This window comes from Pecten maximus, chromosome 13 (genome assembly GCF_902652985.1).
Source record: "Pecten maximus chromosome 13, xPecMax1.1, whole genome shotgun sequence".
NCBI classification, from domain to species: Eukaryota; Metazoa; Mollusca; class Bivalvia; order Pectinida; family Pectinidae; genus Pecten; species Pecten maximus.
In genome coordinates, this window is record NC_047027.1 from 38,335,655 (window position 1) to 38,407,743 (window position 72,089).

Sequence of the window (72,089 nt, forward strand, 5' to 3'; positions counted from 1 at the left end):
AAGATATGAAAAGTAGTAATGCACGGGATTACTGGAAACTACTTAAAAGTTCTAATAGTACACATAAAAACAAAAAAGGTAACATATCGATTGACACGCTTTTTAATTTCTTTAAAACCTTAAATGTTGGAGTAGATGATAACATGTTTGATAATAATGATATTGATATGGGTCCTGTAAATAATGTATTAAATAGTAATATAACCAGAGAGGAGGTGGAACATGCTATTAAGCTACTGAAAAACAATAAGGCTTGCTCGGATGATCTCATCATTAATGAATATATTAAATATTCGCCCTCTAAAATGATTGATCTCTATGTTATATTATTTGATGTTATTTTTAGCACAGGGAAAATCCCAGAAAGCTGGCTTCGAGGCTCTATTGTACCTATTTATAAAAATAAGGGTTCTCCCTCAGACCCTAAAAATTATAGGCCGATTACTATTGTAAGTTGCATCGGCAAACTATTCACAAGTATTTTAAATGCAAGACTATTAAAGTATTCCGACGAAGTTAATCTAATATGTGAAAACCAAGCTGGATTTCGCAAGAAGTATTCAACTATAGACAATATTTTTGTGCTGTATTCCCTAATTAGTCTTACTAATATGATGAAAAAGAAGCTGTACTGTATTTTCATTGATTTTGAAAAGGCCTTTGACAAAGTTTGGAGAAATGGTCTGTGGAACAAAATGTTGTTAAATCATATAAATGGCAAAATGTATACAATTATTTACAATATGTATCAAGGTATTAAATCTAACATATCATTTAATGGTCAGAATTCTGCATTCTTCGCATGCAATAATGGATTGAGGCAAGGGGAAAACTTGTCTCCTTTTTTATTTAGTTTATATTTGAATGACCTTGAGGAGTTTATGACTAGAAATAATGTTACCGGTTTACAGTGCCTGACAAACCAACTTGAAGTTGATTTACATATGTATATTAAACTATTTATTTTGTTGTATGCTGACGATACAATCTTATTTTCTGACACCCCAGAAGACCTGCAAATGCAGCTAAATGTTTTTAGTGAATATTGTAAAATATGGAGACTGAAAGTTAACAGTGAGAAAACAAAATGTATGATAGTCAGTAAAGGTCGTCTAAATAACAGATTACAATTCAAATTTGATACTGAAGACATAGAAATTGTCCAAAGTTTTTCATACCTGGGCACTGTTTTTTCACGCACAGGTTCTTTTAATGAAGCTAAAAATTACAATGTTAAAAAAGCAACAATTGCTATGTATGATGTTTTAAAGAAAGGAAGGTTATATAACCTATCTGTTCAGTGTATATATGATCTGTATGATAAAATTGTAAAACCTATATTGTTATACGGATGTGAGATTTGGGGTTTTACAAATCTACAAGTCATTGAGAGAGCGCACTTAAAGTTTTGTAAGTTATTATTAGGGGTCAAACGAAGTACACCAACGTCTATGGTTTATGGTGAACTTGGAGCTTATCCTTTGAATATCTCAGTTAAGACGAGAATGTTGACCTATTGGTCTCAATTGATTAATTCAAAAGAAAACAAACTAAATGTAATAACTTATAAACTGTTATGTCTAAACCAATACCGTAATAATAATGTTCCCTATATACGTTATATACAACAATTATTAGATGAATGTGGTATTAGCTATGTGTGGAATATCCAGTATATCCAGGAATTAGATACTTCTTGGATAAAGTCATATGTAAAACAAACACTCCATGATCAGTTTATACAGCAGTGGGATAATGATGTATTTAATTCTTCTAAGTCTGGTTGTTACAGAATTTTTAAAAACAAATTTGGTTTTGAATGCTATCTAGACGTTCTTACAGATAAAGAAAGAAATACTTTTTGTAAGTTCAGAACTACAAATCATAGACTGATTATTGAAACTGGAAGGTGGAATAATATTGAACGCCACGAAAGAATATGTACTTTTTGTAATAGTCAACAAATAGGAGATGAATTCCATTATCTGCTAGAATGCCAGTCATTAGCTGCGCATAGAAAATTATATCTAAATAAATATTATTATACAAGGCCGAACATATTAAAATTTAGAGATCTTATGAACTCAAACCACGTAAATACATTGAAAAAACTCTGTAAATTCATTAGTATTATCTTTAGCAATGTGTCCTCCATAGCATGATGTTACACATCATGTTCATCTTGACTTGATCGTTTTGTTGATTTGAAATTATATAAAATGGTATCATGCGTAACGATATGGTTAAATATCAGATGTTTTGATAAACTAATTGATACAGTCTGCGTGTGCATACTTTATACACTGGCTGAACAACTGTATATAACTTTTGTATTGTGTAAATATGTTTTCTCTGTACTGTTATGTATGGTTAAAGAGAAATAAATTGAATTGAATTGAATTTCATATCCGATATTATCGTGTAGTACGTACTAAGATCATATACCATGTACATACAATTATACTTTTTACAGTACGTACGATGCTAAGTTACACATACAAGATAAAATTATAGTAGTTGGCCGTAGCAATCAGATGGAATCCAATATTTTTATCATTTTTTTTTTTATTATTATTTTTTCACTAATCGGACAATAGATCTATTTCTATTATAGGTCTCTTTTGACCAATCAGAATCCTCCATTATATTTCCAGACATGCGGCTCTGGAAACACATATTGTGTTAAAGGCATTGATAAGTTACACCACTTGACCAAGATTAAATTTAAAATTGGACTGAAGATATCGACCAGGAAGCAGGAAGCAGTGGCCGCGGATTAAATTTGGCAAACGGGAAAGCAGTAAGCCTCAGTTGGACGCTGCCGCTTGTAGAATTCCATAGTGTATCATAAGAAAAAAAATCTTGCCAATGTCAGTCTTTGACAAAGGTTGTGGATTATAAGGTTATATTTCGCGCGCTTTAATACTCGATTTGATTTTTTTTCTTTTCTTTGACGCAAGCGACGTTTTGTGAGTCGCTTATATCCCGTACAATTTTGTTTTGACAGAAAGAAGGCAGCATGGCTAGTCAACATGACACGCTTGTTGGAGCTGTCGATCAGGGGACAAGTAGTACAAGATTTTTGGTGAGTATTAATGCATGCTATCAGCAAATATATACCTCATGTATTATAAGAAAATGATTCAGCGAGAATGTATGTGCGAGTTAATAAACCGCGTCAAGTTGTTTGCCCTTCAATATCATTTTGCAGTAGTAGGCCTAACGTTACAGTAGTACACACACACGCGAGTCTCGATTTATCACCGCTAAGTCGCTGACGACAAAGAAGTTAAGACCCCCGAGGCAATAACAGCTGTATACTATTTTCTAGTTCCATGCTTCAGTAAAACCGCTGGAGAAAATTGAGAAAATCCACAGTGCAGTCCCGTTTAGGTTACTGTATTTTTCATGTCTTTGACTCCAGTATCGTCTGCTTTTGATAGCGGCCTTCACAACCATATCATGCTTATTTACACAAGGCCCTATTTCCCCTCGTACATCGTGAGTAAACAATAAATTTATCGTCATGAATGGATAATACAATAACGAAATTCTTTACATTTAACTGCTATAGCTGGCCTATCCTCCCCCTATCCTGACAATATTTTAGAGGAAATTCAAACTCCTGTGATTCCCATATTCTAATTGTTACACAGTAACTAACTAACAAATGATTACTCATCTCATTTCCAGTTTAGCCTTAGGCATCACAGTTCAACAAGTTGAGAAATCCCCCGGAATGTATGTTTATATGCACCTCTACAAGTAAAACATCGAAATTTTCGAATTATGGTATATTAATTTAATTGAAAACTGCACATCTTTTGCTTATTGTATTAGAAACAACTTCTGTTTGAACATTTTTTTGTTGTTGTTGATTTACCACCAATTCTATAGCATCAAAAGTCAATGTTTTTGGAAGGTATAAAAATCAATTAGTAAAAAAAAAAATACCAATGGGATATTGATAAGTAAAGGAAGTATTTTTGGTCATTTTAAAGTACAGTCAAACCTCATTATATCAAACTATTATCACTCAAATGACCTGCTGAACTCCAGTTCCATCAGTAGAAATTGATATAAAATATTTTAAAAGTTAGTTGCCTCAAATACTCAGATTTCTTAGATTCTTTTCATGGCACCTTTGACTTTAATTTGAGATCAGGAGTTTTTACTGTTTTGATATCCGAAACTTGACCATATATATTTTATAAAGCTAGGTTATTGTGACTGAATATCTTAGTTTTTAGTATAAGATTGTAATATATATACTTCTTTAGCAGAAGAATTATAAACTGGTGGTAAATATCATTTTCATTGCATTCCATTATTGAATTTGCGCAAATATTAAGGAGAAATAAAAATATCCTCCCACACCCCTCCCCCCTCGACTTACAAAATTTTCTATTAGGCACTCAAGATAACATATGACTTAATGTATATCTTTTTTGATAAAGTGCAAAAATAAAATTACTGAGGGGCCACAAAGGGCCCATCGTTGGTATCCCCCCTTTCTGACACGCACATCATATGTAACAGGAGAAAGAGAAAATGTAGCAGCCAGACCAGGGTTTGAACTTGGAACCTCCGAACACTAGCGGAATGCTCTATCAATTGAGCTACCTGGTCGCTGATTATCAACCCAGTCCAGTTCTGCTACATTCCTCCCTCCTCTTTTTCAAATCTTTGTCCCCAAAGACCATAAGTTCAGATATCCCCTTGCTAAGCCTACTCTCATGTTTTATAAACAAGGGTAGGCAAGCTTGCAATTATGTAACAGGCGAAAGAGAAAATGTAGCAGCTAGAACAGAGTTCGATCTCCTACACCGGGACCCTGCGGACACTATCCGAATGTTCTATCAATTGAACTACCTGGTCGCCGATGATCAACCATGGCCAGTCCAGTTCAGCTATATATATACATGTACTTATATGGGATGCCTGTCATCTGTTTAAATATCAGTTTGAGATATATACTGTATATCAGAGGTGACGCAGTGCACCACACTGTATACAACTTGTACAGTATTCCATTTCACAAGGCTAGCATAAACAGGATAAATATAAGTATGTGTTGACATAGAATATAACAGAGGAATGTTACAATAGCCTAAGGGCATATTCTAAAGTTGTCTCTACACTGACCCTATGTAAAATAGTCACTATTGGCGACCGGTCATTGACCTATGAAGCGCCTGCTTGGCCACTAAAAAAAATGTGTAAATTTGCAATGTGGTAAATTTTTCAAAGTTTACAGTACTAGTCAATGCTTAAAAATGATGTTCGTACTCAATAAAGTTACAGAGAGATCTTATACTGATCTAAAGAATTAAGTTTTTTTTTTTTTTTAAGACAACTTATAAGCCAGGCGACTAATAATTAATATACATGTAAATGTATAACTTTTCAAATTGGTGCCTAGATTTTATGACTTGGTAGGCAAATCTGCCACCTGGTAAAAAATATTATATAACCAGCTACTCATTCAAAAGTTTTAAAAACTGCATTAAACATTACCTGTAGCTGGTATACATGGACTGTTATGTATGCAAGCTTTGTTTATTTAATTGTTAAAATAGATTCATCAGAGAAGACATTTACATGTATTTGACGAGGCAGTTGACTATATATAGTGTCGACTATATCATTCGATTGTCTACAGCAGAACTGGACTAGAAGTAGTGAAAGCCACATAATTATGTCTGGTTATTTTTGTCTCTTTCATTGCCAAACACAAACTTTTAAAGACTGTTCCGGAAACCGACAGTGTATAATGTCACAGCAGGTACTGTACTTAGCCAGCTAGGCTATGGAGGTTTTTTAGCTTGAGGGCCAACTTAATAATGGTATATAAAAAAATATTACATGTCGTGTTGAGTTAAGTACTGTGAACATTTTCTTTGTTTTTTTTTTTTTATTATTCCTGAAATGAATTATTGTTCCGAGATCTGTTTATTGTACGCCTGGCAAAATGTCAAGTTTTGGTGCTACATCATGTTCCGAGTTAGATTTAGTAAGTCATCAGCTGCTATTCCGTGAGAAATGTTATCATGGTATATATTCAGCCACTTTTCCCATTTTTATTGTCACAGCAATTTAACTCAGGCTTCAGTATACATGTACATATAATATTGACTTCATGTTTATAGAATTATTATTCAATAATTTGTTTAATCTGATTTACTGGAATAAAAAACCGTGTTTAAATATAAACTTTACAATTACAGATTTCTGCTACATTATACATATGATAAAAAATAAATCAGAAGAGTTAATAAAAAAAATTCATCAGCTTCCTAATTCAGAAATCTGATCCTCTTCAATTCATAAGAATGACAATTGTTTCCCAGCTGGCCCCGGCCCCTGACAAATTAGCGACACCCTCTAACCCAAGTGGATGTTGCCCCTGCTACATTCCTATGAATTGAGGAGGATCAGATTTACTGTTGGTTATTGAAATACACCTGTTCCCAATCCTTGATGAATATAACATTTATTTTCCCAACTATTAATTTTGAAACATCTAATTGCCTTCATTCATAACGGAAAATACAGATTTTGGTAATTGGGCTTTAAAATAAAATAATTCCAATTGGGAATGGGGCCCATTAACGGCCCCAAAAAGCCCTCAGAAAAGGTCCTGATAGTAGAAGTATATAATGGGAATGAAGAGTAATATCAATTTTTCTCTTCACAGATATTTTCCAGTAAAACTGGTGAGTTAGTAACGTACCACCAAGAAGAAATCAACCAGTTGCTGCCTAGGGAAGGGTCAGTATAACCAGGGATTGACCTGGATTGAAGAAGAATAGCTAGATTTTAAAATGTGTCATGATTCAGATTGTGTGATACTCTTAATGTTTCAAAGGTTAACAATGTTTATATTCTTTATTAATTCACTGGTATTTATTTCGTGATTTCCATATAATACACATGAAACTTGTATCTGATCTTTAAATTTGTCATGTTTACATAGTGCATACTTGTTATTTGAGTATGTATACTTACAATGTTCTCCTCAAGATCTCGAACTAGAATTATTAATGAAATGTAAAGGGATCAATCTTACACAGTATAATTATTAATTAATTTTACAGAATATTCAACACATATTTTATATCATTATATTTTGGCCCTACAGTGTACTGAAGAATTGGTTGGTAGTATTACTATTTGTGTATATATACAGTTAGTGTAGAGATCAATTAACACTATAGCAGTGGCCAGTAGATGACTAGTCCAGCAAGCTGCTAATATTTCAAGCCATATATATGCATCAATATTTTTTTTTCTGAAATGTATTAATGTTGAGTTTTCTTCATCTTTCTTCTATGATTTAAGTTTATAAAAAAAAAAAATTCTTTTAAGAAAATTAAATCGCCAGGGCCTAGTTGTTCAAAAGGTGATTAGCTTAATCTTGATTAGTGAAAATTTAATTTCTCATTTGTTGCAAAACCTGTGAGTATATCATATTTTAATTGTGCCTGTTGGAAGAGAAATAAGAATTACAGAGTTTCGTAAAGTTTTGTCAAATTATCTCTACCAGAAATTATTATATCAGCATTTGAAAAATGTTGTTTGTTGTTAAAATATGATTAGCCTATAGCTAATCACCTTTTGAACAACTGGACCCTGGTGTAAGATGTGATATATGATGATTCCTAGTTGTACTATAACTGTTGACCACAGATGGGTGGAGGAGGACCCGAAGGAGATACTGACCTCTGTACTGACTTGTATACAGAAAGCTGTCGACAACCTCAATGCTCTCGACATAAGTCCTGCCAATATCAAAAGTCAGTGATGTATACACTGTTACACACCCACAGTGACCGTAACCCCTCATCACAACCACATCAACCCCCTCACATTCACTCCTATCCCCCAGGCTTACTACAACACTCTCCTCATCACCAGAACTGTCACCCCGGCACCACCACACACCCCCCCCCCCCCCCCCCCCCCCCCCCCCCCCCCCCCCTCCAGTCTCCCAACCACCCATCACTTCCCACACTGCCACAACATACCAGTCTCCGTCATAACACCAACTCGCTCCTCATCTTCACCACCAAAAACAAACCAATTCAAATTTACCTGGTACATGTAAACATCTGGCAATTACTATTATAAGTTTGCATGTTTTCAACATTAAAGCATCAGTAAAGAACATGTGTTTCCTCTTTCCAACCTTATATCTTAAAGTGACTTATTTTAGCTTTTCTTTTCTATTGAGAAGTATTAAAAGGGAGAGAACAAGTACATGTACTATATTAACTTTCACAAATTAATTAACTTGTATTAGTGTTGTAATATTACATGTATAATTATAGAAATATTATACCTGGAGAGGTAGGATGTACATTTAAATCTACATGATAACAAAAATGTATTACACATTCTAGAGATGAGAACACTATATAGTTTGTATTTTACTACAGCCATTGGTATCACGAATCAAAGGGAGACAACCGTGGTCTGGGACAAACTGACAGGGGAACCTCTCTACAATGCTATAGGTATGTTTACTTCTGCTAGTGATGGGAATCGGTTGAGATTTCATTATTGGTGATGGATAAAATAGGTTAGTATCAACTGATCAACTTTCGATTATTAATCGGTTAGCCTACCAGTACATAATCCTTTAAAGAATGTTAATTTTTTCTTTTGGGATTGATTAGGCCTTTTTCCTCCAAAGCAAAATTTGCAGCCATTTTGATTTTATACTAGCTTTACTCTGAGTAGTGTCTTTATTTTATATCTTTATTGATAAACAGTCAACGATGCTGACATTATAATCGATAATTGGGACAACACTAACTTCTGCCTTATGTTGTTAATGATATTCTGAGGAAAGACGATAAATCTGATGTGTAAAACAGGTTAGTATAAAATGGGGTGGACATTTTACTAATTTACAGAAGGGTTACATTATTGTCCATATGTACATGCATGTGTGACTTGTGTGACATGTGTGACATGTATGACTTGTGTGACTTGTGTCACTTGTGTGACATGTATGACTTGTGTGACTTGTGTGACATGTGTGACATGTGTGACATGTATGACGTGTGTGACTTGTATGACATGTGTGACTTGTATGACATGTGTGACTTGTATGACATGTATGACTTGTGTGACTTGTATGACATGTGTGACTTGTATGACATGTATGACTTGTATGACATGTATGACTTGTGTGACTTGTATGACTTGTGTCACTTGTGTGACATGTGTGACTTGTATGACATGTGTGACTTGATGACATGTGTGACTTGTATGACTTGTGTCACTTGTATGACATGTGTGACTTGTATGACTTGTATGACTTGTATGACTTGTGTGACATGTGTGACGTGTGTGACATGTGTCACTTGTGTGACTTGTATGACATGTGTGACATGTGTGACTTGTGTGACTTGTGTGACTTGTATGACGTGTGTGACATGTATGACTTGTATGACTTGTGTGACATGTGTGGCATGATGACATGTGTGACTTGATGACATGTGTGACATGTGTGACTTGTATGACTTGTGTGACATGTGTGACATGTGTGACATGTGTGACTTGTATGACTTGTGTGACATGTGTGACATGTGTGACATGTGTGACTTGTGTGACATGTGTGGCATGATGACATGTGTGACTTGATGACATGTGTGACATGTGTGACTTGTATGACTTGTATGACTTGTGTGACATGTGTGACATGTGTGACATGTGTGACTTGTGTGACATGTGTGACTTGTGTGACATGTGTGACATGTGTGACTTGTGTGACATGTGTGACATGTGTGACTTGTATGACATGTGTGACTTGATGACATGTGTGACGTGTGTCACTTGTGTGACATGTGTGACATGTGTCTTGTATGACATGTGTGACTTGTATGACATGTGTGACTTGTATGACTTGTATGACTTGTGTCACTTGTGTGACATGTGTGACATGTGACTTGTATGACCTGTGTGACATGTGTGACTTGATGACATATGTGACTTGATGACATGTGTGACTTGATGACGTGTGTGACTTGTATGACATGTGTGACTTGTATGACTTGTGTCACTTGTGTGACGTGTGACATGTGACTTGTATGACATGTGTGACATGTGACTTGTATGACATGTGTGACATGTGTGACTTGATGACATGTGTGACATGTGTGACTTGATGACGTGTGTGACTTGTATGACATGTGTGACTTGTGTCACTTGTGTGACATGTGTGACATGTGACTTGTATGACATGTGTGACATGTATGACTTGTGTGACATGTGTGACTTGATGACATGTGTGACTTGATGACATGTGTGACTTGATGACATGTGTGACTTGATGACTTGTATGACTTGTATGACATGTGTGACTTGTGTGACTTGTATGACATGTGTGACTTGATGACATGTGTGACCTGATGACATGTGTGACTTGATGACATGTGTGACTTGATGACTTGTATGACATGTGTGACTTGTATGACATGTGTGACTTGTATGACATGTGTGACTTGTGTGACATGTGTGACTTGTATGACATGTGTGACGTGTGTGACGTGTGTGACGTGTGTGACTTGTGTGACTTGTTTGACTTGTGTGACTTGTATGATATGTAGAACATGTGTGACTTGTGTGACATGAGACATGTGTGATATGTGACATGTGTGACTTGTGTGACATGTGTGACTTGTATGACTTGTGTGACATGTGTGACTTGTATGACATGTGTGACGTGTGTGACTTGTGTGACTTGTGTGACTTGTATGACATGTGTGACTTGTATGACATGTGTGACATGTGTGACGTGTGTGACTTGTGTGACTTGTGTGACATGAGACATGTGTGACATGAGACATGTGTGACTTGTGTGACATGTGTGACTTGTATGACTTGTGTGACTTGTATGATATGTATAACATGTGTGACTTGTGTGACATGAGACATGTGTGACATGTGTGATATGTGACATGTGTGACTTGTGTGACATTTGTGACTTGTGTGACATGTGTGACTTGTGTGACATGTGTGACTTGTATGACTTGTGTGACATGTGTGACTTGTATGACATGTGTGACGTGTGTGACTTGTATGATATGTGTGACTTGTATGACATGTGTGACATGTGTGACTTGTGTGACATGTGTGACATGTGTGACTTGTGTGACTTGTGTGACGTGTGACATTCCTTCAGGATTGGTATATTCCTGTGGCTACATGTACATCTTCAGGGACAGTGGGTACCAAATCAAAGGATGTTTACCTTCATTTTACCATTTACTTCTGTAGGAAAAGTAATTTCTGGCATTCATCACAACATTGTATGACAGAAGTACAAATATAATGAAGTCATGCTCTTGTATTAGGGATTATTATAGATATTGATTGAAGATATACCATATATATACAGGTAGACATATGTTCTATAAATACACGACCTAACACTCTTATGTACATGTTTTTTTTTACAAATTCCATAGAGTGACCAAATGAAATTTGTATTTTACTGATAATCCTTTTCCAATTGCAGTTTGGCTAGACATGAGGACGGCTAGTACTGTAGATAATCTGGTGAACAAGACACCACAGAAAGACAAGAACTACCTCAGAGTAAGTGGGACGTTGATCAAGTACTGTAGACTACTTCAGGGTAAGTAGGACGTTGATCAAGGGCTACGTACCTCAGAGTAAGTGGGACGTTGATCAAGTACTGTAGACTACCTCAGGGTAAGTGGGACGTTGATCAAGTACTGTAGACTACCTCAGGGTAAGTGGGACGTTGATCAAGGGCTACGTACCTCAGGGTAAGTGGGACGTTGATCAAGGGCTACGTACCTCAGGGTAAGTGGGATGTTGATCAAGTACTGTAGACTACCTCAGGGTAAGTGGGACGTTGATCAAGTACTGTAGACTACCTCAGGGTAAGTGGGGCGTTGATCAAGTAATGTAGACTACCTCAGGGTAAGTGGGACGTTGATCAAGTACTGTAGACTACCTCAGGGTAAGTGGGACGTTGATCAAGTACTGTAGACTACCTCAGGGTAAGTGGGACGTTGATCAAGTACTGTAGACTACCTCAGGGTAAGTGGGACGTTGATCAAGTACTGTAGACTACCTCAGGGTAAGTGGGGCGTTGATCAAGGACTACGTACCTCAGGGTAAGTGGGACGTTGATCAAGTACTGTAGACTACCTCAGGGTAAGTGGGACGTTGATCAAGTACTGTAGACTACCTCAGGGTAAGTGGGACGTTGATCAAGTACTGTAAACTACCTCAGGGTAAGTGGGGCGTTGATCAAGGACTACGTACCTCAGGGTAAGTGGGTCGTTGATCAAGTACTGTAGACTACCTCAGGGTAAGTGGGTCGTTGATCAAGTACTGTAGACTACTTCAGGGTAAGTGGGACGTTGATCAATTACTGTAGGCATCTTTTGAACACCCTTTGGCTAGCAAAGAGTATAATTGAACACCCTTGACTTTTTAAGTTGTACATTGCTATCCTAACATCCTCGACTAGTGAAGTTGTACATAGTTATCCTAACACCTTTGACTTGTGAAGTTGTACATAGCTATCCTAACACCCTTGACTCATAAATGTTGTACATAGCTATCCTGAACACCCTTGACTAGTAAAGTTGTACATAGCTATCCTAACACCCTTGACTTGTGAAGTTGTACATAGCTATCCTAACACCCTTGACTTGTGAAGTTGTACATAGTTATCCTAACACCCTTGACTTGTGAAGTTGTACATAGCTATCCTGAACACCCTTGACTTGTGAAGTTGTACATGGCTATCCTAACACCCTTGACTTGTGAAGTTGTACATAGTTATCCTAACACCCTTGACTTGTGAAGTTGTACATAGCTATCCTAACACCCTTGACTTGTGAAGTTGTACATGGCTATCCTAACACCCTTGACTTGTGAAGTTGTACATAGCTATCCTAACACCCTTGATTTGTGAAGTTGTACATAGTTATCCTAACACCCTTGACTTGTGAAGTTATACATGGCTATCCTGAACACCCTTGACTTGTGAAGTTGTACATAGCTATCCTAACACCCTTGACTTGTGAAGTTGTACATGGCTATCCTAACACCCTTGACTCGTGAAGTTGTACATGGCTATCCTGAACACCCTTGACTTGTGAAGTTGTACATAGTTATCCTGACACCCTTGACTCCTTAAGTTGTACATAGCTATCCTAACACCCTTGACTTGTGAAATTGTACATAGTTATCCTGAACACCCTTGACTTGTGAAGTTGTACATAGCTATCCTAACACCCTTGACTTGTGAAGTTGTACATAGCTATCCTAACACCCTTGACTTGTGAAGTTGTACATGGCTATCCTAACACCCTTGACTTGTGAAGTTGTACATAGCTATCCTAACACCCTTGACTTGTGAAGTTGTACATAGCTATCCTAACACCCTTGACTTGTGAAGTTGTACATGGCTATCCTAACACCCTTGACTTGTGAAGTTGTACATAGCTATCCTAACACCCTTGACTTGTGAAGTTGTACATAGCTATCCTAACACCCTTGACTTGTGAAGTTATACATAGCTATCCTAACCACCCTTGACTTGTGAAGTTGTACATAGCTATCCTAACACCCTTGACTTGTGAAGTTGTACATGGCTATCCTGAACACCCTTGACTTGTGAAGTTGTACATAGCTATCCTAACACCCTTGACTTGTGAAGTTGTACATAGCTATCCTAACACTCTTGACTTGTGAAGTTGTACATAGCTATCCTAACACCCTTGACTTGTGAAGTTGTACATAGCTATCCTAACACCCTTGACTTGTGAAGTTGTACATAGCTATCCTAACACCCTTGACTTGTGAAGTTGTACATAGCTATCCTAACACCCTTGACTTGTGAAGTTGTACATAGCTATCCTGAACACCCTTGACTTGTGAAGTTGTACATAGCTATCCTGAACACCCTTGACTTGTGAAGTTGTACATAGCTATCCTGAACACCCTTGACTTGTGAAGTTGTACATAGCTATCCTGAACACCCTTGACTTGTGAAGTTGTACATAGCTATCCTGAACACCCTTGACTTGTGAAGTTGTACATAGCTATCCTAACACCCTTGACTTGTGAAGTTGTACATAGCTATCCTAACACCCTTGACTTGTGAAGTTGTACATAGCTATCCTAACACCCTTGACTTGTGAAGTTGTACATAGCTATCCTAACACCCTTGACTTGTGAAGTTGTACATAGCTATCCTAACACTCTTGACTTGTGAAGTTGTACATAGCTATCCTAACACCCTTGACTTGTGAAGTTGTACATAGCTATCCTAACACCCTTGACTTGTGAAGTTGTACATAGTTATCCTAACACCCTTGACTTGTGAAGTTGTACATAGCTATCCTAACACCCTTGACTTGTGAAGTTGTACATAGCTATCCTAACACCCTTGACTTGTGAAGTTGTACATAGCTATCCTAACACCCTTGACTTGTGAAGTTGTACATAGCTATCCTAACACCCTTGACTTGTGAAGTTGTACATAGCTATCCTAACACCCTTGACTTGTGAAGTTGTACATAGCTATCCTAACACCCTTGACTTGTGAAGTTGTACATAGCTATCCTAACACCCTTGACTTGTGAAGTTGTACATAGCTATCCTAACACCCTTGACTTGTGAAGTTGTACATAGCTATCCTAACACCCTTGACTAGTGAAGTTGTACATAGCTATCCTAACACCCTTGACTTGTGAAGTTGTACATAGCTATCCTAACACCCTTGACTTGTGAAGTTGTACATAGCTATCCTAACACCCTTGACTTGTGAAGTTGTACATAGCTATCCTAACACCCTTGACTTGTGAAGTTGTACATAGCTATCCTAACACCCTTGACTAGTGAAGTTGTACATAGCTATCCTAACACCCTTGACTAGTGAAGTTGTACATAGCTATCCTAACACCCTTGACTTGTGAAGTTGTACATAGCTATCCTAACACCCTTGACTAGTGAAGTTGTACATAGCTATCCTAACACCCTTGACTTGTGAAGTTGTACATAGCTATCCTAACACCCTTGACTTGTGAAGTTGTACATAGCTATCCTAACACCCTTGACTTGTGAAGTTGTACATAGCTATCCTAACACCCTTGACTTGTGAAGTTGTACATAGCTATCCTAACACCCTTGACTTGTGAAGTTGTACATAGCTATCCTAACACACTTGACTCGTGAAGTTGTACATAGCTATCCTAACACCCTTGACTTGTGAAGTTGTACATAGCTATCCTAACACCCTTGACTTGTGAAGTTGTACATAGTTATCCTAACACCCTTGACTTGTGAAGTTGTACATAGCTATCCTAACACCCTTGACTTGTGAAGTTGTACATAGCTATCCTAACACCCTTGACTTGTGAAGTTGTACATAGCTATCCTAACACCCTTGACTTGTGAAGTTGTACATAGCTATCCTAAACACCCTTGACTTGTGAAGTTGTACATAGCTATCCTAACACCCTTGACTTGTGAAGTTGTACATAGCTATCCTAACACCCTTGACTTGTGAAGTTGTACATAGCTATCCTGAACACCCTTGACTTGTGAAGTTGTACATAGCTATCCTAACACCCTTGACTTGTGAAGTTGTACATAGCTATCCTAACACCCTTGACTTGTGAAGTTGTACATGGCTATCCTAACACCCTTGACTAGTGAAGTTGTACATAGCTATCCTAACACCCTTGACTTGTGAAGTTGTACATAGCTATCCTAACACCCTTGACTTGTGAAGTTGTACATAGCTATCCTAACACCCTTGACTTGTGAAGTTGTACATAGCTATCCTAACACCCTTGACTTGTGAAGTTGTACATAGCTATCCTAACACCCTTGACTTGTGAAGTTGTACATAGCTATCCTAACACCCTTGACTTGTGAAGTTGTACATAGCTATCCTAACACCCTTGACTTGTGAAGTTGTACATAGCTATCCTAACACCCTTGACTTGTGAAGTTGTACATAGCTATCCTAACACCCTTGACTTGTGAAGTTGTACATAGCTATCCTAACACCCTTGACTTGTGAAGTTGTACATAGCTATCCTAACACCCTTGACTTGTGAAGTTGTACATAGCTATCCTAACACCCTTGACTTGTGAAGTTGTACATAGCTATCCTAACACCCTTGACTTGTGAAGTTGTACATAGCTATCCTAACACCCTTGACTTGTGAAGTTGTACATAGCTATCCTAACACCCTTGACTTGTGAAGTTGTACATAGCTATCCTAACACCCTTGACTTGTGAAGTTGTACATAGCTATCCTAACACCCTTGACTTGTGAAGTTGTACATAGCTATCCTAACACCCTTGACTAGTGAAGTTGTACATAGCTATCCTAACACCCTTGACTTGTGAAGTTGTACATAGCTATCCTAACACCCTTGACTTGTGAAGTTGTACATAGCTATCCTAACACCCTTGACTTGTGAAGTTGTACATAGCTATCCTAACACCCTTGACTTGTGAAGTTGTACATAGCTTATCCTAACACCCTTGACTTGTGAAGTTGTACATAGCTATCCTAACACCCTTGACTCGTGAAGTTGTACATAGCTATCCTAACACCCTTGACTGTGAGGTTGTACATAGCTATCCTAACACCCTTGACTTGTGAAGTTGTACATAGCTATCCTAACACCCTTGACTTGTGAAGTTGTACATAGCTATCCTAACACCCTTGACTTGTGAAGTTGTACATAGCTATCCTAACACCCTTGACTTGTGAAGTTGTACATGCTATCCTAACACCCTTGACTTGTGAAGTTGTACATAGCTATCCTAACACCCTTGACTTGTGAAGTTGTACATAGCTATCCTAACACCCTTGACTAGTGAAGTTGTACATAGCTATCCTAACACCCTTGACTTGTGAAGTTGTACATAGCTATCCTAACACCTTGACTTGTGAAGTTGTACATAGCTATCCTAACACCCTTGACTTGTGAAGTTGTACATAGCTATCCTAACACCCTTGACTTGTGAAGTTGTACATAGCTATCCTAACACCCTTGACTTGTGAAGTTGTACATAGCTATCCTAACACCCTTGACTTGTGAAGTTGTACATAGCTATCCTAACACCCTTGACTTGTGAAGTTGTACATAGCTATCCTAACACCCTTGACTTGTGAAGTTGTACATAGCTATCCTAACACCCTTGACTTGTGAAGTTGTACATAGCTATCCTAACACCCTTGACTTGTGAAGTTGTACATAGCTATCCTAACACCCTTGACTTGTGAAGTTGTACATAGCTATCCTAACACCCTTGACTTGTGAAGTTGTACATAGCTATCCTAACACCCTTGACTTGTGAAGTTGTACATAGCTATCCTAACACCCTTGACTTGTGAAGTTGTACATAGCTATCCTAACACCCTTGACTTGTGAAGTTGTACATAGCTATCCTAACACCCTTGATTAGTGAAGTTGTACATAGCTATCCTAACACCCTTGACTTGTGAAGTTGTACATAGCTATCCTAACACCCTTGACTTGTGAAGTTGTACATAGCTATCCTGAACACCCTTGACTTGTGAAGTTGTACATAGCTATCCTAACACCCTTGACTTGTGAAGTTGTACATAGCTATCCTAACACCCTTGACTTGTGAAGTTGTACATAGCTATCCTAACACCCTTGACTTGTGAAGTTGTACATAGCTATCCTAACACCCTTGACTTGTGAAGTTGTACATAGCTATCCTAACACCCTTGACTTGTGAAGTTGTACATGGCTATCCTAACACCCTTGACTTGTGAAGTTGTACATAGCTATCCTAACACCCTTGACTTGTGAAGTTGTACATAGCTATCCTAACACCCTTGACTTGTGAAGTTGTACATGGCTATCCTAACACCCTTGACTTGTGAAGTTGTACATAGCTATCCTAACACCCTTGACTTGTGAAGTTGTACATAGCTATCCTAACACCCTTGACTTGTGAAGTTGTACATAGCTATCCTAACACCCTTGACTTGTGAAGTTGTACATAGCTATCCTAACACCCTTGACTTGTGAAGTTGTACATGGCTATCCTAACACCCTTGACTTGTGAAGTTGTACATAGCTATCCTAACACCCTTGACTTGTGAAGTTGTACATAGCTATCCTAACACCCTTGACTTGTGAAGTTGTACATAGCTATCCTAACACCCTTGACTTGTGAAGTTGTACATAGCTATCCTAACACCCTTGACTTGTGAAGTTGTACATAGCTATCCTAACACCCTTGACTTGTGAAGTTGTACATAGCTATCCTAACACCCTTGATTAGTGAAGTTGTACATAGCTATCCTAACACCCTTGACTTGTGAAGTTGTACATAGCTATCCTAACACCCTTGACTTGTGAAGTTGTACATAGCTATCCTAACACCCTTGACTTGTGAAGTTGTACATAGCTATCCTAACACCCTTGACTTGTGAAGTTGTACATAGCTATCCTAACACCCTTGACTTGTGAAGTTGTACATAGCTATCCTAACACCCTTGACTTGTGAAGTTGTACATAGCTATCCTAACACCCTTGACTTGTGAAGTTGTACATAGCTATCCTAACACCCTTGACTTGTGAAGTTGTACATAGCTATCCTAACACCCTTGACTTGTGAAGTTGTACATAGCTATCCTAACACCCTTGACTTGTGAAGTTGTACATAGCTATCCTAACACCCTTGACTTGTGAAGTTGTACATAGCTATCCCTAACACCCTGACTGTGAAGTTGTCATAGTTATCCTACCCCTTGACTTGTGAAGTTATACATAGTTATCCTACACTCTTGATTTTTGAAGTTGTACATGCTATCCAACACCCTTGACTGTGAAGTTGTACATAGTTATCCTAACAACCCTGAATTGTGAAGTTATACGTGTTATCCTAACATACCCTTGACTTGTGAATGTGTACATACTTATCCAACCCACTTTGACCCTTGTGAAGTTTGTACTACTATCCTAACACCTTGCCTCCGTGAAGTTGTACCTAGCTATACTAACCCTGACTGTGATTCGTACATAGTTTTCCTAACACCCTTGATTTGTGGAGTTGTGCATAGCTTTCCTAACACCCCGTGGAATTGTGAAGCTTGTACCTATTTCCTAACACACTTGACTAGTAACTTTGTAGCATGGCTATCCTGAACCCCCTTGACTTGTAATTGTACTAGTTATCCAACAACCCTTAGACCACAAAATTTTTAATCTACCAAACCCTATTTTAATTTACATAATCCAACACCCTAAAATTTTAAAAACCCACCCTAACCCCCTTTAAAAATTTTAAAAAAACACCCAACACCCCAAATTTAAAAAATACACCAAAACCCCCTACTTGTAAAATTTAAAACCAACCCCACAAACCCAAAATCAACCCCCCCAAATTAAAAAATCCCACCAAAAACCCTATTTAAATTTACAAACCCCAAAACCAAACAAAATTAAACACAACCCACTTTTTATTTTAAGGTACCCAAAAAAACCCACGGGAAACAATTCCCCCTAAAAAACCCATTTAAACTGCACCAAAACACCAAAAAAACACATCCAACACCTTGATGGGTGAAGTTGTCCCCTAGCTATCCAAACCCTTTGATTGGAAGTTTTTCTGCTTCCTAACCCCCTTTTACTTGTGAAGTTGACAGGCTATCCAACACCTTGTGTGAAGTTGTAAATGCTACCAAAAACCCCTTGACTTGTGAAGTTGTACATAGTTATCCTAACACCCTTGACTTGTGAAGTTGTACATAGCTATCCTAACACCCTTGACTTGTGAAGTTGTACATAGCTATCCTAACACCCTTGACTTGTGAAGTTGTACATAGCTATCCTAACACCCTTGACTTGTGAAGTTGTACATAGCTATCCTAACACCCTTGACTTGTGAAGTTGTACATAGCTATCCTAACACCCTTGACTTGTGAAGTTGTACATGGCTATCCTAACACCCTTGACTTGTGAAGTTGTACATAGCTATCCTAACACCCTTGACTTGTGAAGTTGTACATAGCTATCCTAACACCCTTGACTGTGAAGTTATACATAGCTATCCTAACACCCTTGACTTGTGAAGTTGTACATAGCTATCCTAACACCCTTGACTTGTGAAGTTGTACATAGCTATCCTAACACCCTTGACTTGTGAAGTTGTACATAGCTATCCTAACACCCTTGACTTGTGAAGTTGTACATAGCTATCCTAACACCCTTGACTTGTGAAGTTGTACATGGCTATCCTAACACCCTTGACTTGTGAAGTTGTACATAGCTATCCTAACACCCTTGACTTGTGAAGTTGTACATAGCTATCCTAACACCCTTGACTTGTGAAGTTGTACATAGGCTATCCTAACACCCTTGACTTGTGAAGTTGTACATAGCTATCCTAACACCCTTGACTTGTGAAGTTGTACATAGCTATCCTAACACCCTTGACTTGTGAAGTTGTACATAGCTATCCTGAACACCCTTGACTTGTGAAGTTGTACATGGCTATCCTAACACCCTTGACTTGTGAAGTTGTACATAGCTATCCTAACACCCTTGACTTGTGAAGTTGTACATAGGCTATCCTAACACCCTTGACTTGTGAAGTTGTACATAGCTATCCTAACACCCTTGACTTGTGAAGTTGTACATAGCTATCCTAACACCCTTGACTTGTGAAGTTGTACATAGCTATCCTAACACCCTTGACTTGTGAAGTTGTACATAGCTATCCTAACACCCTTGACTTGTGAAGTTATACAGTTATCCTAACACCCTTGACTTGTGAAGTTGTACATAGCTATCCTAACACCCTTGACTTGTGAAGTTGTACATAGCTATCCTAACACCCTTGACTTGTGAAGTTGTACATAGCTATCCTAACACCCTTGACTTGTGAAGTTGTACATAGCTATCCTAACACCCTTGACTTGTGAAGTTGTACATAGCTATCCTAACACCCTTGACTTGTGAAGTTGTACATAGCTATCCTAACACCCTGACTTGTGAAGTTGTACATAGGCTATCCTAACACCCTTGACTTGTGAAGTTGTACATAGCTATCCTAACACCCTTGACTTGTGAAGTTGTACATAGCTATCCTAACACCCTTGACTTGTGAAGTTGTACATAGCTATCCTAACACCCTTGACTTGTGAAGTTGTACATAGCTATCCTAACACCCTTGACTTGTGAAGTTGTACATAGCTATCCTAACACCCTTGACTTGTGAAGTTATACATAGCTATCCTAACACCCTTGACTTGTAAAGTTGTACATAGCTATCCTAACACCCTTGACTTGTGAAGTTGTACATAGCTATCCTAACACCCTTGATTTGTGAGGTTGTACATAGCTATCCTAACAACCTTGACTTGTGAAGTTGTACATAGCTATCCTAACACCCTTGACTTGTGAAGTTGTACATAGCTATCCTAACACCCTTGATTTGTGAAGTTGTACATAGCTATCCTAACACCCTTGATTTGTGAAGTTATACATAGCTATCCTAACACCCTTGACTTGTGAAGTTGTACATAGCTATCCTAACACCCTTGACTTGTGAAGTTATACATAGCTATCCTAACACCCTTGACTAGTGAAGTTGTACATGGCTATCCTAACACCCTTGACTTGTGAAGTTGTACATAGCTATCCTAACACCCTTGACTTGTGAAGTTGTACATAGCTATCCTAACACCCTTGATTTGTGAAGTTGTACATAGCTATCCTGAACAAACTTGACTTGTGAAGTTGTACATAGTTATCCTAACACCCTTGACTTGTGAAGTTGTAAATGGCTATCCTAACACCCTTGACTTGTGAAGTTGTACATAGCTATCCTAACACCCTTGACTCGTGAAGTTGTACATAGCTATCCTAACACCCTTGACTTGTGAAGTTGTACATAGCTATCCTGAACACCCTTGATTAGTGAAGTTGTACATGGCTATCCTAACACCCTTGACTTGTGAAGTTGTACATAGTTATCCTTGACTTTTTTTCCCTGTTGCAGCCTAAATGCGGCCTTCCTATAACGACCTACTTCAGTGCTGTCAAACTGCGATGGCTGATAGACAACAGTGAGGTGGTCCGAGCTGCGATCCGAGATGGACGCTGTTTGTTCGGGACAGTTGACTCCTGGCTGTTATGGGTAAATTATACATTAGATAGGGATGATTATAATCAAGGGAAAAGATTCAGATAGCTGATTACTTCAAGCAAATTTTACAATGGAAAAGATGCCTGTATCTGGTAGAAGCATACAATGCAAACTAAATAAATTCATAAGCAGCTATGGTGTTGAAACCTTTGAATTCTTTAGTATTTACCTGTGATGTGATTGTGTATTTACCTGTGATTGTGTATTTACCTGTGATGTGATTGTGTATTTACCTGTGATGTGATTGTGTATTTACCTGTGATGTGATTGTGTATTTACCTGTGATTGTGTATTTACCTGTGATTGTGTATTTACCTGTGATGTGATTGTGTATTTACCTGTGATGTGATTGAGTATTTACCTGTGATGTGATAGAGTATTTACCTGTGATGTGATTGTGTATTTACCTGTGATGTGATTGTGTATTTACCTGTGATTGTGTATTTACCTGTGATGTGATTGTGTATTTACCTGTGATTGTGTATTTACCTGTGATGTGATTGTGTATTTACCTGTGATTGTGTATTTACCTGTGATTGTGTATTTACCTGTGATTGAGTATTTACCTGTGATGTGATTGTGTATTTACCTGTGATGTGATTGTGTATTTACCTGTGATGTGATTGTGTATTTACCTGTGATGTGATTGTGTATTTACCTGTGATGTGATTGTGTATTTACCTGTGATGTGATTGTGTATTTACCTGTGATTGAGTATTTACCTGCGATGTGATTGTGTATTTACCTGTGATGTGATTGTGTATTTACCTGTGATGTGATTGTGTATTTACCTGTGATGTGATTGTGTATTTACCTGTGATTGTGTATTTACCTGTGATGTGATTGAGTATTTACCTGTGATGTGATTGTGTATTTACCTGTGATGTGATTGTGTATTTACTTGTGATGTGATTGTGTATTTACCTGTGATATGATTGTGAATTTACCTGTGATGTGATTGTGTATTTACCTGTGATGTGATTGTGTATTTACTTGTGATGTGATTGTGTATTTACCTGTGATGTGATTGTGTATTTACCTGTGATGTGATTGTGTATTTACCTGTGATGTGATTGTGTATTTACCTGTGATTGAGTATTAACCTGTGATGTGATTGTGTATTTACCTGTGATGTGATTGTGTATTTACCTGTGATTGAGTATTTACCTGTGATGTGATTGTGTATTTACCTGTGATGTGATTGTGTATTTACCTGTGATGTGATTGTGTATTTACCTGTGATGTGATTGTGTATTTACCTGTGATGTGATTGTGTATTTACCTGTGATGTGATTGTGTATTTACCTGTGATGTGATTGTGTATTTACCTGTGATTGAGTATTTACCTGTGATGTGATTGTGTATTTACCTGTGATTGAGTATTTACCTGTGATGTGATTGTGTATTTACCTGTGATGTGATTGTGTATTTACCTGTGATGTGATTGTGTATTTACCTGTGATGTGATTGTGTATTTACCTGTGATATGATTGTGTATTTACCTGTGATGTGATTGTGTATTTACCTGTGATGTGATTGAGTATTTACCTGTGGTGTGATCGAGTATTTACCTGTGATGTGATTGGGTATTCACCTGTGATGTGATCGAGTATTTACCTGTGATGTGATTGGGTATTTACCTGTGGTGTGATCGAGTATTTACCTGTGATGTGATTGTGTATTTACCTGTGATTGTGTATTTACCTGTGATGTGATTGTGTATTTACCTGTGATGTGATTGTGTATTTACCTGTGATGTGATTGAGTATTTACCTGTGATTGTGATTGTGTATTTACCTGTGATGTGATTGTGTATTTACCTGTGATGTGATTGAGTATTTACCTGTGATGTGATTGTGTATTTACCTGTGATGTGATTGTGTATTTACCTGTGATGTGCTTGAGTATTTACCTGTGATGTGATTGTGTATTTACCTGTGAAGTGATTGAGTATTTACCTGTGATGTGCTTGAGTATTTACCTGTGATGTGATTGTGTATTTACCTGTGAAGTGATTGAGTATTTACCTGTTTAGTGAGTGTGTATTTACCTGTGATGTGATTGTGTATTTACCTGTGATGTGATTGTGTATTTACCTGTGATGTGATTGTGTATTTACCTGTGATGTGATTGAGTATTTACCTGTGGTGTGATTGAGTATTTACCTGTGATATGATTGTGTATTTACCTGTGATGTGATTGTGTATTTACCTGTGATGTGATTGAGTATTTACCTGTGGTGTGATCGAGTATTTACCTGTGATGTGATTGGGTATTCACCTGTGATGTGATCGAGTATTTACCTGTGATGTGATTGGGTATTTACCTGTGGTGTGATCGAGTATTTACCTGTGATGTGATTGTGTATTTACCTGTGATTGTGTATTTACCTGTGATGTGATTGTGTATTTACCTGTGATGTGATTGTGTATTTACCTGTGATGTGATTGTGTATTTACCTGTGATGTGATTGGGTATTTACCTGTGATGTGATTGTGTATTTACCTGTGATGTGATTGAGTATTTACCTGTGATTGTGATTGTGTATTTACCTGTGATGTGATTGTGTATCACACATTGTGGTATGTTTTTGCCAGAACCTAACTGGAGGGAAGGATGGAGGTAAACACCTGACGGACGTCACTAATGCCAGTCGTACGATGTTGATGAACATTGGGTCTCTGGAATGGGACACAGATCTACTGAAGTAGGTGCAGAAATAAATTTAAACAATAATTCATTTTGAAAGTAGAATATACACATATATATTACAATTAAGGAATTCTTTGAAAAAGTGAAGCTATCAGAAGTATTCCTTGATAACTTTTATCACACAATCAGCCTGTAATCCTGTCAAATTGCCCATAATATGTCAAATGTCATAATGTGTTGTGTAATGTGGGCCACGGTGGCCGAGTGGTTAAGGGGGAGGGGGGGCAGTTGTCTGTACTGACCATAGGTTGGTGGTTTTTCTCCGGGTACTCCGGCTTTCCTCCACCTCCAAAACCAGGCACGTCTTTAAATGACCCCTGACAAATAAACGAAAATAAATGTGCAATATGTAATGAGGTCTCATGACCAGGGTAATATACCTAGGATTGGAGCTTTCTTTTGATTGGCTGTGCCAGTCAGAAATCAATTGTGACGTCATGATATGGCTAACGGCATTACCTCATGAATTCAACATGGCACAACAAAATGGCTGTCTCTGTTTGATATTACCGAACTACATTTTGACTTGTCAAAATTTTTTCTAAGTTATGTGTATGTGTTAGGAATTATCTTATATTTGTTGTCATTTCAAATAAGATTTTATGAAGCTCGTCCCTGAGTTTTGATTTTTGCTCACCATGGCTCTCCAAAATATAAACATCTAAGACGCATTTCATAAGATTTCATATGAAATAAAAAACTTATTGTTTGATATATACCCTATTGTTATATATATCATGTATATATATTGTTATAAACCATCAGTCGCATATCCAGAATCCGTCATTTTGTACGTGTTTATATCCATCACCGGAAGTTGTTTCCATGTTTAGTTTTTGAGGGAATAAAAATGGAAGTTACACAGAAACAGATATTTGACTCGAATCTACACCCTCACTAAGCTTATCCCTAAGACTATATATAGATTATTGTCTCTTTATTCCAGGTTCTTTGACATTCCGGTAGAAGTTTTACCAGAGATCAGAAGTTCCGCGGAAGTTTATGGACAACTAGTTTCTGGCCCCTTAAAGGGTCTCAACATCTCAGGGGTAAGTGTGGGGTGGGGGTGATGGAGGGGGGGGGGGGGGGGGGGGGGGGGGGGGGGGGTGCAGGTTTGTAAACTTCATTTTTTAACGGTGCATCATTTTTAATTATCTGTAAAAAACAAATGCAATATACACACCAGTTAACATTTAAAACAAAAATCTTGATGTAAACTTATTTAATCTAGTAATATTTTATTATGATAAAAAAACTTTGTCTTATCCAAGAAATCTCTTCATTAAAACCAGAAGCAGTTACTGTATCTATTTATACATAATTGTTGTTATTGTTGCAATGAGAAATATACATTTCAAAATGAGATGAGCATGTCTTTGTAGGAAAATTGTGTTGACAAGTTCGAACAAAACAAAATGCTTTTTGTATCTCAAAACTGATAGAACTCATTAAAATGGACAAAACAGTGCTGAAACCACACATGTGCAAGATAATGCCATTTGGGTTCTTAAAAGGTTCTTTATTTTGTATAAAAAAGAGATTTAATTGGGACTTCCTTGAATCCTTGGATTTAGTTTGACTATATCTATATATACCAGTTCACACCCTATCATTGCTGCTATGTTGTTACATAAGGATGCTACAGGTATGTATAACTTGTGACACTTTGTTATGTAATAGATACTGGGGGATCAGCAGGCAGCTTTGGTTGGTCAAATGTGTTTCAAACCAGGACAGGCCAAAAACACGTAAGTAAAAAATACCTAGTAAGTAAAAAAAAGACTCGTAAGTAATAAAAACATGTAAGACAAAAAACATGTAAAAAAAAAACTTAAGTAAAAAAAACATGTCTTAAGTAAAAAACATGGAAGTAAAAAAACATGTAAGTAAAAAAATACATAAGTAAAAAACACTTAAATAAAAAAGCATATAAATAAAATAACACGTAAGTTAAAAAACATGACTTAAGTAAAAGAAATAAAAATGTATGTAAGAAACACAAAGTAAAGAAACAGGTAAGACCAATAAGACTAGAATGGACAGTTTGACAGGCTTTTCACACCTTTGACAAACTTAAGGCGGAAATGATCTTGATGACCTTGAATGAAGATCATCCATACAAATGTGTTGTCCTACATCCCAGCTTGCTACAGACCCAATATGAGGTCTCTATGTCCCATGGCTATTGAGAATATGACATTTAAAGGTTTTAGCCTATTTGACCCCTGTGACCTTAAATGAAGGTCAAGGTCATTCAAAGCAAAATACTTTAGCTTTTCATCCCAGCATAGACCCAATAACAGGTGTCTAGGCTTCTTAGTTCTTAAGAAGATGTCTGTATGAGTTTTAGCCCACCATCATCAGATGATGGACTATTCAAATCGCCCTGCATCCTTGGTGCGTCCTTCCATCCCTCGGTAAACAATTCTTGTTATCGCTATTTCTCAGCTACATGTAGTACTTAAAGGGATCTTTATCAAATTTCACATGTAGGTTCCCCTTAGTCTTAGTTAAGCATATTGCATTTTGGGAACGATCGGAAAACAACATGGCCGACAGGCGGCCATCTTGGGTTTGACAATTGATGTTTGTTATCGCTATTTCTTAGAAAGTGCTAAAGGTATTTTTCTCTTATTTCATTTGTAAGATTCCCTTGGTCTTAGGTTGTGGAAATTGCATTATGGGACCGATCGGAAAACAACATTTTTTTTTTTTGTAATTATCTTTTTATTCAGGATTTTCATCAATATACATAAAATACAATTATTCCTTTACACACTCACACACAAACATACACAAAAACCTAATCTATATATATCATTTGCTTGCTCTCAAGTACATCGACAAAATATTGCATATAAAATTCCCACGCATATTGCATACTGCATACATTTACACACATCCAATCTTATATCCAGAGATATATTAACATAGTACGGTATACGGTATATAGATATATACTGTATACATAATACATACACAAGCAAAGCGAGAAAAGCAAAACATCATATTGACACTAATAAATTACATGTAAACAAAGATCATGTTCATACAGACAGCACATGCACACAAAACAACACACACACAAACTTTCAAAACATACTCATACATACATAATCAATTTGTACATGAAAACAAAGACGGTATATAAATAAATACTGTATACATACAACAAAGAGAGAAAAGCAAACATCATATTCACACTTATAAATTACTTGTAAACATCATGTTCATACAAACAGCACATGCGCACACACCATCACAAGTACACACACTCACACACATACACACACAACAAACTTTCAAACTCGCATACACACATAATTAATTTATACATGAAAACAAAGAAGAAAAAAGGCAGAGAAAAGAAGGGAAAGAGAGAGGAGAGGGGGAGGGAGATTCAAAAATAAAGATGTATATATTAAAATGAAATAATTTAATTCAAAAACTTCTTTACCAAAATTAAATAGATTCGACACTGCCAGAAGGAAAATATTCAGTTTAGTTCCAATAATGGCATCCATTTCTTCCAATTATTTTCAAAAATCAATTTTTTGTGTACATTATTTCCATTGTTGATATATTTTTGAACAGTAAAATGATCCTTGATATCATTAACAAGGGCTGTTATATTTAAAGCTTTGTTGAAACATCTTGTTTTATAAATATAATATTTAATTATAATAATGATTTCATTATCAACAGGGTTGGCATATGAAGATAATAAACCAAATAAGAAAGATTCTTTGTTCATAGAAAAAGCAATAAACAATATATCAACTAAGTTTTCAAATTCCTGCAATAATTCTTGTACACATACACATTCCCAGAGCAAATGCGTTACTTTCTCTGGTTCACTATAACAGAAAGTGCATAAAGGACTAGCAATTATATGTGTTTTAAAAAGAAAAGTATTTGTGACTAGGATATAGTGAATAATTCTCAGTTGAAACCATTGTAACTTTGGACTGCGGAAGACATTAAAGGGAATTTTAAAGATTTTTTTCCATTTGTCTTCATTAAAGTAGAAGTGTTGTTCCTGCCATTTCCTAACACCGGTTGGTACAGAAGCTGGTGTGATGAGACAATTATAAAAGTCTTTTGAGCCTTTATGGTTCTTATAGAAAATTTCTAAATGCAAAGGTATAAATGGCTGAACTGGATTTTCAAATGGAGGCTCTAAAACATAATTATCCATAAAAGATCTAACTGCAGATATCAGTCCGTGGTATTGGAGAAAGTTAGTGTTGGCTCTGAATTTTTCTAGAAACTCATTAATTGTATAGAAACTTAGATTACCATGATTTTTAACCAAGTCAGAAATTGTATAAATTCCAACATTAAACCAGTTTTTGTAAAAGATGGTGCTATTTCCAACTTTTATATCTGTATTATACCATAATGGAGTTTTCAAAAAAGAGTCATGATCCAATGCCCTTTTCCTAAATAGTCTAGAATTTCTCAATTTTTTCCATATTCTGAAAACATCTTTCCAAAATTTATTAGAACACTTAGATTCACATACAGATATGTAAGCATTCCCACAGCACTGTAACTTTTTAAAATCTATCATAGTCTTTAGGAGGATAACCCATTTGCCTGAAGACTTAAACATCCTACGTACCCAACCTAACTTAAGTGAATCTATGAAAGCCTGGACATCTATCATTTTCAAGCCTCCATTTAAGTAGTTTTGGATAACAATATCTTTCTTTATTTTATGAGGCCTATCATTCCAAAGGTAGTCAAATATTATGGAATTTTATTGCACTATGAATCTCTCAGGTGGGTTAGGCAGAGTAATAAAAAGATAATTTAGCTGAGAGATTAATAGGGATTTTATAATATTAATTTTACCAATAGGAGTCAAATTCCGCTTTTTCCAAGAGGATATTAGAGATTTAAGTTTTACTATTTTTTTGTCAAAGTTCATCCTTGGCATTTCAGCTAGGTCAACAGAAAAGTCTATTCCTAGAAATGTGAACCTGCTTTTACCCCACTGTAAGTCTAATTGTGGCAAAAAAGTTTCCTGACTATATTTTTTGCTTCCAAACCAAATAACATGTGTTTTATCTGTGTTAATATTGAGCCCCGATATCTTAGAAAAATTGTCTAGCTCATTAATAGATTCCTTTTAAGATTTTTCTGAACCATCAAGCAACAATCCAGTATCATCAGCATATTGTAAATTAAGAATATCTGTATTATCTACCTGTATACCTCTAATATCTTTGTTATTTCTTAATCTAGCAGCAAGAACTTCAGCACAGAGAATAAATATATATGCAGCGATCGGGTCGCCTTGTCTGCATCCACGTTTGATGTTGACAGCAGAAGAAATATTGCCACCTTGATTTACATAAGAAAAAACTTCACAATGCAAAGTTTTGACCCACTTTTTGATGTCAGTTCCAAAATTAAAAAAATTTAAGACCTTCTCAATAAAATTCCATGAAACAGAATCAAATGCTTTTTCAAAATCTATTGATAGTAGCATTCCAGGAATATTTTCTTCTTCAGCATACTGCATCACATCATATAGAGTTCTGATATTCTCACCTATATAGCGATCAGATAGAAAACCGGTTTGATCACAATTAATTAACTTGTTTAAATATTTTCTTATTCTTTGGGAGATAATTCCAGAAGCTATTTTATATGAAATGTTTAAAAGAGAAATAGGTCTCCAATTTTTTATAAAATGTCGAGGTTTGTTACCCTTAGGAATACAGGTTATTATGCCTTGTCTCTGTGTTACTGAAAGTTGACCAATAGAGAAACCATAGTTGATAGACCTAACAACAAAGTCCTTTAGATCTTTCCAAAAGCATTTAAAAAATTCAGCAGTATATCCATCTGAACCAGGGCTTTTATTGTTTTTCATATGTTTTAGAAATATACCTGCCTCATCTACTGTAATCATACCTTCTATACTATTGGCTTCATGTTCCTCTAATTTTGGAATATTACAACCATGTAGATAATTGTCCAGACTAACATGTTCGACTTCCTTAAATCTGTATAAATCCTCATAGAAATTGTGTACTTCATTTAAAATTTCTTTTTGGTCCGTTATAATATTATCATTTTTCTGTAGTTTTGGAATAATTTTTGAAGTAAAATTACGGTTCTCTAAACTGAAGAAGTATGCTGTTGGTTTTTCCCCTTCTTCTATCCATTTTGCCCTGGCCCTAACTATACTACCTTTGATCTTTTTTATCCGTATACTTTCTAACTCTTTTACTTTTGCTTCTAATTCCTCTCTATTGTGATCATAATTAGCTTCTAATGTTTCTATTTCTCTTATCAGTTCTTTTTCTCTAATGTTCTGCTGTTTTTTCCTGTATGAAGCATAAGATATAGTTTGCCCTCTGATTTCCATTAACAAAGTTTCTAAGAATAGCTGATCATCAATAATAAATTGAATTTCGCTATTGGAAATAGTTGGGGCAGCAGTTAAGTTATAAACCGGAAGAGAGTATTGCAATTTGACACTTTTTATAACATTTTCTACTAATTCCAAATATTCTTTTTCATACAGCAGAGAATTATTAAATTTCCAAAGACCCTTCCCTTTTTTAAAATCATTAAAATTTAGAGATATGTATGGAGCCGAATGATCTGTTCTGTAACCAGGTTCAATATTAGATTGTGATACTGATGAAACAAGATTATCAGAAATAAGAAAAAAATCTAGTCTTGCTTGCTCGGAAAACAACATGGTCGACAGGCGGCAATCTTGTATTTTGACAATTGTAGGTTTCTCCTACTATATTGTGTAATGTAATGTTAGTAAATTATTGAAAGAAGAGTGAAAAGAGGGAAAAGAAGAGAATAGATCAGTCTTTCATTTGACTGATAAGGATCATTCAATGGTGGACACCAAGATCCCTCTTTTAACATGTTCAAAGTTTCTCCGCGTCCTCCACTCCCACGAAGACAATACCAGGTCCTGATCAGTTTCTCCGAGTTGTATAAGTTCCAACTGTGACCTTCAAATTTTCTAGGATGTGGTTGGAGGTAGTCAGAACGTAGCTGAGTGTGATAGGGGTTTATAAGGCTCTAAATAAATGTTGAAAGTACAGAAAATAAGGCTTTCAATTAACAACAATGAAAACTAGATATAGGTACCCACTTAAGGATTACAGGTATATCATTATGTATTGGGAAAAGTCTCTCCCAAAGTTCTGTTACAGGTACATAAACATTATGTATATAAATTTGATAGGTAAGGCTACACAAAAATCACCCACTTAACTATTATAAGTATATATTTATTTTATTATTTTTTTTATCAAATCTACATCAAATTATTATGTTACAGGTATTTATTTATGTTATTAAGTCTATAGTAATCCACTTAACTGTTACAAGTATATATTCATGTTATTAAGTCTACATCAAATGATTATGTTACAGGTATGGTACGGGCTGTTTCCTACTGATGAATACTGGTACTGAGGTAAGTGACATCCTATATTTTATCATGAATGATGGGCTAGTATGTAAGTTGTCCTTCATCTGCCAATTGTATGTCTATTCATCTGCAAACAATCCTTTTTTGTCACCTGCAAAAATCAGACAACATACATGTACCACTATGTTAGTGGTGGTGCCTCCTTTTCTATGCGATAACTCTAGTTCCCTTTGACCAATTAAACTTACACTTCATGCAGATCTTCATTATCAAAAGTTCTCAGGCCTTAGGGACTAAGGACAAGGTCACATTACAAAAAACTATCCGTTTTTCACTGTTTTTTAGATCCATTGCTCAAAAAGTATAAGTCCAACCAATTTACTCATTTACGGAATATTGTCCAGAATTTATGGTCCAGGGACTCTGGAAATTAGGAATGCTAGGAATGTCATTGTTATTTTAACCAAACCTACAATATATAGTTGAATTGTAGTATTGACACCTTAGCGACCCATGCAGATTACATGAATTAAAAATTTTTTGCTGTATTTTTGTCCTTATTATATATTTATACTTTTTTTATTGATATATTTCCATTTTTTCTCGTATCATGAAATCATTTGTTGACTGAATTTATTGATGTTTGTAGGTGTGTGAGTCCAACCATGGCCTGTTAACTACGGTGGGCTATCAACTTGGCAAAGACAAACCTGTCATCTATGCTCTTGAGGTATATAAAACTGCTGCTATTTTGTTAATATTGCCAAATACTGTCAGTATGAACTTTTTTGTAGCTTTGTTCACAATTTCATTATATACATTGTATGTGTTTTGTATTAATAGCCTCACTTTCAACATTTACACAATGGATTTGCAGAACAGGCATGAATATATACATGAACTTATGGTTACAATTAAATTATACATGTATGTAGTTATATATTTTTCTGGTGTTTTTTTCTCAGACTACATGTCTGTATCTCTATATCTTACAGGGAGCTGTTGCCATTGGTGGTGCTTGTGTACGCTGGCTCAGGGACAACCTTGGAATCATCAAGACCTCAGCAGAGATAGGTAAGGGGGATTGTTGTTGTATCGCTATGGTTGACAAGTTAAGAGATATCAAAGAAGTCCAAGAAGATTGGTAAGGGAGACAACCCAGTCAAATGTAGTAAGATTGATAAGGGAGACAACCGACTCAAACAGTTAAACCAATAAGGGAGACAACCCAGTCAAAATGGAAGATTGATAAGGGAGAAGATTGATAAGGGAGACAACCCACTCAAACGGTTAAACCAATAAGGGAGATAACCCAGTCAAACAGTAAAACCATTAAGGGAGACAACCCAGTCAAACATGAAGACTGACAACCTTAGAGTTGTTGTAACTATGACTAACAGAGGTTTGACTTTGTGTGTTACAGAGGACTTAGCTGCTGGTGTTGACAGTGTGGGAGGGTGCTACTTTGTCCCAGCCTTTTCTGGTCTCTTCTGTCCCTACTGGCAGTCAGACGCGAGAGGGTGAGTAGTGATATTACTGTACTATTTCTGTCCCTACTGGCAGTCAGACGTGAGAGGGTGAGTAGTGATATTACTGGCAGTCAGAGGCGAGAGGGTGAGTAGTGATAGTACTGGCAGTGTGGGAGGGTGCTACTTTGTCCCAGCCTTTTCTGGTCTCTTCTGTCCCTACTGGCAGTCAGACGCGAGAGGGTGAGTAGTGATATTACCGTACTATTTCTGTCCCTACTGGCAGTCAGACACGAGAGGGTGAGTAGTGATATTACTGGAAGTCAGACGCGAGAGGGTGAGTAGTGATATTACTGGCAGTCAGACATGAGAGGGTGAGTAGTGATATTACTGGCAGTCAGACGCGAGAGGGTGAGTAGTGATATTACTGGCAGTCAGACGCGAGAGGGTGAGTAGTGATATTACCGTACTATTTCTGTCCCTACTGGCAGTCAGACATGAGAGGGTGAGTAGTGATATTACTGGCAGTCAGACGCGAGAGGGTGAGTAGTGATATTACTGTACTATTTCTGTCCCTACTGGCAGTCGGACACGAGAGGGTGAGTAGTGATATTACTGACAGTCAGACACGAGAGGGTGAGTAGTGATATTACTGGCAGTCAGACGCGAGAGGGTGAGTAGTGATATTACTGGCAGTCAGACGCGAGAGGGTGAGTAGTGATATTACTGGCAGTGTGGGAGGGTGCTACTTTGTCCCAGCCTTTTCTGGTCTCTTCTGTCCCTACTGGCAGTCAGACGCGAGAGGGTGAGTAGTGATATTACTGGCAGTCAGACGCGAGAGGGTGAGTAGTTATATTACTGTCGGTACGACGCGAGAGGGTGAGTAGTGATATTACCGTACTATTTCTGTCCCTACTGGCAGTCAGATGTGAGAGGGTGAGTAGTGATATTACTGGCAGTCAGACGCGAGAGGGTGAGTAGTGATATTACTGGCAGTCAGACACGAGAGGGTGAGTAGTGATATTACCGTACTATTTCTGTCCCTACTGGCAGTCAGACGCGAGAGGGTGAGTAGTGATATTACCGTACTATTTCTGTCCCTACTGGCAGTCAGACGCGAGAGGGTGAGTAGTGATATTACTGGCAGTCAGACGCGAGAGGGTGAGTAGTGATATTACTGGCAGTCAGACGCGAGAGGGTGAGTAGTGATATTACCGTACTATTTCTGTCCCTACTGGCAGTCAGACGCGAGAGGGTTAGTAGTGATATTACCGTACTATTTCTGCCCCTACTGGCAGTCAGACGCGAGAGGGTGAGTAGTGATATTACTGGCAGTCAGACGCGAGAGGGTTAGTAGTGATATTACTGGCAGTCAGACGCGAGAGGGTGAGTAGTGATATTACTGGCAGTCTGACGCGAGAGGGTGAGTAGTGATATTACTGGCAGTCAGACATGAGAGGGTGAGTAGTGATATTACTGGCAGTCAGACGCGAGAGGGTGAGTAGTGATATTACTGGCAGTCAGACATGAGAGGGTGAGTAGTGATATTACTGGCAGTCAGACGCGAGAGGGTGAGTAGTGATATTACTGGCAGTCAGACATGAGAGGGTGAGTAGTGATATTACTGGCAGTCAGACACGAGAGGGTGAGTAGTGATATTACTGGAAGTCAGACACGAGAGGGTGAGTAGTGATATTACCATTCTATTTCCATCCTTATCCAAAATTAAATCTTGTTTTATATGATGCCTACATTTTGCTTTTAATCTTGAAAAAAAAATTATATGCATGATATAAAAAATATAAGCCTGTAAAATCTACTGTTATGTTTTATACAGGGTCATATGCGGACTAACGCAGTTCACCACTAAATGTCATATCGCCAGGGCAGCTCTGGAGGCTGTATGCTTTCAAACAAGGGAGGTAAGTAACTGCACCTCTTTTGTGCCACTATGGGAGTTTGTTTGTTTTTGTTTAACGTCCTATTAACAGCCAGACTATTTTAAGGACGTGCCAGGTTTTGGAGGTGGAGGAAAGCCGGAGTACCCGGAGAAAAACCACTGGCCTACAGTCAGTACCTTGCAACTGCTCCACGTAGGTTTCGAACTCGCAACCAAGAGGTGGAGGGCTAGTGATAAAGTGTCGGGACACCTTAAACACTCGGCCACCACAGCCCCCCACTATGGGAGTCAGAATGAAAAATTTGCAAAGAGTTTCATAAGTCTTCTATGAAATAAAAACAAATGATTTGCTTTATCATGAAAATTGCATTTCTTGTTGTGGCATGAAATTTGATATGTTAATATCTTGACTGATTTTTGAATGGTAAACAGGAGGCTATCCTGGATTTTGACCGTTAATGTTAACTTTGTTTTCTATCTCATGCACAAATTTCTTGTGTAAGTTACCTTGATGTCTTGCTGTTTAGACTGAACAGATATACAAAATGGCTGACAGGTTGGTCAGAATGGTCTCTTGATCCATCCTACATTTCATTGATAGGATCTTTGTACCTACTATTGTGTTTTAAATTTTCAAACCTTCGATGGATAATATTAAAAAAGAAAGTAATGTTCAGTTTTGTCAATGGCACAGTATAATTTAGACCAGACACAGAAACTGATTTTAATGTCGTACAATAGTGGGCACCACTGTCACTGTCTGATATAGAATGTGTAAACGTCGTACAATAGTGGTCACCACTATCTGATATAGAATGTGTAAACGTCGTACAATAGTGGTCACCACTGTCACTGTCCGATATAGAATGTGTAAACGTCATACAATAGTGGACACCACTGTCACTCTCTCGTATTTATCTATTAATTTTCAGATTCTTGAGATAATGAATGAGGAGAGCGGTATTCCACTGATGTCACTACAAGTGGATGGAGGGATGACTGCCAACACTCTCTTAATGCAGATGCAGTCAGATCTCCTTGGTATCAATGTTGGTAAGTCAGTCATCCTCTTCTATAGCCCAAGTCATCCGCCTCTATAGCCCAAATCATCCTCTTCTATAGCCCAAGTCATCCTCCTCTATAGCCCAAGTCATCCTCCTCTATAGCCCAAGTCATCTTCTTCTATAGCCCAAAGTCATCCGCCTCTATAGCCCAAGTCATCCTCTTCTATAGCCCAAGTCATCTTCTTCTATAGCCCAAGTCATCCTCTTCTATAGCCCAAGTCATCCTCCTCTATAGCCCAAATCATCCTCCTCTATAGCCCAAGTCATCCTCCTCTATAGCCCAAGTCATCCTCTTCTATAGCCCCAAGTCATCCTCCTCTATAGCCCAAGTCATCCTCCTCTATAGCCCAAATCATCCTCCTCTATAGCCCAAGTCATCCTCCTATATAGCCCAAGTCATCCTCTTCTATAAGCCCAAGTCATCCTCCTCTATAGCCCAAGTCATCCTCTTCTATAAGCCCAAGTCATCCTCTTCTATAGTCCAAGTCATCCTCCTCTATAGCCCAAAGTCACTCGCCTCTATAGCCCAAGTCATCCTCTTCTATAGTCCAAGTCATCCTCCTCTATAGCCCAAATCATCCTCCTCTATAGCCCAAATCATCCTCCTCTATAGCCCAAAGTCATCCTCCTCTATAGCCCAAATCATCCTCCTCTATAGCCCAAGTCATCCTCTTCTATAAGCCCAAGTCATCCTCTTCTATAGTCCAAGTCATCCTCTTCTATAGTCCAAGTCATCCTCCTCTATAGCCCAAATCATCCTCCTCTATAGCCCAAGTCATCCTCTTCTATAAGCCCAAGTCATCCTCTTCTATAGTCCAAGTCATCCTCCTCTATAGCCCAAAGTCACCCGCCTCTATAGCCCAAGTCATCCTCTTCTATAGTCCAAGTCATCCTCCTCTATAGCCCAAATCATCCTCCTCTATAGCCCAAATCATCCTCCTCTATAGCCCAAAGTCATCCTCCTCTATAGCCCAAATCATCCTCCTCTATAGCCCAAGTCATCCTCTTCTATAAGCCCAAGTCATCCTCTTCTATAGTCCAAGTCATCCTCTTCTATAGTCCAAGTCATCCTCCTCTATAGCCCAAATCATCCTCTTCTATAGCCCAAGTCATCCTCTTCTATAGCCCAAGTCATCCTCTTCTATAGCCCAAGTCATCCTCCTCTATAGCCCAAGTCATCCTCTTCTATAGCCCAAGTCATCCTCTTCTATAGCCCAAGTCATCCTCTTCTATAGCCCAAGTCATCCTCCTCTATAGCCCAAGTCATCCTCCTCTATAGCCCAAGTCATCCTCTTCTATAGCCCAAGTCATCCTCCTCTATAGCCCAAGTCATCCTCCTCTATAGCCCAAGTCATCCTCCTCTATAGCCCAAGTCATCCTCTATAGCCCAAGTCATCCTCGTCTTCACCCTCCTTTTTAGCTAAATCCTCCTCCTCTGCAGCCCAAGTCATTTCCATTTTCACCCTCCTCTATAGCCCAAGTCTACATTGTGTAGACAAATGATTATTAGATGTATTTTTATCATATAAGACTACACATCCCTGTTATCTCGACTCATCGATGATGTGATCTGGACTCATTGATCACATAATCTACTTGACCGGGAATTTGTTTGGACACATCATTTTCATTTCTCATTAGATTGTTAATAGCCAAACATCTACGTCAGAAACAATATTTCCTATGTGTATGACATTTCTTTGCTTTAATGCTATGATTCAGTGCCCCTAGACATGTGTGATTTAGCTTACAGAGGTTGCATGCCCTGTCCAATGTAAAAGGCAATTATTTTAGATTATGACCAAAGTACAGATCTGGAAAATATTTGTTGTTTTCTGTAGGACAGGTTTAGATATTATTACATCTGCAACACAATAGAAATAGCAATAATCAATCAACTGTAATATATAATCTTCTGCCAATACACATACCTGTGATAGAGTAGGTTGGGAGCCTTACTATTACCCCCCCCCCCCCCCCCCCCCCCTCCCCCCCATCCATAAACTTTGTGCACAAGATTATTGAAAATATTCACATTACAAATAATAATGCCATTGGATGTCTGTTTTGAGTGAACACAGCTAGATTCTGGAATCAGTAAATGTCAACTACCAGTATTCATAGTTAAACAACAGAAACAATGATAAATGTTCGAGAACTTCTCAAGTGAGTCTAGACCGGGGGTACTGAATCCGAGATTTAGATACTCAGATATAACTAAGGGAGTTAAGTCTGTCTATAGTAATTTGACAATAAGTTGTGTTACAGTTATATTTGACTACATAAATGTGTTTGTGCAGTGCGACCCTCCATGCCAGAGACAACAGCGCTGGGTGCTGCCATGGCAGCAGGTTATGCCGAGGGTGTGTGGGATATTGAGAACAGTGCCAAAGCTACCATCACCACGGATACCTTCACCCCGGCCATCAGAGCTAAAGGTTTGTTGTCTGATAGGTTATATCTCACTTGGTAAAGGAGCTGTGTAACGGTTTCAAATTCACACCAAGGTAACTGATCAGAATGAAGATGGTGGTCTATTAAAATCATCCTTGTCCAGTGTCCGTCCATAAACAATCCTTGTTATCATTTACTTGAGTAGCACTGGAAGAATATTTCTCAAACATCGTGTAGGTTCTCCTTGATCCCTCGTGCGGATTCAGTTTTGAGTCTGATCTGGATAACATAACAGCCAACAGGCAGCCATCTTGAATTTGGACAGTTGAAGATTATTATTGCTGTTTCTAGATATATGGATGTTTCTCAAACTTCTGATATAGGCTCCCTTTGTTCCTTAAAAGTTGTCCATTCAGTTTTTAGTCTGATCAGGAAAAAAACATGGTCAACAGGCAGCCATCATGGATTTTGTCAGTTAAAGTTTGTTATCCCTTTTTTTCTGAGAAAATTCTCTTTCTTAGATTTCATATGAAGGTTTTCCTTGTTATAGAATTATTATGTGAAAAAGAGGACAGAATAAAAAGGAGAGAAAATATCCATCTTACATCGATCCGACAATATAAAGACAATTCAGTAGAGGGTGCCATGGTCACTCTTGGATTTCTTGTTTTTCATATTAAGTAACAGTAACTTTCTAAATTGAACTTGATCATCAGAGCTAAATGTCTGTCAGGGTTAAGCTCATACATCTTCCTGAAGTTCAAGTAAGATTTTGGTGTGGTGCAATATCTGTCGTCCAAACCCTGTCAGCTTCTTCATTTAAAAATGGCTACCATGTTTGTTATAAAGATTAATGTCCTTGACCTTCTTTCAAAAGTATTCAAGGTCAAAGCTGTTAAAATTTTAAGTAATTTCTTGCCTATAACCAAGGTTAATGATTATCCTGGGATGAAAGGCTGACAAGTATGTTCAACAGAACAACCTTGACTTACTTTCAAGGTTAAAGTGGTCCAATGTGTTAGATATATAAAAACCTTCTCAGTAATTATATGACCTAGGTTTTGTTTCTCAATTTCAATTCACCATACATTTTATATGCTGCAGAAGGGGAGAGCCTTTTCTCTTTGATTACTGTTTCATAAATCATTCATCGATCAGTACATTTTATCACCAGCTTTCACCGAAACGGGATATATTGGGTTTATCTGTCCATTTGTCACGCTTCGTTTGAGTCCTATAAATGCAACAAATGTTAAAAAATTTTCTTCAGACTTGGTAACAAGGATTAAAGCCTTAATTAAGGACTCCGCAAAGTTTGAATGTTACTTTTGCCAGACTTTATTTGACAAAGTGATGGCCCCTTCATTAACTAAAAATGCTGTTTTCTGCTGTTTCTGTGAAATGACTGGAGCAGTTGTTTACAGATTTTCTTCAACTTGATAACACGATTAAATGCCAAAATGTAAGTGCTTGGCAAAGTTTGATTGCCTCTATTGCCATACATTATTTGACAGAGTTATGTCCCCTTGATGAAATAAAAAAAATATTTTCTGCTGTTTCCATGCAATAACCCATTCAAATATTATAATATTATCTGATTATTATCAAACTAACAGAATTATTGTCCCTTCATTTTGAAAACATTGTTATTTGCCACTAAATAAATCTCTGAAATATTTTCCAAAAGTTTTCAATGTTCTCAAAGTTCTCAGCCATATCATATATGTGTTCATTAAAACATCTAACTTCTGTATAAGGCTTTACTTTTTTCTTCAAGTTTCAAGCAATACATTATGGCTAAACAGAATCTATCATTCTGTCGAGCTATAATTTTAATGACATGTTTACTCCTAACATCAAAAATGTTTACCAGCAACATATTGGGAAAGCCGGGGGTGTAGATTTTATGAATTTGCTTGCTCCAGATTAGATAAACATACTTTTTTTTATAATATCTTGTATGGCATTCTCTTTAGAGACCAATATTTTAGGAGTTTTATGATTTTACACAGATCGTGATGGGCGTTTCACAAGATGGAAGCTGGCTGTTGAGAGATCTATGCATTGGGAGGTTCCCACGCCTATTCAGGGTAAGTTTTCTCACAAAGACAATTCTTTGAATGAATATGGGTCAAATATTGAGATCAAGTGGCCAATATATCTATTGTAAAAACTCTTTAATGTACAGCAAGGATGATTCTGGCTATAAATAACTGAAGTTATATCATTGTTTGTTAGTGAAAACAATTTTCATAGTTTTGTTCTTTCTGTCCCAACACCAAGAATTAATTTTTGCAAATAATCTCTGTAAAGTTTAATTAACCATTTTGTTTAATTTGAAAATGTGTCCCTAACAGAAAGGAAGTCACCATGGTTTGATAAACCTGCATGTTTTAGTAAACTTGTATCAGAACACAATAATTTAAGGAGGTTATGTCCATTTTTGTGATATAAAACCACACCAGTAAAGAACAAACAGTATTAGTAAAGATTGAACAATAATAGTAAAGATTGAACAATAACAGTAAAGATTGAACAATATTTAGTAAAGATTGAGCAGTATTTATAAAGATTGAACAGTATTAGTAAAGATTGAGCAGTATAGAAAAGATTGAATAATAATAGTAAAGACTGAACAGTATTAATTTAGTAAAGATTGAACAACAAAAGTAAAGATTGAACAAAAAAAGTAAAGACTGAACAACAAAAGTAAAGATTGAACAACAAAAGTAAAGATTGAACAATAAAAGTAAAAATTGAGCAGTATTTATAAAGATTGAACAGTATTAGTAAAGATTGAACAATAAAACTAAAAATTGAACAATAATAATAAAGATTGAACAACAAAAGTAAAGATTGAACAACAAAAGTAAAAATTGAACAATAAAACTAAAAATTGAACAATAAAACTTAAAATTGAACAATAAAACTAAAAATTGAACAATAAAACTTAAAATTGAACAATAAAACTAAAAATTGAACAATAATAATAAAGATTGAAAATAAAGATTGAGCAGTATTTATAAAGATTGAGCAGTATTAGTAAAGATTGAGCAGTATAGAAAAGATTGAACAATATTAGTAAACATTGAACAATAATAGTAAAGATTGAACAATAAAAGTAAAGATTGAACAATAATAATAAAGATTGAAAATAAAGATTGAGCAGTATTAGTAAAGATTGAGCAGTATTAGTAAAGATTGAACAATGATAGTATAGATTGAATAGTGTACTCAGTTTGTTGACTTGATATACTGATTGGAATATGACGTTAACTACTGATATATTTCTATATATATAATATGGTGATATATTTCTTGATGAAGGTGCATGTTTTTCAGATTTCCAGTTATTATTATTAAGTTATAGTATGATACAGTATGATATACATGTATGTAATATCTGTTTTTTTCCCTATGGAAGAATAGGCCCTATTCCCAATCTGTACAGGAGTCTCGCGGGCGGACTGTTTCTGTGGACCAGCTGTGCCTTGTTACTAGCAGCAGAACTTTTACACAAGAGGTAACATTTAGCCAGGTTGTAGGTACGCTATACTCCAATTTTTATATACTGATGTTTTTAATGTTTTTTATCGATGTATGAGATATATTTTTATGATGTTGAGATCTTCCGAACCCTTATATCATAGAATGAATTAGACATATCAGTCCAAAGTTTGCTCATTCTAGTCGTAATTTGTGATTTTGAATTAACTGATAAAATGCTTTAAGTATGTGACATTGTTATATCAGTGCTGCTTGTCTGTTACTCTGTGCGATGTAAGTCACAGACAAACCTTAATCTGTGTTATAGTGGTGTAAGTCACAGACAAACCTTGATCTGTGTTATAGTGGAGATTAGGTAGCCAGATTTGCTTTTATTTTTTATTATAATTAGTAGGTATATTCATTTTGAATGAAGTTCTACTGAAAGTCCTCGGATAATGAACAAACATCCAGTTTAACAAATCCCAAGAGTATTCACATCAAATGACAAATCCCAAAGGGATTCACGATAAATGAATTAATATTCTTTACTAATTTGCCTTTTTTCTTCCTGTTAATGATTTTTTTAAAAAAATTTCTTGCAAATATCAGTCATGATGATAAGCTATGAAGAAAATCATTAAAATACATTTCTAGGGTGGTGAAATAAGTCGAAGCAATTCGTTACATGCTACTTACCTGAATCTCGGGTGAAATGCTTATGCATATAGATGATCTCTATTTAGAATTTCTGGTCTTAGAAGTCAAGTGCTTTGTAGAATTATTTTTGTTCTGTAAAATACTGACAATTCTTAGTTATGTCATAAAACCGGGTTATGTGGGGTTTGAAAACTTGAACACAAAGTTTTTCAATTTCCTATCTAATATAAAGTTTTTATTTCAATGTATTTTACATTCTGTTGCTTGTTAGTGTCTGATCTCGTCATGAAATATTTCAAATTTATGACATAACTTATAATTTTAATAGTCAAAATTACAAGATGTGATTGTGATGTTGTTTTTTTTAATTGTTTTAACCCCTCAGTGAGAGTTAAGATAAGAGACAACCACCATTATTACCAGATGGTAGGCTGTTCAACTCGCCCTTCGTCTGTGGTCCATCATCCTTTAATCATTGTTACCGCCTTTTCTCAGAAATACCAAATGATTCTTTCTCATATTTCATATGTAGGTTCCCTTTGGTCCTCAGAGTTGTGCATGTTGAATTGTGAGGCTGTTTCGGAAAACAAAATAAGCGACGGGTGCCTGTTTTGAATTTTGACATTTGAAGTTTGTTATAGAAAGTACTAAGTAAATCTTTTTTTTTTTCAAAGTTAAATTTTGAAACTGATCAAAAAACATCAGATCTGACAGGCCTCCATCTATGATTTTGACAGATGAAGTTTGAAATCACCATTTCTGAGACATCAAGTATGTTTGATTTCAAGACCAAAGTACAGTTATGTTTTGTCAATGTGATACACGTATATTTTTATTTGATTATTTCAAGAGGTGAATATGATGAAAAGAGGAAATATGAGAAAACATCTTAGATTCAATCTTACTAAGAACCAATACAGATATTTCAATGGTGGGTGCCAAGATCCTTTTAGGGTCTCTTGTCAATATCATAAAATAAAACAGCTGTTTCCTAACTTGTTACATAATGAAGATTTATTATATAAAATTGATTATCATAATGTAAGTTTGCTGAATCTCCCGTCATCAAATGATATCTGTTATGTGATCAACACAATCCGTTATTGTCGCTGTGATAACGTTAGTGTTTACTTTATGTCTGTGGTTCTTCAATCCCAAAAATATTCTTCTTGTTGACCCTGATATTCAAGATGGCTGACATCTGCCATTTTGGATGGTGACATGTGGAATTTGCTCTTTCTCATAATTACAGTACAGTGATGTGATTTTTACATCAAAAGAGTATATATACTTCAATGAGCTATTCGAAATAATTACAATGTTATAATCAGCCTTGAGCATTTATCTGGGTAAGATACATGTAGATAAAGTAGGATGTAATTTGTGTGAGGCAGAACTGACCTTTGACGGTTTACTTTGTACTGTCACTGTAACTTAAATGATCATAAATCTATTTTTAGTAATACACATGCCACTAACTCTATATATATAATGTTATAATGTTAGGAACAAATTTACTTTTGGTTATATACTTGTTTATATAAGAATAAATTTTCTGTTTGAGATTTATAGAAATGTTAGTTTTTGAAGAGATTATGAATTTGAATTTAGGCGAGAATGTCGCTGACTTGTTATTAAATACTCTCTCAGAAGGAGGTGTGATGATCGTTAAGTTGGTAATGTGGATCTCCTGATCTGAGCTGTAGTGTTATGTTTAACTTTGTTAAGGGGAGATTATGTAAAGGGGAGATTACTCTGATCAGTGTTCCCCCCCCTGATCTGAGCTGTAGTGTTATGTTTAACTTTGTTAAGGGGAGATTATGTAAAGGGGAGATTACTCTGATCAGTGTTCCCCCCCTGATCTGAGCTGTAGTGTTATGTTTAACTTTGTTAAGGGGAGATTATGTAAAGGGGAGATTACTCTGATCAGTGTTCCCCCCCTGATCTGAGCTGTAGTTTTATGTTTAACTTTGTAAAGGGGAGATTACTCTGATCAGTGTTCCCCCCTGATCTGAGCTGTAGTTTTATGTTTAACTTTGTTAAGGGGAGATTATGTAAAGGGGAGATTACTCTGATCAGTGTTCCCCCCTGATCTGAGCTGTAGTTTTATGTTTAACTTTGTTAAGGGGAGATTATGTAAAGGGGAGATTACTCTGATCAGTGTTCCGTTACCATTCTGTGTTTGGACATGAGGTGTGCTTTACCATGTATATTGTAGAGATTTTGTTGACTTTAATTTTATAACTTTAGCCTTTCTTGTTAAGTCATGCTCAGTAGTAAACATAGTAGTTATGGATCAAATTCTGGCACACTAAAGAAAAATATAATATGTATTGAGCTACTCAATACACATTACAGAATGTTATTTGAATATTGAAGATATGTGTTGAAATATGCCACTAATGGCATAGTGAGATAAAATGTATATGTATTTGGAAAAAGGATTTTCAAAGACAGATTGTCAGCCATCCAACCAAGTGAGAAATTTAAAGCTATCTTAAATGTAGTTCAGCAGTTTTTTTTCGCCGTCATAATCAATAATAAAATGTTTACCTGGAGATTATAGTAATATTTTATATAATAATATTAAAGTTTATAACACTGCTATAATTTATAATTTTGTGACCGATGTTTTCTTACCCCATATAATAATAGTTTTTCTATTAATTATTATCATTATTTAAAAATAACAATGCATTATAAATATATGTGTAAAACCGCTTTATAAAATGATTGAATATTGAGATTAATGTTTAAGAGATTATAACAACGAATATGTAAAACAACAATGCATACATATCTGTGATTGTGATACAATGTAATCTGAATGTTTCTGTAAACTCGATCAAATGATTGATTACAACTTATTTTATCATTTCCCAATATTTTGCTTTGTTCATAACTATGCATTCCACGTGATCAACCTTGATTATTTTCACAGCTGTTCTGGTGTCTACCTAATAGATAATAATATGATCATATTGGTGACATTTTTGTATACCAATTAAAAAAAAGAACATATATGTAGCTGACTAAAAGTTTATTTGAATGACGAAAAAAATAATTTGAAAAGGTGTGATGTTTGGAATTATTTGGAAATATATGACAATTATGGATGAGAATTGTATGTAATCTTTCTTGCTTACATGGAAGAAATCTCGTGTTCACTTATTAAGTTTCACACTTAAGAGATTTTATAATAGTACGCTTTTATATATTTCATTCCTCTTGTGTCATTGCTTTTAGTTCATTTATTATGGGAAATAAAAATGTAAATCACATATATCTTCTGTGTGTTATTTCAATGTCTAGTTCTACAATAATATAATCAAGTAATGTTCCTAAAAACTTTATATGAAAAAATTGCAAGGATTGAAGTACACTAAAAGGTGGTAGAGTTTCGGAGTTGAGATTTTGGCAACAAGGGGCTGCGGTGGCTGAGTGCTTAAAGTGTTCCGACACTTTATCACTAGCCCTCCACCTCTGGGTTGCGAGTTCAAAACCTACGTGGGGCAGTTGCATGGTACTGACCATAGGCCGGTGGTTTTTCTGCGTGTACTCCGGCTTTCCTCCACCTCCAAAACGTGGCACCCCCTTAAATGACCATGGTTGTTAATAGGACGTTAAACAAAATGAAACCAAAACAAACCAAATCCTATTTTGGCAACAACAGTTCCCTGTTAGGATTAACAGAGTATTCTTCACTTGCTTGACTTGCTTTTCACTTGCATGACTGGCTTTTCTCTTGGTTGACTGGCTTTTCACTTGCTTGACTAGCTTTCATGGGTAGACATGATATAGACAAAAGGCAGGAGTGAATAACTGTAAGTTTTTATTAAATATATAGAGGATATTGAATGGTTTCCCGTTTAATATAACATATATTTCACGAGTATGACAGAATATCGATATTTTCACGAGTGACAGATATCGAAATATTCTGTCAAATAATTCTGTGAAATATATGTTATATTTAACGGGACACCATTCAAATTTCTCTTTATTGCATATCATAAACTTATATTTACATTCCTAATGTGGTTTGCTGATATGAACATACCAAGTGAAAACAACAAAGATATGACCATGAATACACTATGAAAACCGTATGAAAACATTGTCTCTCGTGCTGATTTTCCACACATAACATCAGAAAAATATCAATACGTTTGAAAAATAGTCCTCGTTTCATTTCCGTAAATTATGTTTTCTTTGTAATATATTTACATAAATTAAAGCTAATTTAACACAAATTATTGTATTCGATGTTATTTCATGGCTCTGTTTTAAATAACAAGCAAAAAATAAATAAATAAACTACTGCAAGCTGCGGAGCGGAAGGACACGGTAAACGATGGTGCATAGGCGGGATCTCCCGGCTGTTCTAATAATTTGGCGTTTCAATGAGCTTGTTGCGAATCCCTAGTATATAGGTCTCTGGTCGTATACATGACAAATTTTTCTTTTTAATAAAATTTCTCGTTTTCTCGATATAAATTTTTTAAATCAAGGTTATGTAAATATATGAATTGAATAGATTTTTTTAATTTTCATTGCGGCTATGAATACCAGTAGCTAGCTACATATCCTCCGAGGCGCGCTACCGCGCGCCACGGGATATGTAGCTTGCTACTGGTATTCATAGCCGCAATGAAAATTAAAAAAATCTATTCAATCCATATATTAACAGTGTCAAAAAGTGCGGGAATCGGTAATGACGTCATCTCTTTGTGACGTTACTCTAAATTGCGTTGATCTGTCCTTTCAAGATGGCGCCCATCTTGAAAGGACTGATCAATGCAATTTAAGTGTTTCTGCTGTTATCGGAGAATTTTGTCAAAAACTAGTCTGAAAATTTCAGAAATACTGTACATCAAAGTAACTCTGTATTACTCTGTATTACATTACAGTGTAATACAGAGTAGTGTACTATATTTTTCTAGTGGAGATTGATGCAAGGCAAACAGGTAGCTTAGTAGCAACAGATAAAGACAAATTTCTCATTCCCATTAAATCTCGTAACCATAATGGAAAATGCTATCCTCATTCACCCCTATCTATTTCGCTGAAAATCTTTCTTCTTGCATCCGTCTGTGGAACCTACTATTATTTATAGTTCCACAGACGGATGCAAGAAGAAAGATTTTCAGCGAAATAGATAGCGGTGAATGAGGATAGCATTTTCCATTATGGTTACGAGATTTAATGGGAATGAGAAATTTGTCTTTTATCTGTTGCTACTAAGCTACCTGTTTGCCTTGCATCAATCTCCACTAGATAGCTCTATATTCTTTAATGTAAAAATGTTAAATGGATTATTTTATTGCATTTTTGCCAGTGAAATATAGAAAATTATCAAACTAATAAAACTTATATAAAACACTACTCTGTATTACACTACTCTGTATTACACTACTCTGTATTAAACTGTAATATATTACAGTGTAATACAGAGTAGTGTACTACATTACAGTGTAATACAGAGTAGTGTAATATATTACAGTGTAATACAGAGTAGTGTAATATATTACAGTGTAATACAGAGTAGTGTACTACATTACAGTGTAATACAGAGTAGTCTAATATATCACAGTGTAATACAGAGTAGTGTACTACATTACAGTGTAATACAGAGTAGTGTAATACAGAGTAGTGTAATACAGAGTAGTGTAATATATTACAGTGTAATACAGAGTAGTGTAATACATTACAGTGTAATACAGAGTAGTGTAATACATTACAGTGTAATACAGAGTAGTGTAATACATTACAGAGTAGTGTGCTATATTACAGTGTAATACAGAGTAGTGTAATACATTACAGTGTAATACAGAGTAGTGTAATACATTACAGTGTAATACATTACAGTGTAATACATTACAGTGTAATACAGAGTAGTGTAATACATTACAGTGTAATACAGATTAGTGTAATACAGAGTAGTGTAATACATTACAGTGTAATACAGAGTAGTGTAATACATTACAGTTTAATACAGAGTAGTGTAATACATTACAGTGTAATACATTACAGTGTAATACAGAGTAGTGTAATATATTACAGTGTAATACAGAGTAGTGTAATACAGAGTAGTGTGATATATTACAGTGTAATACAGAGTAGTGTAATACATTACAATACACTACTCTGTATTACACTGTAATGTATTACACTACTCTATTACAATGTAATACATTACAGTGTAATACAGAGTAGTGTAATACATTACAGTGTAATACAGAGTAGTGTGATATATTACAGTGTAATACAGAGTAGTGTAATACATTACAATACACTACTCTGTATTACACTGTAATGTATTACACTACTCTATTACAATGTAATACATTACAGTGTAATACAGAGTAGTGTAATACATTACAGTGTAATACAGAGTAGTGTAATACATTACAGTGTAATACAGAGAAGTGTAATATATTAGTGTAATACAGAGTAGTGTAATACAGAACAGTGTAATACAGGGTAGTGTACTATATTACAGTGTAATACAGAGAAGTGTAAACAAAAACAAATCTCTTTAAATTGATTCAGTTGTTTATTTCATTACTCTATAACAAAACCATTAAATAAATTAATCATCTGTATCCACTCATGGCCCGTTCTTTTCTGGAGAGAATATCTGTACTAGACATTCATCCCTGGTATTAATTCATGTTTAAAACACGTGACCTTTGTACCGTTTTGAATTGTCCATAGTAACGGGTTACATCCATCGCTGAAAAGGTAACAGCCTTCCAGCAGACCAAAAACCCCGGCGCTTGTACCATATCTACAGAAAATAAAAAAGAATAAAGAAATATGGATGGATTTATTAGAATCATCGAAACTTTAACGGTAAGATTTTCCCGTTGGGTGTGGTTATACTTTCACCTGCGCAATAGTCCCGTTCCCCTTGCCCTTGACTGTTGATATCCGCCCTTTTACATCTCGGTCTAGGGTTTAAATGGAATTAATTTCCCAACACAACGAGTATGACGTCACGGCAACAATACATTAACGTTACATTGACAATTCAATTAATGAGATGACGCCCACAATGGCTTACATTAATGTAACATTTATATCACATACATGAGAGGGCCAACACGATTATAGGGTGACCATTATACTTTGTTGGTGACTAATAGAATATCCCCTACGTTCAGGGTACGACAGAGAAATGTCTGATGAAGACGATCAAGAATATCATCCTGAGTGCTGCAGATTTTTTGGTTTGTTTGTTTTTGTTTTTTATTTTGTTTTTGTTTTTTATCACGTCCTCAAGATAGGGGGTGACTTTTTTTTCGCACATTATATTTTATCAACCAAGGTTCAGTGTTCAAATAACATGTGTAAAAGTAGTTCCGGTTAATTTCTGTGTAGAATGCAAGCACGTGTCATCTGTCATACCCTGGGTGTTGACGGCGAAATCCTCAACAACAAAACTGGAGACGAATCTTTGAAGGATGGGAGAAACAGAGGCTCTACTTTCAGGTTACAATTCTAAAACGTCTTCACACTCGGCAAGCCTCGTATTCATCAACTTAAGGATCATTCGAGATGAGATCCCCCTGTTTCACCTTAAGAGATAGCGTTTTCTATCATTCTGTTCGAGAACCAAGTTATGTCATATTAGCTTGTGGAATACGATTGGTGAAGAAGATTGTGCTATTTCTGATAAGGACAAATGGAGGAAAGAGAAAAACTGCAGGAAGTCTCATGATCTCTTGTCCAAATTTGTACGATGAGTATCATTTATCATCCAAAGAAAGTCTGAGGCATGGAAGGACTATTATATCTAACGCCTCCAATCGTACTGGGCATGCCCAGACCATATATATAGACTCAATAATTGACAACAGGACGGGATGCTGCGGTATATAAGGGCATTACATTGGGTTCCACGCTAAAATCATATCCTCTACCTGGGCAGCGCGAGGTACCACCTGTCTTCCGTCTGGGACAGACTCCTCTGTGGGTAACACCTTAAAGTGACGTGGGCAGCGCGAGGTACCACATGTGGTGAAGTGATATTACCACGCCACCTAGTGTCCACCAATAGTGACCAAAATCGGCATCGAAATGTGTCGGTATTCGAAACGAAAGTTGTTTCAATGATCGTGCAAACAAAAGCATCTGAATCATAGAACTGTTTGTGAAAATGCTAGTAAATAAAAATGGGACTAAACCTGTTTTAAAGTAGAACGGGATAAACACTTCTCCGTGATTATATGTGTGGAAATACAATGATGTACTGAAATATGTAAACTATACCATTCATAGAAAATAGGATGTGGCATCACTGCATGGCATACGGGGTGATGGTAGATATCGGGGACTTAAAGTCACCAGCGGGGCTTGCCGTCCAGAATGACTTTACAATTGAATAGAACAAATAAATGTAACCCTGGTAAATACTAGCCGCAATATAACGCTTGGCTCGAGAGACCTTCTCTTTAGCTTGATCGGTTGAGCGTAAGACTAGTAAGCCAGAGGTCCGGGGTTCGAACCCTAGCGGAGGCAGTGATTTAAATTCAATTAATCATGCGCTCTGTTACATAAATAATAATACTTACCCAGCCCCATACAAATATCCGCCGCGGCATGTTACTTTCGTACATTGATCAGCGAACAGAATCGTTCCTTTAGTCCACTGTATTCCATTGTAATCACAAAACAGAAGCGGGCGGCCAGTCACTATAATTAATGTAAAATATAATCAAGCTGGATGGTTTGGTTCCTGAATACAATTTCATTTCCTTAAATACCCTGATCACAACCTGTAACTTGTTAGCTGTTGTCATTAAATACATGTATAACGTTGCGACACTTGAAATGGTAATCTATTTATGACATAAACAGTCAAACTAGGATACAGATAACATTATGTTGACATAATATTTATCAATTAGTTTTAATATCAAACTTAACTTTTATTTCAAAGATACGAAAGAAACGGAAAGATTATTGGCACTGATGGCGGAAGTCTGCTTGAACCCATGATACCCAATCCAAAGGCTATCGTTATTTGATTTAGAACATTCTTTATTGATTTCTGTCATTTTAAGGGAGTAAAACATTGACTATGACGTATATATTTTGATGCACTTAAAGTTTAGCACATATCTGAATTCAAACATGGTTAAAGCGACGATGAATCGCCGCAGCAAACACAAACAACAATACGCTTATCGTAGACAACAATAAACACAAACAACAGTACGTTTGTCGTAAACAACAATAAACACAAACAACAATTGCCGCGAACAAAATTAAGCTATTCTGTCATTTCGATAAAACAACATATGCTTCCGTCATCAAGCAGATTTTTTTAGATAACAGTATTCCATGAAAATATAAATGGAATAAAATATTTTTATCGATTTTCCCGCTTAATATTCCCATCGAGATTCGCGAATCGTATTGGCAAATAAATGTGAAGGTGACGGGTTATTATTTCAGGCCATGAGGAACCTTCTGTTCGAAGCAGTTTCTGCAGAATATCGCAATATAAGTTAAAATGTTCCTCCCCGAAACTTCATGTCTGTATCATTATTTTTTTTTCGGATTCTAACAACGTTCCCTCAAACCAGTACTGTACCGAGGCATACCTCTGAATTGGACATTTTGTCAATGTAGCGTAACAATACTTATCCAAACAGAAAACAGGTAAGAAGCACATTCAAATATTATTGAGATTACAAAATCACTACTCGAAAACTATCTCACTGCTGAATAAATCTACCTCTCTAAAAGGTATCGCTTCTCCCAGCATGTGAGGAGAAAGATTTTTAAATACTTGTTTACATTATACTGAAAAGCACTTGACATACTTTTTATTTACCTCAAAATGCCACTGATTTCGAAAATGTTGATCAAACTGTCTGATATATTTCAGGCCTAGTTTCGATGTAGCAGCTCAAAACGACGAACGGGACCTGTTACAGGTTACATTGATTTTTGCCCACGAGCCAATTTAATAATTACCGGGTGATATTTGTAGTTCTATATGAAACAACCCATAAAAATGTTTAAAAAATTCAAAGGTCACAGGGGCCTGTTCTGACCATTTAAATATCCTACATGGGAGTATGACAGGGTTCCATTTTTAGTCAAAATAACGCACATTTAACTTTTTTGCTTCAACAAGTTATCATTTTCTTTAGAGTGATATTTCCTGCAAATCATAGATGCATTTATGCAGCAAAAATATCTATTTAAAACATTACACAATCTTAAACCCCTAAAATACCTATATGTTTAAGCCAATTTTATGCCATGTTCACTTTTTACGGAATTGGTACAGCTACTCCCGGTTCTTGTACACCCAAAATATTTGGCAATTATTCGTGACAAGCGTCGTTAGAGCATTGATTAGATGCCAGACAAGCCAATGTAGCAAATCCTTGTATGTTGAAATGGTGCCAGGACATAACTATTCCTGTGTCATTTGGCAAAAATAGTTCCCTCGGCAAATATATGATACGATGTATTACAAATATTAAATACATTGGACAAGGACCTACACGTGACGCTATTTTTATACATTTTTATTTGCGTTTTCAGATATGATGGGTATGCCGCATACATTATTATACTAGTGAATGTTCGTATTTATACACAAAAATTGAAATATTAATGCCTTTTAGAGCAATAATGCCTGATTAAAAGTGTCGGAGTGATTCACCACGGCGTTTCTACACTTTAGCATAACGGGGACCAATTCGTACTGTTACATGTGTTGTTTCATTTTGTTAACATGTTTTAGTATCTATTTTAATATACTGTCAGTTTAAACTTTCTTTTATTCAAATATCAAAGTACATTACATTACATACAATACAAAATAAAAGGACAATAAAACAGGTGTCTAAGACACTTATATAAATCTATCACCTATATATAAATAAGAAATTGAAAAATGGACAGCATAGTTAAGTCGACAATGCTTTTAACAGTGAAAACTACAAAATTGGGACAGTTTAAACAGGATGACAGAGAAAAATTAAATATAATGGAGGAGAGAAAATTAAGATGGAAGAGAGGAAGGAAAGGAGTAAAGAGGGATATTTTGGGGTTTTGTTTTAACTTGTACTGATCAATGACATATTATTCAATAGTTGAAAATCTGTTAGTTTTCAAAATATAGTTCTGGGCTGCTTCAAAGACAACATTGTTTTCATTTATGGATAATGTCTCGTCCCCAAAAAGTATGAAATCTAGTGTAACATGGAAAGGAAATGAATGTATATATACTGTTAGTATAGGATAGTTTTATCTTGCTATTCTCCGCCATTAGATTCAGAAGTCAATGACCAAACTCACTTATGAGGACAGATATATGATAGTGTGAATATCATAGCAATAGTCATCAAAGCATTCTAATAACACTCACCGGTTGTTGTGACGTTAGCGAGCCCAGCGAAAGCAAACGTCTGGGTGACGTGGAATCGGCTCAGTAGAACGACGCCGAGAATCCACCCTGATGACAAGCGGATCGGTACCATGCTTCAAACTTTCTGTAAATACTTGTTGTGGTGGTCAAGGTGTGTTTACTAGTTGAATTTCTATGATGAAATGGAAATTAAAAATAATATCCGACAGTTTATCGTAGTTAAGAGATATTCGATATTGCCGCCGTGTGCTAGTGAGCCTTCTACCTTTTCCTAACCGATATCTTTCACAATAATTGGATATTATGTGATGGATAACTTTAATAGAGAAAATTTCTTTTGGTTTGTGTCATATTGTATAATAATTTGTATTTCCTAACGAAAGTTATTGTACTCTTGGCCTGGGTTATATCTGTACTAATAAGTAAACTATACTTTAAATATGGTTATGTTTGTATCAAAAACAACATATGGCACACAAACCTCTAAAAACCTGATCGGTATTATCTTATGTTGATCCGGTGTTAACTATTATTGATCATAACGGACAGGGAGAAACTCTCTGTAAAACGCGTGTCTCGGACAGAAGGTCAAGGCGTGTTTAATGGAATATTCCCCGATAATACGTTAGATATGGGGGATTATAGGGACAATGCCCCTAAATCATTGTGTCAATGCTATTTATAACGTTCCCTAAGTAGTGAGTTCATTACGTTTTCCGACCCTTTCTTAACAGTCTGTTTTGGTGGCAATCGGCTATCGTGTGTGGTACTATCGCCTGACAACTTGTCAAATAGAAAAAGAACAAGCTAAAAATACAACTCTCTCTCTCTCTCTCTCTCTCTCTCTCTCTCTCTCTCTCTCTCTCTCTCTCTCTCTCTCTCTCTCTCTCTCTCTCTCTCTCTCTCTCTCTCTCTCCTCTCTCTCTCTCTCTCTCTCTCTCTCTCTCTCTCTCTCTCTCTCTCTCTCTCTCTCTCTCTCTCTCTCTCTCTCTCTCTCTCTCTCTCTCTCTCTCATGGTTTGGTACTGTTGGTGGTTAAAAAAACATATCACTGATATATTGGTCATATCTTCAAGCATTAATTTTAGAAAGATGATCACACTGCGCATGCGCTCCATCCACGTCTGCAGTATTGTTAAATCTTAGTCAAACAAATTATACATAACCTTTTCATGCTCTCTCTCTCATGGTTTGGTACTGTTGGTGGTTAAAAAAAACATATCACTGATATATTGGTCATATCTTCAAGCATTAATTTTACAAAGATGATCACACTGCGCATGCGCTTCACCCACGCCTGTTTCCGTTGAATGGGTTGTCACGAGCCTTGCTTCCAAAGCTAAATTGTCATAGAAATATAAAGATGTGTATAGTGCCTTTATTCTTTGTTTGAGGGTTACATGTGGATATCCGGTTAGATAGATAAATAATAATAAAATACTATATAATCAGATTATGTTATAGTGCAGTATTGTTAAAATATATATAACGGATCGGGATTCTAAAGTATAACGGATCGGGATTCTTTATGTTAACATTTTTACCATTTCTAAATCGTAGCTCCCCTACAATGTTAACAAGTCCCTGTTGATTCGACATTCAGTGACGTCATCCCCTAGACCTCATTCGCCTGCTGACGAAAACACAACACATGGTTTCAAAAGAGACAACGGGAAAGTTATTTGGTCAACATCCTGACTTCAATGAGAAATGCATGTTCTGTCCTTTTTAGAAGTGTTCGATGTTCGTTGATATACCTGACGATTGATACCACCTCAGTTCTTACATTGAGGGTGTGACATTGGTTGACCTAGGTCAGCTGGCGGGTGTCGACTTTGAAGACCATTTCGTCCATTTCTCTTTCTTATTTTCCGAGGGTTTTCTTACATGACGCTTTACACTATTCCAAAAAGTGTTTAAGCTTTCATGTTGAAATGTACTATGCTATAAAAGTTATCTGTACAAACATTTTGCTATTTTAATCCTTCTGATGGTAATATGCCATGTTGGGTTGGAAGGATTAGATGGTTCTTCGTCAAACCTGGATTGAGCAAGCAGTCAGATAGATGAAGTGCAAATATCAATCATTCACGACTTAAAATAACCTACTTGGTACATGTACCACCGGAAAACCAGTTTATACAGTAATGATCGAATCATTCATATTTTTTATTAAAGAAAAAAAAGACAGAAAAAAATAGTGTCAATGTAAAATGTCTATACCAAAAGTTTCGAGGATTATCCACGTTTCCTATTGACCAATTGTTATTTATTGACAGAAACGTCAATCCATAAAAAGCCCCAATGCATCATTTGACAAATGTTTGTGACAATAATGCAGAGATAATACAAAGCATGCTTAGTAAGTTATCTATAAGGAAAAACATTTTTTTAAATTACAAAAAAAAATAAAAGCTCTGAGGCTGCCTTCATAACACCAAGAGAAATTTATGGCGGACAGCACGAGGTAGCAAGTAACTCGTGGTAGACCGAATCTAACGAGGACCTACAAATCGTGGAGGACAGTCCAGAATCGGAATAGGGGTGGAGGAGGAGGAACGGGTGATGTGAAAAGCAAAACTGATAGTGATATCAAACGCAGTCATTGTGGAATAGTCTTTGACATGTAATTAGGGGGTGACGTGGATCTGCTGTGCTAGAGAAAGGTGCTAGCCTAAGATAATATATATTGTAGTTCAGCATGTTTCGTTAGATATACGTTTACTGTGCGTTGAACAAGTACAGTATATACATTAATATTAGTCGTCAACAAAACCTTCAATTATAAATTAATTTAAGGGTTCCAGATTACTCAAAATGAAGACGTCTAAATCATCTACTAGGAATGAAGACGTCTAAATCATCTACTAGGAATGAAGACGTCTAAATCATCTACTAGGAATGAAGACGTCTAAATCATCTGCTAGGAATGAAGAAGTCTAAATCATCTACTAGGAATGGAGACGTCTAAATCATCAACTAGGAATGAAGACGTCTAAATCATCTGCTAGGAATGAAGAAGTCTAAATCATCTACTAGGAATGAAGAAGTCAAAATTATCTACTGGGAATGAAGACGTCTAAATCATCTACAAGTAATGAAGACGTCTAAATCATCTACTAGGAATGAAAACGTCTAAATCATCTACTAGGAATGAAAACGTCTAAATCTTCTACTAGGAATGAAGACGTCTAAATCATCTTCCAGGAATGAAGACGTCTAAATCATCTGCTAGGAATGAAGACGTCTAAATCATCAACTAGGAATGAAGACGTCTAAATCATCTACTAGGAATGAAGACGTCTAAATCATCTACTAGTAATGAAGACGTCTAAATCATCTTCCAGGAATGAAGGATCTAAATCATCTACTAGGAAAGGAAATGTCAAAATTATCTACTAGGAATGACGACGTCTAAATCATCTGCAAGGAATGAAGACGTCTACATCATCTACGTCTTAAGCATCTACAAGGAATGAAGACGTCTAAATCATCTACAAGGAATGAAGACGTCTAAATCATCTACTAGGAATGAAGAAGTCAAAATCATCTACTAGGAATGAAGAAGTCAAAATCATCTACTAGGAATGGAGACGTCTAGATCTTCTTCTAGGAATGAAGACTCTAAATCTTCTTCTAGGAATGAAGACTCTAGATCATCTACTAGGAATGAAAACGTCTAAATCTTCTTCTAGGAACGAAGACATTTTTATCATTTACTAGGAATTAGGACATCTCAATTATCAACTAGAAATGATGACGTCACAATTATTCCTAGAAATGAGGACGACTGATTTTTAGGAGTAATGAAAACGTCGGTGTTTTTCTGATCAGACAAATAGAGGGCGCTAGGGAAATAACTGGCTTGATTTAATATCAAATGTCACCGTTTACTGAGGTAAAAATTATAAGTATTTCTGAGATCGGGCATTAAAAGTGCCATTCCCATTTTTGCCTGCTTTGATGGCCATTTCATGCCAAGAGATGCTACCGTAGTGTTATCAAACACGTATGAAATGACGTTATCGAAGATTTTATCATTCATTTCATGGGTTGTAGTTATTCTTTTAAAACCAACAAAATTTCATAAAAAAATAAAATACTTTCATTGATGTTTTCTAAACCAATGACGTAGACAATCTTGGTTCCCATGATTCCTACACCTCCATTTCATGGTCGTGTGATAATATGAGAGTGTTGAAATGGTCTAAAAATAGCATTTTTCTACTTTCAGTTTTTTATTAAAGATTCGCTCACGCTGATTACGAATATATGGGGGAGCGATTTGTGGGGAACGACGGGAATCCCCATAAGCACCGTTTTTCCCCACAATGTTGGTCTAAAACACAACAATATTCCCCATAAGCTGTCTAGCTCGGGTGCTCTCTCTCTCTCTCTCTCTCTCTCTCTCTCTCTCTCTCTCTCTCTCTCTCTCTCTCTCTCTCTCTCTCTCTCATGGTTTGGTACTGTTGGTGGTTAAAAAAACACATCACTGATATATTGGTCATATCTTCAAGCATTAATTTTAGAAAGATGATCACACTGCGCATGCGCTTCATCCGCGTCTGTTTCCGTTGAATGGGTTGTCACGAGCCTTGCTTCCAAAGCTAAATTGTCATAGAAATATAAAGATGTGTATAGTGCCTTTATTCTTTGTTTGAGGGTTACATGTGGATATCCGGTTAGATAGATAAACAATAATAAAATACTATATAATCAGATTATGTTCTAGTGCAGTATTGTTAAAATATATATAACGGATCGGGATTCTTTATGTTAACATTTTTACCATTTCTAAGTCGTAGCTCCCCTACAATGTTAACAAGTCCCTGTTGATTAGACATTCAGTGACCTAATCCCCTAGACCTCATTCGCCTGCTGACGAAAACACAACACATGGTTTCAAAAGAGACAACGGGAAAGTTATTTGGTCAACATCCTGACTTCAATGAGAAATGCATGTTCTGTCCTTTTTAGAAGTGTTCGATGTTCGTTGATATACCTGACGATTGTTACCACCTCATTTCTTACATTGAGGGTGTGACATTGGTTGACCTAGATCAGCTGGCGGGTGTCGACTTTGAAGACCATTTCGTCCATTTCTCTTTCTTATTTTCCGAGGGTTTTCTTACATGACGCTTTACACTATTCCAAAAAGTGTTTAAGCTTTCATGTTGAAATGTACTATGCTATAAAAGTTATCTGTACAAACATTTTGCTATTTTAATCCTTCTGATGGTAATATGCCATGTTGGGTTGGAAGGATTAGATGGTTCTTCGTCAAACCTGGATTGAGCAAGCAGTCGGATAGATGAAGTGCAAATATCAATCATTCACGACTTAAAATAACCTACTTGGTACATGTACCACCGGAAAACCAGTTTATACAGTAATGATAGAATCATTCATATTTTTTATTAAAGAAAAAAAAGACAGAAAAAAACAGTGTCAATGTAAAGTGTCTATACCAAAAGTTTCGAGGATTATCCACGTTTCCTATTGACCAATTGTTATTTATTGACAGTAACGTCAATCCATAAAAAGCCCCAATGCATCATTTGACAAATGTTTGTGACAATAATGCAGAGATAATACAAAGCATGCTTAGTAAGTTATCTATAAGGAAAAACATTTTAAAAATTACAAAAAAAAAAATAAAAGCTCCGAGGCTGCCTTCATAACACCAAGAGAAATTTATGTTGGACAGCACGAGGTAGCAAGTAACTCGTGGTAGACTGAATCTAACGAGGACCTACAAATCGTGGAGGACAGTCCAGAATCGGAAAAGGGGTGGAGGAGGAGGAGGGACGGGTGATGTAAAAAGCAAAACTGATAGTGATATCAAACGCAGTCATTGTGGAATAGTCTTTGACATGTAATTAGGGGGTGAGGTGGATCTGCTGTGCTAGAGAAAGGTGCTAGCCTAAGATAATATATTTTGTAGTTCAGCATATATGTTTCGTTAGATATACGTTTACTGTGCGGTGAACAAGTACAGTATATACATTAATATTAGTCGTCAACAAAACCTTTAATTATAAATTAATTTAAGGGTTCCAGATTACTCAAAATGAAAAAGTCTAGATCATCTACTAGGAATGAAGACTTCTAAATCATCTACTAGGAATGGAGACTCTAAATCATCTACTAGGAATGAAGACGTCTAAATCATCTACAAGGAATGAAGACGTCTAAATCATCTACAAGGAATGGAGACGTCTAAATCATCTACAAGGAATGAAGAGTTCTAAATCATCTACTAGGAATGGAGACTCTAAATCATCTACTAGGAATGAAGACGTCTAAATCATCTACAAGGAATGAAGACGTCTAAATCATCTACAAGGAATGGAGACGTCTAAATCATCTACAAGGAATGAAGAGTTCTAAATCATCTACTAGGAATGGAGACTCTAAATCATCTACTAGGAATGAAGAGTTCTAAATCATCTACTAGGAATGGAGACGTCTAAATCATCTACTAGGAATGAAGACGTCTAAATCATCTACTAGGAATAAAGACGTCTAAATCATCTACAGGGAATGAAGACGTCTAAATCATCTACTAGGATTGAAGACTCTAAATCATCTACTAGGAATGAAGACTCTAAATTATCTACTAGGAATGAAGACGTCTAAATCATCTACTAGGAATGAAGACTTCTAAATCATCTACTAGGAATGGAGACGTCTAAATCATCTACTAGGAATGAAAACGTCTAAATCATCTACAAAGAATGGAAACGTCTAAATCTTCTACTAGGAATGAAGAAGTCAAAATCATCTACTATGAATGAAGACTCTAAATCATCTACTAGGAATGAAGACGTCTAAATCATCTACTAGGAATGAAGACTCTAAATCATCTACTAGGAATGAAGACGTCTAAATCATCTACTAGGAATGAAGACGTCTAAATCATCTACAAGGAATGAAGACGTCTAAATCATCTACTAGGAATGAAGACTCTAAATCATCTACTAGGAATGAAGACGTCTAAATCATCTACAAGGAATGAAGACGTCTAAATCATCTACTAGGAATGAAGACTTCTAAATCATCTACTAGGAATGAAGAGCTCTAAATCCTCTACTAGGAATGAAGACGTATAAATCATCTACTAGTAATGAAGACGTCTAAATCATCTTCCAGGAATGAAGGATCTAAATCATCTACTAGGAAAGGAAATGTCAAAATTATCTACTAGGAATGACGACGTCTAAATCATCTGCAAGGAATGAAGACATCTAAATCATCTGCTAGGAATGAAGACGTCTACATCATCTACGTCTTAAGCATCTACAAGGAATGAAGACGTCTAAATCATCTGCTAGGAATGAAGACGTCTACATCACCTACGTCTAAATCATCTATTAGGAATGAAGAAGTCAAAATCATCTATTAGGAATGAAGAAGTCAAAATCATCTACTAAGAATGAAAAGCTCTAAATCATCTTCTAGGAATGAAGACTCTAGATCATCTACTAGGAATGAAGACGTCTAAATCATCTACTAGTAATGAAGAAGTTCAAATCATCTACTAGGAATGAAAAGCTTTAAATCATCTACTGGGAATGAAGACGTCTAAATCATCTACTAGGAATGAAGACGTCTACATCATCTACTAGGAATGAAAACGTCTAAATCATCTTCTAGGAATGAAGACGTCTAGATCATCTACTAGGAATGAAGACGTCTAAATCATCTACTAGTAATGAAGAAGTTCAAATCATCTACTAAGAATGAAGAGCTTTAAATCATCTACTGGGAATGAAGAATTCTAAATTATCTACTAGGATTGAAGACTCTATAAATCATCTACTAGGAATGAAGACGTCTAGATCATCTACTAGGAATGAAGACGTCTAAATCATCTATTAGGAATGAAGACGTCTAAATCATCTACTAGGAATGAAGAGCTCTAAATCATCTACGTCTACATCAGCAACTAGGAATGAAGACGTCTAAATCATCTACGTCTACATCATCTACTAGGAATGAAGACGTCTACATCATCTACGTCTACATCATCAACTAGGAATAAAGAAGTCAAAATCATCTACTAGGAATGAAGAAGTCAAAATCATCTACTAGGAATGAAGAAGTCAAAATCATCTACTAGGAATGAAGACTCTAAATCATCTACTGAGAATGAAAACGTCTAAATCTTCTTCTAGGAATGAAGACTCTAAATCTTCTTCTAGGAATGAAGACTCTAGATCATCTACTAGGAATGAAGACGTCTAGATCATCTTCTAGGAACGAAGACATTTTTATCATTTACTAGGAATTAGGAAATCTCAATTATCAACTAGAAATGATGACGTCACAATTATTCCTAGAAATGCGGACGACTGATTTTTAGGAGTAATGAAAACGTCGGTGTTTTTCTGATCAGACAAATAGAGGGCGATAGGGAAATAACTGGCTTGATTTAATATCAAATGTCACCGTTTACTGAGGTAAAAATTATAAGTATTTCTGAGATCGGGCATTAAAAGTGCCATTCCCATTTTTGCCTGCTTTGATGGCCATTTCATGCCAAGAGATGCTACCGTAGTGTTATCAAACACGTATGAAATGACGTTATCGAAGATTTTATCATCACAGTTCGACAATTATTCCTAATTTTTTTTTGTGGTTGTAGTTTATTCATTTCGCAATAGACACAAAATTTACATAAATGATACCTAACTGAACTATTATATCAGATTTCTATATCATTGATATCTTCACCTCGAAGTGAATCTATGTTAAAGAGAACAACGATACAGTTGACCTTTTCATTCGTTTTTCCTGATTTATCGATACTTCAGTCCTTCAGGTTCTGACGAAATGCAATAGGTTACTATCGCAGACCAAGTAACCCGGGGCACAGGGACAGGGAGCGAACGTCTGACCTCAGGGATACCACTGACACTACCAGATGTTCTTTTGAGCGAGACTATATCAACAGGGGCATTTCTACCTCACTACCTTCAACAGTCCACAGTATAAATCCCAAGGTGACGTATCATTGGTCTTTATCACTCAGTACCTGTACACCTGTGTAATGCACATTGTACCCTCAGATGTGGAACTCTACCCAAAACCCAACCCACCAGGCCCCAATTACATACCAAGGCCCTACCCAGAAGTGAGTCACGACCTATATTTCTAGTCCAGAGAGGGTTTAATCGATGGTTTCGATAGTTACCATTTAGATACGCGATCGAGCAGGACACGCCAGTCCGTTGCGATAATTACTAAGGCTCAGGTGATATCTTTATGGCCTATAGAGTAGAACTTTGTGTGATTCTTCCTCAATAAGATCAGGAGAACACAGCCATGTTGAAATGCGATACTATAATCAAATGTAAACCATATAAATACCTGTTTTTTTTTTCTATAGAACGAGTGCGGCATATAAGTTCTATTCTCGACAAGTTGATATTTTGAACCAGGCTTGTTATTTCACGCTAAATTGACTTTATCAACATGAAATCGGTAGACTGTTTGATTATCGTGTGTTTCATGTTTGTACTTTCCAGTAAGTCACAGAGGTACAGTAGATCTGAGAGATGCCATAATGCATTCCATTCCTGTTTAAGTAGACAGAAAAGTATGTTTTGCATGTGTGACTCGCTATGTAGATATTACGACGATTGTTGTTTTGATACAGAAAATAACACAGAAGATATATCAGAACAAGAAAATGAGCAATTAGGATTTCTCAATCAGACCTCTTGTGAAGTTGTCAACTATGGAACAATGGTGCATACAAAAAAAGACGAGGGAGTTTTCATGGTATCATCTTGTCCCGAGTCACACAGTATTGAAGTCGACGTAAAACGCAAATGTGAAAACAATATGTCTAACAATGATGTAATGGACATTGTGCCTGTAACTGACATCGATACTAATATCATCTTCAGAAACAGACATTGTGCAGAATGCAATCTGGTACAAAACTGGGTTCCGTGGTTTTTGGAAATACATTGTGGAGTTAAGTCATTCTTATACAATGGCTACCAGAAGAGGTCTTGCCTGGCTGAGTCAATCAGACTTGGGATGAATGATAAAGATTGTGGTCACCGCTTTGTACCACCGAAATCTACCAAAGTAAGGCATTGTTACCATCATTTTGTATACAATACACTGAACACATTGTCACATTCCACAAACACGACTTGTGAAAGTCGTGTGTTAAAACCTGTTGCTTACAAGGAGAATGTATACAGGAACAGAGATTGTTTTTTCGATGCCACTGGTCTGAATTATTCATCTATATCAATACCACTGTCATGTTTCCTGGAATCTGACCCGTTCCACGGTCGATTGACATCGCTCACGCTAATCAGCGTGGTAGATATGTCATTACTGTTAAAAAGTGACTCCAGCACGACCAAATGTGGCCAAACAGGGATATACCTCTCTGACAAGGTAAGGTAAACCTATTGTAAAGAATATATTGATAATATATTTTATGATATAACATTCTACATAGTACCTTTAATTTTAGTCAGTTAGAATGCGATGTTAAAGCTTTGCCGGGTTCTTATTATAGGGACCAACCAACCAATTGTTTTTCCATAGACTTTAGTGTTAACGTTTTGGAGTATATCATTAAAATACTTGAATTCAATATGGCAATTATGGTTTATAACAAAGGTTTAGGGTCTCATATAACACGTAATCAAAAACAAAAGTTGGGTCCTTCAGCTCAAATTTTTTCCAGGGTAGCCATTTTGAAAACGGGTGAATTTCGCAGTAAAAATTCTAAATAATCTGAAATGTTTACCTGTTAATCATTATGACCTAAACTTTTGGGGAAAAATCCAATCGGGCTTTTATATCAACATTTCTTATGGCCAGTTACCTATCAGGCCACATATTTAGTTTGTTACTTGTGCGAATCAGTGGCTGCCAGACATGTTATCCCTGAATTAACTTTCTATACACAGGGGATGTTTCAAATTTTTTTCAATTGGTTGGTTGTTCCCTTATAGTGCTACTTAAACGTAAATGAGACGGAAATATTGCTTGTATCAATAGTTATACAAAAACGAAATAATCTTAAAAGCAAAGGATCTAAGATACATCCTCATAAATACCCGTTTTAATTTATATAACTGATGGTGTTGTGAAGAAACTATCTTTTACTTTTGAATATTACCATTAGTATTGCGTGTTGACAATTGGTAGGCTATAATCTTGATAATCACTATTGGTATGATAAGAATGTGATTTGGCGCGAAAACAAAATCGTCAATATCCCTGAAGTTACGACGGATATTTGTAATTACCATAACTGACATTATACAGGTATAGACATATAAAGTACCACATGACAACGCCTGATTTTATATTGATTGCTTCTCATGGAGACTCTAGAATTAAAAATCCATGTAATCCTTGTGGATATAAAATTTAAAAAAAATAACCATCACAGTCCTGTTCACAATTTACACTGTAATATGTTTAACTGTTGATGTTGGTAAGTGACCTGATAAATTTCTTCTGTTATCACGTCTATCAAGACAGCTGTAGCTAGCGTAATGATGAAGACGCTTGTAACATGTTATTAGTTTGAGTCACCAAAGCAAGCGTCTATATGGGCAAGATCAAAATAAATTAATACAACCTTGAATTGAAATTGCTAGAGTTCTATCAAGGGAGTTTCTCATATACACAAAATCTAATCCTGTTGTTAAGTTTCTCACTGGTATCATGTTGTCTTATTATTCCCTGGGTCTGAACAATTTATATAGGACTTCAGTTAAATAAGTTAAACTTGATAAATTAAATTTAGCTGAAATATAACGTACTTGCACACATCCTGATGACTTATTTTTACCACTTTGTCACAGTAAAAATGTCCTTTTCTAGGTTATGTGCCAGCGACTGTATTGTCCAGTTAACACGGAGGCGTATGGCGGCAGATGTCGGAATGTGTTATCCTCAACTGATGGGAAGATCGCCGACTTACTATTTGAAGTAAACAGTAATTTTGATGGGCATAATTCAAAAACTAGATTAGTGTATTTTTATCACGCACTAAGTAAGATTTTGTCATTGTTGCGCAGTTGTATAACTCACTCAGGAGCTGTGAATTTAAAAGATGCATCGACAGACTTTATCAGCGGTAGATATCCGAATTCTGACAAGATCTGTTCTATGGTCAGGATAAGATACCCACTAAAGAAGAAGGCAGACAACCACTGTAGCACGGAATACGAACGACAGCTAGTTATGAGTGTTGCTAAACATTATAGTAGGGCCATAACAAATGGATTCACAATTCAACATGTAAATGACGTCACTAACTTATCGTGTCAGACCAATATCACGCTCAGTAATCCTGTGTATATCATGGACCAACATTGGTGTGGAGATCGGTTACCCTGCCCCGCCGTAAAAGTCGATCTGATCAGGAACAATTCGGACATGCACGATATTGCGAGATCTATGTTAGATACGAGACCCGGAGGGGATGCTCTCTTTGATTTAAATGGAACAATTATTGACCAATCAGATGTTGTATATAATAACGATGGTTATTACCTTTGTGTCGAGACATATCTGTCTACATACCAAATCGTTACTCCGAAGGACGACATCAACTACAGAAAGATCATCGTCACGGTGTGTACCTGTGCTTCTATGTTAGGTTTATTCTACTGCATGGTTCAGTATTGTGTTGTTCCGTTCAGAATGAATGGCAAATCATATCTGCTTTGTGTGTCGCTTGTCTTCTCACTTAAAACACATACATGTTTCTTGGTAATGCTTTATTTTAAAAATGTTAGTGAGGTTTGTGAGTGGCTTGGTATGATACATCACTTTGCGTGGATTGGCTCCTTTGTTTCCCTGTTCCTATGCTCCTTTCGCTTGCATGTTGTAGTTACCAAGACGTGCAGCAGATTCAGTATAAAACATTATATTTGTACGGGATTTATTGTCATTGTCAGTATCGTTTCATCTACAAAAATCATGAATTTCTATTTAACACCGTCAGAAAACTGGTATGGCGGAAGAATATGTTTTATTTCAAACACTGTCGCACTATTACTTGCTTTCATTTTACCGATATCATTGGTTGTGTACGGAAACATGATTGTTTTTGCCCGTATTATAAATCATATATCAACAACTCCCACACCAACTAAGCCGATTAGAATTAAACCAATATTGATTGTCTTAATGACAATTACTACATTCCTGGGGTGTATTTGGTTTCTTGGAATTGTTGCGTTGATAGATGAATCTGAAGTGCTTGTCATGATATTTGAGAATGTAATAAGTCTCCATGGGGTGTTCATTACAATATGTTTTGTATGTCATCATCGCTACTTAAAATAATATTAGAACTGACTCTTTTGATTTTAAATCACCAAGAAAAAAGACTTTAACAACACTGATTAAACGGAGTTAAGAATAATCATAAATCTTTTCACTGGAACGTTAGACTTAAAGGCGATAGTAATAATTTCTATTCTATTCTTACTGATTAACTAAAACAAAATAACACAATACCCATTCCTCTTTGACAAAATTTAGAATTATCCCGAACCAGGCAATTTCTTTAACCCGTGACACCAAAGAAAAATATCTATTTAAACTGCAATTATCTTTATAATTGATCAACCTCAAGGACAATGATGTCAAAATCAGTTTTGGATCTAAAAAAACAAAAGTGAAACAGATGTTCCTTTGAGTATTAACGCCGGGCTAAAACACATCCCATCGACAAAACGGAATCGTACAATGATTACTTTACATCTATATCTGTAACTGATAAGAACGATGTTGATTAACTTGCGACTGTACCCGATTCCTTCCTTCCTTCCTTCCTTCCTTCCTTCCTTCCTTCCTTCCTTCCTTCCTTCCTTCCTTCCTTCCTTCCTATTACAGATGTAAAAAGTAATATTTTATGTCAGCAAAGGAATTGATCTACTAATTTGAAATTCTTATCCCTTTAATTCACATCTCAGTGACGGTCCCGCCTGTTTGTATGGTTTTCGCTATATTAACGTAAGACCCTGGAACTCTGTTTCTGTACTCTGTGATAATTTTTCCACTGAATACACAAAGTCTTTGGACGCCTTTCATACACATAATGTTGTTAGAGAAAGGTTCGGTGATGCATTAGATAAACTAGACGTTTTAACTAAATTTTGAAAAAAAATTCCTGTAAATTTTGGTCTCGTATTCTACAATATGGATTAGTTTAAATAAATTATATATAAGTTAATTACTTATCATCCGCAATAAAGTGTATATAAAAAAAATTATATATCATCCATAATAAAGTGTATATAAGGTTATTTATCTATCATACACAATAAAGTGTATATAAGATTATCTATCTATCATCCACAAAAAAAGTGTATATAAGAAACGTTATGTCTCATCCATTATAAAGTGTATATAGGATTATTTATCTATCATCGACAATAAAGTATATATAAGATTAGTTATTTATCTATAATCCATAATAAAGTGTATATAAGATTATTTATCTACCATCCATAATAAAGTATATATAAGATTAGTTATTTATCTACCATCCATAATAAAGTGTATATAAGATTATTTATCTACCATCTATAATAAAGTGTATATAAGATTATTTATCCATCATCTACAATTAAGTATATAAAAGATTATTTATCTATCATCGACAATAAAGTATATATAAGATTAGTTATTTATCTACCATCCATAATAAAGTATATAAAAGATTAGTTATTTATTTATCATCCACAATAAAGAATATATAAGATTAGTAATTTATTTATCATCCTCAATAAAGTATATAAAAGATTATTTATTCATCAACCATCCAAAATAAAAGTATATATAAGATTAGTTATTTATCATGCACAATAAAGTATATATAAGATTAGTTATTTATCTACCATCCATAATAAAGTGTATATAAGATTATTTATCTATCATCTACAATAAAGTGTATATAAGATTATTTATCTATCATCCATAATAAAGTATGTATAAGATTAGTTATTTATCATCCATAATGAAGTATATATAAATAATTTATCTATCATCCATAATAAAATGTATGTATAAGAGTATTTATCTATCATCCATAATAAAATGTATAGAAGGTTCACTATTTATCTATCATCCGCCAGTGATTGCGGTAACGAACTAGTGGTCATTTTCTCTTTTCACATATCTTTTAATTTTCATTTTGCAATTTTAGAAATTGAGAGACCTTATTATGATCCAGAAGTTTATCCTGTATACATTATGATGGTGTAATCCTGTTTTATATACTTATTGTATAACTGGTTTTGACAATATCATATTGTATTGTTCAGGATGTTCAGATGGCTGGTATAGGCTACGCCTGTTGTCTAATTCCCTTTGTGATAGAATCTGCACCATGAAATATTCTGATATATGTATGTATGTTAAATTTGATCTATATCTGCTGCATGGTACAATAATGTGTTGTTATTTCATGATGAATGACAAATCGGATCTTATAATCTATTTTGTTAAAACGTATTATTGCAAAGTAATTACAAAGTGCATTTGGCACAAGTTATTTCAACTTATGACATATATTTCTTTTCTTTCCACTGTTCGCACAAACATGCTTCTTGGTAATGCTTTATTTTAAAATTTTAGTAAGGTTTGATAGTGGCTTGGTATGATACATCACTTTGCGTGGATTGGCTCCTTTGTTTCTCTGTTTCCTATGCTCCTTTCGCTTGCATGTTGTAGTTACCAAGACGTACAGCAGATTCAGTATAAAACAATACATTTGTAACTGATTTATTATCATTGTCATTATTGTTTCGTCTATAAAGATCCTGAATTCATTTTATTTTATTCCAGCAGAAAACTGGATTTGTATTTAATCATCGCTATTTAAAACAAAATTACAAAGTAGAAGACAAATGCAATAGTTAGTATTGGTATACTTATTTCATCACTGGGCTGACAAATGTACGGTCAGCTGTTTGATGAAATCAAATAATATAATAATATGTCAATCCATACGGAAAACAAAATGGCGAACAGACAGCCATGTTGATTTTTTATCTGTTGAAGTATGTTATCGCTATCTCTCAAAAGGATCACCTTAAATCTTTCTTAAAAGCAACATAAAGCTTTTCCTTGTTATCAAATTATAAAGGGGAAAAGAGTGAAGATTGGAAAGTAGAAAAAATCATTAGTCTTACACAGAATAAATACAGATCAAACAATTGTGAGCGTCAAAATATATAACTCTTTAAGAATGTGTGTGTGTGTGTGTGTGTTAATGGCGGGTGTACATGAGCGTGTAGGTGTGCATTGGTGTGGGTGAGGGTGTGCGTGTTAGGGGTGAGGGTGCGTGTGTTGGGGTGAGGGTGTGATGTGTTTGGGGATGAGTGTGTGTGTTGGGGCTGAGAGTGTGCGTTTAAGGATGCGTGGGTGTGAGAGTTGGTGAGGGTGTGCGTGTTGGAGTCAGGTTATACGTGTCAGGGTGCGTGGGTGTGGGTGAGGGTGGATGTATTGCTTTTTTGGGGGGGGGGGGGGGGGGGGGGGTGAGTGTGCACGTGGAAGGGTGCGTGGGTTTTGATGAGGGTATGTGTGTTTTTGGGGTAAGAGTTTGCGTGTAAAGTGTGTGGGTGTTGGTATGGGTTTGTGTTCGGGGGGTAAGAGTTTGCGTGTAAAGTGTGTGGGTGTTGGTATGGGTGTGTGTTTGGGGGGTAAGAGTTTGCGTGTAAAGTGTGTGGGTGTTGGTATGGGTGTGTGTTTGGGGGGTAAGAGTTTGCGTGTAAAGTGTGTGGGTGTTGGTATGGGTGTGTGTTTGGGGGTAAGAGTTTGCGTGTAAAGTGTGTGGGTGTTGGTATGGGTGTGTGTTTGGGGGGGTAAGAGTTTGCGTGTAAAGTGTGTTGGTATGGGTGTGTGTTTGGGGGGTAAGAGGTTGCGTGTAAAGTGTGTGGGTGTTGGTATGGGTTTGTGTTTGGGGGGTAAGAGGTTGCGTGTAAAGTGTGTGGGTGTTGGTATGGGTGTGTGTTTGGGGGGGTAAGAGGTTGCGTGTAAAGTGTGTGGGTGTTGGTATGGGTGTGTGTTTTTGGGGTAAGAGTTTGCGTGTAAAGTGTGTGGGTGTTGGTATGGGTGTGTGTTTGGGGGGTAAGAGTTTGCGTGTAAAGTGTGTGGGTGTTGGTATGGGTGTGTGTTTGGGGGGTAAGAGTTTGCGTGTAAAGTGTGTTGGTATGGGTGTGTGTTTGGGGGGTAAGAGGTTGCGTGTAAAGTGTGTGGGTGTTGGTATGGGTGTGTGTTTATGCAATTTTTCCGGATTCTGTTTATAGGTGCATGGTCTATATGTACAGAATAAAACTGTTTGCGACATCTATAATTCTAGAGTTTTAACAACAACCCTGTACAT

General features: G+C 36.3%; 1 protein-coding gene across 2 annotated transcripts; it reads left to right on the forward strand.

Annotated features, from left to right (window-relative positions):
* Positions 1–2,968: 2,968 nt before the first annotated feature.
* Positions 2,969–46,589, forward strand: LOC117340880 (glycerol kinase-like). 2 transcript variants are annotated; one of them, XM_033902657.1, is made up of 18 exons: positions 2,969–3,085; positions 6,698–6,771; positions 7,690–7,796; positions 8,439–8,516; positions 11,528–11,607; positions 22,061–22,198; positions 24,805–24,914; positions 25,866–25,968; positions 26,600–26,667; positions 32,339–32,381; positions 32,986–33,066; positions 33,332–33,410; positions 33,760–33,856; positions 35,640–35,724; positions 36,635–36,755; positions 39,067–39,204; positions 41,173–41,250; positions 42,590–46,589. In XM_033902657.1, the coding sequence occupies exons 1-18, from the start codon at positions 3,020–3,022 to the stop codon at positions 42,685–42,687; spliced, it is 1,644 nt and encodes a 547-aa protein (XP_033758548.1). In that variant the 5' UTR covers positions 2,969–3,019; the 3' UTR covers positions 42,688–46,589. The 2 variants fall into 2 exon arrangements, with proteins under 2 accessions (XP_033758548.1, XP_033758549.1); XM_033902658.1 differs by having other exon boundaries at positions 42,585–42,695.
* The last annotated feature ends 25,500 nt before the right edge of the window (positions 46,590–72,089 follow it).

Coding starts and splice junctions, on each gene's coding strand:
- LOC117340880 (XM_033902657.1), top strand. CDS start 3,020: ATGGCTAGTCAACATGACACGCTTGTTGGAGCTGTCGATCAGGGGACA. Junction 24,915..25,865: donor TGGGACACAGATCTACTGAA/GTAGGTGCAGAA, acceptor TCTTTATTCCAG/GTTCTTTGACATTCCGGTAG. Junction 33,411..33,759: donor CAAGACCTCAGCAGAGATAG/GTAAGGGGGATT, acceptor TGTGTGTTACAG/AGGACTTAGCTGCTGGTGTT.